The sequence below is a fragment of the Rhopalosiphum maidis genome, chromosome 3 (genome assembly GCF_003676215.2).
Source record: "Rhopalosiphum maidis isolate BTI-1 chromosome 3, ASM367621v3, whole genome shotgun sequence".
NCBI classification, from domain to species: domain Eukaryota; kingdom Metazoa; phylum Arthropoda; class Insecta; order Hemiptera; family Aphididae; genus Rhopalosiphum; species Rhopalosiphum maidis.
The window spans coordinates 56460421-56520240 of NC_040879.1; the positions used below are offsets into that span (position 1 = coordinate 56460421).

The window sequence follows — 59820 nt, forward strand, 5'->3', positions numbered from 1 at the left end:
ATTTTTACTTTGTTATCGTTAGGTATTTTCGATATTTGCCTAGACCCATTGTACCCATTACAAATTATAATAATTAAAATTTACTATTAAGGTATTAAGTACCTACTTTTTATTAATATTATTTTTTAAATATTCTTAACTTATAAGTAAAATACCTACGCCATAAAAAAAATATACTTAAGTTCTTACATAAATTATTACCTATACTTACACAGTTACACTTTAATACATAAATTGGTATCATTTCACATTTTTAACTAAAACATTACCCATATTACATTACATGACTGAACCTTTTATATATTAATAAATTCTGCAGATAAAAAATATTGAAAAGAATCTCGCAAATTATAAATCAAATTTGCATTATTAGATGAATGCATTTTCAATTAACTATCGATAACCTATAGATAATAAAAATTAAAAAAAAACAATTTCTCAAATTAAAAAACGAATTTTAAATATTTTAATTATCTATTTATGTTTAATTCTTACTTAAGTCTATATTATTTAGTATTTATTTTCAATAATAATTTATATTTATATTATTCATTAGGTATATTAAGTATTTGTATACACTCGTCAATGTTAACGCAACAGTGCATTATTTAATAAATAATATTTATCTTATAGGTACCTAAATAAAAAGAGCTAAACAGGAGCTGTTGTACTACTGGAATTGCTTAGAATTTAAAATTAATATATTATGCTATTATTGTATTATTACTATAATAATTATACATTATAATGCCCTTATCTACAGTTAAAATTATGTTTTCAATGTTCGGTTCTTTATTTTTAATTGTATATCATTATAAGGATAATTATTTCGTAATTTTGTAGTCAAATTAAACAGCAAGATGTAAGTAGTAGCCAGTAGGTACCTACCAAAATCGACTTTAATGATTTCTAGGATGTAGTTCAACAGTGACCTTTATATTTGTAGAAGTGTTAGATGCTAATATGCTAGTGTGTATTGTATTGGTATAAATATAACATATATTATGCATGTAATATGTATACAAGGGCATAGGCGGAGCTTGATAAATTTAGTTGGGGGGCTCAAGTCTCGGATTACTTAATGAAAATAATTATTAATAACTTCCTATTTAGTTAGGAATAATCTTGTTTATGTATTGTGAAAACAAAAAAATAAAAATCAGCCAATTTTCAACGTATGACAGTTAATTATATTTCAAATACAAATATGAATAATAAACTAAAATTTTAATGTATTTCATAGTATTGGCAGTATTGCAATATTACTACAAATACAAAAATAAACATTAAAATAATAAACTGATGTAGAAGAAATAACTTTAACTATTTTATTAAATAATGTTTTAAATTGTAGGTTAAAATAAAAATTACCTACTGTTATTATGCCCTTTAAATAGTATATTTGTGAATAAGATACAAAATTGTAGGTACATAACTAGGTATACATTGAGGGGGGCTAATCAGGAATTTGCCAAAACCTCCCCTAACTTCGCTTATGCACAAGGGCATGTATCAAAAGTATTAATGGTGGAAGTTATTTGGTTTATAAGTCAAGTCGAGGATTGTTGCGTATAAAAAACTATGTATTAATTATAGATACCTAGGTGGTATTGAAGAAGTTGTGACAAATTGTAGTTAGTTAGATTTTTAATGCAAGTTAAATTCGAATACACATATTTTGAACATTGTTGTTGAAATAATGATAAAATAAGATACTTTACTATTTTTATCAAGTATGTAGGTACTTTATTGTTTAGACTTGTTTAAGTTTTTCAAGAGAAACAGAGCGCGAAGCGAGACGAGTGGCCAGTATGCCCTCTCTCATTCTATTTATCATATAATATACAACTATCTACTATGTTTGTTCGATTCACTATTTAAATGTTGTTCTTCTATACTTCTATAGTAATTATTATTGTCATTTTTATTTCAGGTTATAATAAATAATAGGCTTATATGTGGTGTAATACCTTTACGTGTATATATATATATATAATATATACATATATGTTATGACTAATATGACTTACGATAGTTACATAGGTACCTGATGTCCGACGCCTAGTTAAATATATTAAGTTTAAACATTGTTTTTGAGTTTTGACTAAATTTTCGAACTTGAGACACTAATAAAATTAGATACTATTATCACTAACCGACGAAGTTAACGTCCAACCACTGTAAGTTGGCTAAAAAGGTGAATAAATAAGTACCTAGGTAGAAGCGAACATTTTATAATGAAATTTCGTAAAATTAAAATAACTTATACATAAGCAAATAATAATGATTATATTTTAAATAGTTATTTACATAACTTGCTTCGAAATTAATAACTAGGCGATTAGGCATAATATTCTTACCTTTAAATTTGATAATAGGCCAATTCAGTGTACCTACCTAAACCTAGCTAATACTCATATAAAAAAAGTGAGTGAACCGGATTTTTCTGAACATTAAATTTGCCATGCTGTTGGTTCGTTAGTATCTAATATGAAGACAATATGTGTGGGTATGTATATCATCTTCTTATATGACTTGCATTTTTTTTTTAATTATCAAAAAACATTTTTCTATCTAATAATTTGTTTAATTAGTGTATGAATGTAATTACAAAACAATAAGATTTGTATGCATTTTTTGAATTGTATACACTTTTAGATTCTTTTTGTTAATTTAAGGTCATTTTTAACCAATTTTCACTAATTGAAAGAAAAATAATGACTTATTTTTATAATAAATTACAAATTTTAGAAGTATTATCCCATATATATATAGTTTTGATATAGATACCTATTTAAATAAATATTTTTTAAATTATCTAATAAGTAATAGGTAATCTGTCACCTATCAAGCATTTACCACAGGACCGCTAAAAATAATATATTTTTAATATTTATTGGTATAGGTACCTATGTCCTATAATAGTACTTATCAAATATTAAATAGGTGAGTATATAACTACCATTAAACAATAAATTAAACAATTATAATTATAAATAAATATAATATGTACATATTTATAAATTATCAATTTTATTTAGCCATTTATACTAACAACAATACAGTATAAAACCAATTAAGTCACTACATTTTTAAACTAAATATAAATCATTACTTAGGTAATCATTTAAATATAATTATATAGTTGTATATTTATGGTCATAGATCATAATGATGTAACAATATGATTATAAGTACATATAATAATAAGTATACATACTCATGTAGTTATATAGCAAATTCTCTCTACATTCATATATTTAAGTCCCAGTCTTTATCTCTCATATTATATTTTTAATTTTTTATCTGGTTATTATAATATTGGTGAATAACGAGAAAATTATTGCTCACAAATATAATTAATTTTACGTTTCCTATATGCACTATATTAGCATATTATTGTTAATAAAAAATAACTAAAAGTTAATACACACTTTCATTTTTACATTATTGTTGTATGTAATATCATTGATTATTAATACAAGTACCTATCTGACTATCTATAATCAACAATAGTATGTAGGTATTCATATTTCATGTAGGTAAATTATTCAATTCATGATTCATTTAAGTATTACTTCTTATATATTACATTCTTATTAGTATTACTTCTTTATTACATAGAAGAAATATTTTATAAAAAAAGTTGTTAACCAAATCGTATTTTACGTATACATAATACATATAAATAAATATACTCGTAGCTTTTGTATGTTTGTCAAATAACTTCATAAAAAACTATCTATTTACACCTTAACTGTAATAAAATTAAATATTGTTAAAACATTATCATATTTCGTTATGTTGATAATCAATATGAAAAACCAATTTAAAATTAAACTTTGAAGTTGCTACACACTATTTAACAAGTGATGAATGTAATCAAACTGCTGTCCTTTCCTGAATCCAAAACTGGATATGTAGAAAAGATGAAGCATTTATACCAAAGTAGGATGACTAATGAGTGTGGCTGACCATGCCAATAGTACAGCTACGTAAGGTTGGTTGAAAGCAAAAATAACATCATATAGGCAGTCTACAAACTCTATTATATCAATATATAAATATACATTACAATGACTAAGTAATAACAATATTCATATAAATAAATAAGGATGTTTATAAAATGTCAGGGCTAGGTGTTGGTTGAGACAAAAATATTCAACATAAAAAAAACATAGTGCATGAGTGATGGTAATGACAATGCTACCATATGGATACAAATAAAATTAATATAACAGGTAATTAACAACTATAACTTATGAACTAAAAAAAAAATAAAAAAAAATATATACAAAATAGTAATAGTAACAATTAACTAAAATGACAATCAACAATAACAATAACTGAGCAATACATGGAAGACTTACATTATAATATGGAAGACATATTTATGATTTATATATTATATTAGTATGATATATTACCTACATTATACTACACTGAATACAATGCAATTGTAACGATTTTAAGGGGATTTGTATAGGCAATTATGATAAAAATAATTAAGATTCCTTGCAATTGAATTGATGCTTATTGGCTGTTAAAAATGCATTTATTACATAACAATCTGTAAATATATTTTTTCACGACATATTGTTATAATATTATCAGTTACAACCCTTGGATCAAAGTTATTTTTTTAAAAATAAAATATTTGTGTTATGTTATAAGATATTTATTTATTTTAAATTGAAAATAAAAAAAATCATCCCTTTTTGAGTAATGTAGTTCATAGTAAAAAATTGTTAGAAAACAAAGTAAATAGTTTGCACATTTTAAGCAAACATAAATAAATAATGTTATGTACCAATTAAAAACCCAAGACTACTATATAACTTACAAGGACAAGTAAACTAACTATGATTATAATAATCAAAATGATTGATTTTATTTAATTATTGGTAACTACTATTGACTATTGTTGGCATCTTTAAACGTACACATAGAGATGATTGAGACATCAAATAGAATTTTAATGAGTATAATTTACTAATAGTGCAGAGGTACCCTAAGGTATACAACTGATAAATAAATAACAAATCAGTGGAAGTACTTTATAGTCGAGTGATACTAGTGATGTAAATGTGAATTAAATCAATTACTATATTTAAGTGGGTATGTGTTGAATATTTTTATGTTGTTAAAATTAAAAACCCACTTCAAACATAATACCAAATCTGTGTCGTCTCCTCCTATGGATGGTATACCTATGTCGACAAACAGCATATTTGAAAATGTAAAATGTCGATCTAACGACACATAGGTATCATATCATAACATTATCGACCAAGTAGGAATACACAAAAATAAAACTCATAGCCCATAACCCGTCAGCAGTGTCTTGGTACGCTCGACAGTCCAAAACATAATGGCCGACGCAGGAACAGTACGCAGCAACGTGGGTGCCAGGCCGCGATACAAGGCCAGCGGACCCTCGTTCTGCACCGACAGTGCCATGGCCCTCAAGAAACCGCCACTCGGACTTTCGGCTGTACTACCTCCGCCGCCTGATGCCTGAATTCGAGACTTGATCGCGTCTACCGGATACACTACCAGCCAGAGACAAGTGCCAGCAGCTGCTCCCGCCGTCATCGTTACCCAAGCAGGATCCTCTCGGTGTTCCACCGACGGCGCCTTGGCGGTCATCAACGAGCCTAACGGACCGTAATGCCAATTGGTCAAGTAAGTGCGGCACGCCTCGTACGCCAGGAAGAATACATAGTAGCCAGGCATCTCGCGTGCCACCGTCGAGCCCAGTCCCCGATACATGCCGCGTAGACCACCCTCAGTGGTCCACACCCGAGCCACGACTTGCAGCGTGCCGGCCGCGGCACTGTGCGGACGTCCGACCGACGTACCGGAAGCGGAGGCGCCGTTGGCCCGGTCCAGGTCGGCGGCCTGTAGACGGACCTTTATCAGCTCGGTGGGGCACAGCGCGAACGCCGAGCACAACGACGCCAAGCTGCCGGCCGTGGCCATGCCGGCGGGGCCCAGTTTTTTCTCCACGTCCACAACAGCACCAGTGCCGGCACCGGACCCGCCGAACAGATCCAACGCGAACGACACCAACCGCTGGCACGGGCCGTACGCCGCGAACAGCACTCCGTTCTCGGCCACGTTGGCCAGCAACGCGGGCACCGTGCCGGCGTACATGAGCCGAGCCATGCGTCCGGCCGCGACCGCCTTGCTGGCCGGCTGACCGGTGGCCGCGGCGGCCGTCAACGGGCACGCCTCGACCACGGCTCCGGCGGCCGCCGCGTTGTTTGTCAGCGGCCGATGATGTGGGACCGGAGTCACCAGGGCCTGGCGCCACATGTCGCGCACGCAACCCCACATGGACACGCCGCCGCCGCCGCCGCCAGACGTCACGGCCCGGGTGGCCGAGGACAGTTGCATGCGTACCTTGACCGTGTCCAGTGGCTGGCCCACGTACACGAGAGCCACGGCGCCGGCGCACCCGCTGACCAAGCCGACCAGCGGCGACGTCGTCACCATCGCGTCCTCCTGCTTGTGCGGCGTCAGGAACTCGTCAACGACAGCTGTGGCTACCGCAGCCGTACCGTCGGCGACGCCGCCCGCTGTCATATTCGATCGCGTTTTTTTCCGGGTGAACAGGTCGCAGACGACGCCGGACAAACGATTTCGGTGGTGATCACGGCGAACGAACGATTGACGTGCGCACAAACGGACCAGGAGCGATGGCCTCCCGCCGTTCGTTCGAATAACAGCGACAATGATTAATTTTAATTATTATCGCCAAACGCGCACGAGATAAATACGCGCAGAACAATATTGTGATAACCGATAACGTAATCGCCGCTCACCCGGTGACCGGGTGAACGAGTCGTGTGGTAGCGTGTTCGCGGTTAAGCGTACGGCAGTCAATTGTTCGAGTGAGCGGTGAACATTTCACAACGGTGAGCATATTGTTTGCACGTGATCGAACTGTGAACGACGGTACGGGCGCCTAAACGCGAGCGTGCCGCCGGTGAATGATATCGATAGTGAAACTATCGCACAAACGACGAATCCGGTCACAGACTCGAGCTTGTCGATTACGCTAGTGGCCTACGACTTTTGTGACAAACACAGTTTTGAACGTTTGAGGCGCGTCACACGTGCCCAAGCCAATACCTCTGCCCGGCGCGCCCATATTGACGGTACTCTGAAATCCAAACGTCGTCGGTACAAATGGTAATCTAACTTATCACGCCGACGGCGGTCTGATAACGTCGGCAGTGGCTGCGGCGGTTACGCTTGAAACCGTGGTCACTTGCGGTCGGACAAGCTTATCAGCTGCAGCCGAATGCGGCGGTGTTGATAGCAGCTGATGATTACGCTTACTGTGATGACAGATCGTAAATATTAAATACTTAATATTTCGCAGGTGATGACATTTTTATTATTGACATTAAACGTAAAGAAATGCAACATGCCGATCTTCAACATTACATGCAATAATCTGTAAGCCAACTCGAGTCTCAACTGATATTGTTGTCAACCGCCTCGCCATTAAACTTTTTTCTCTCTTTTGTACAATGTACGTGCCGGAGTCCATCACTACAGTTCACAACACCAATACGCCATCGTCCACAACGTTTGAGATAACAACATAACTGTCTCACTAATAAAGTATTATTTCCAACGGCAAACTGCTTATTGCGAGTATTCTAACTTAACTAATATAAACGGACAAACCGTTCGCCATTGCCCATTACCCTTGTAATATCGTTACTACAATGGTGGTGACTCGGTCTGTACTGTTAGTATAGTAGACTGCCGGTTTCGTTCGTGATCACATTATTAAGTTATTTTATTATAGCTGAACAGTAACAGCTGAATGCGGTAAAAAAAGATTTTGGGTATCAAAGAATTTGTCATGTTTGTTTTTTTTATTTGTTTTGTAGTTCAAAAGTCTTAAAAACTCCTTTTATTGTCGTCGTTGTAATTATTGCTGCCATAGTGTCATATGTCATCACTAGTGCTGCTGCTGCTTACAAGCATAAGCATACACCTAAAGGTTCTTAGTAGTTCTTTCAAATTATATCAATATTATATTATAGATTAATATAATAATTGTAAAATGCTTTAGGTATTTGTTATAAGGTTTTTATTGTTGCATTTATACTTTTTAATATTATTTATGATAGTTGTAATTTATTTATTTTTGTAATAACTTTTTATACATTTTTTATTACTATATTATGTATCTTTACAAATTAATGTAGGTATTCGTAAGCATGTGTATTGGGTAGTGATCAGTGGTTGAAAACAATATTTCACTCACAAATATTTGTTGAAATAGAACAAGTATAAATTTGAATGCTTATTAATTATTTATGACTATAGTGTCTATGCATGTTTATATACCTAATAATTTCATTTATTTTTATAGTATAATCTGAATTTACCGGTATGGTTTAAAGACAATTTTTTTAAAATTTATCCAAAACGTGTTGTTATACTATGCATAATTGATGAATTTGTAAACTAGTTATACAATGATTATTCAATGTCGATGTATGAATGACAAATGTATCACAAATATTTATATAATGACAATTTCAATTTTATATAAAATATAAATTAATCATAGAATTCTCAAATGTTCATAATATACATCATACATGCATAAATACCTCTCATACATTATTCAGTAAATGTAAAATATTTTGTTTATCTAAATTAATTATTTTTTTGTTTCTATAATTGTTATTTTTAACAGTAGATACTTTTAAAACCTAGCGAAAGTTACATCATTGTAGCTAGTTAATTTATAATAGAGACTAATCCTTACTAAACACTGAATTTTTGTTTTTAGTTATACATTTGTAATTTAATAACATAGTTGACTAATCAAAAGTGATAATTTTATGCACATGAAATTAATAATGACAATTGTATTAGATGCTCCATGTGTTTTTTGTTATTTAATATAACTCTATATAATATAATAGTTTTTAAGTTTAATTAAATTCTCTTTTTTACATAAACCATTTATATTTTGTTATTTACCTATTCAACATTTTCTTTTCACAGTTAAGAAAAATATTTTATATTTTTTAAATGTCAACAATTAACAATATCAATAAATTTGTTTATTACCTTTATTTTTACTTAATTTTTTAACAACATTTTAAATCAATGACAATCTAACATGTTTTCTCTTTTTTCTAAACTAAAAACACATAACTAATTTAGAATATTTTTAATATCCATATGTTTTTAAATAATAATGAATTTAAAAAATGTCTACAGTAGTTTATACAATTTAAGATTGGCTAACAATATCATATTTATATGTTTTGACTGCAATTTCAATATTTCAATCAAAGTACATTGATAGGTATTAGGTACACATTTTACCATTATATTTAGCTCCTAATGTAAGAAATAGCGTAAACATTATTTTAGAATTAGCCAGATGATGGATAACATCCGAAATGAGTAGTTAATATTTTAATTTTTTTTATAGTACTCATAGCTGTAGCACCTAATTAGTGGTAGTTTTACTATTTAAAAATAAACATTATTGTTTAATCATAATTATTTTAATGTAGAGATAATTTAATTTGGTTAAGTGTAATACTACAACTACAGCTTTTAATTCTGATAAAGTAGTAAAAATTACAGATATCAAATTTCTATTACCCACAGTTCACAAATAGTGCATTCATATGTAATTTTTAACAAAGTTTGTGAGGTAATATATACTTGAAATTTTAATCAAACATAAATGTCATATGGTGCTTAACTACTGGAATAGGGCATTTCTTTCAAACATTGGGTTGATATTTAAATAGATACTTATCTATTTAATATATTTTACATCTGCTTAAAAATTTATTATGCTGAACCCATTTAAATACAGTTATACTTTTTTGTATATTTAAAGAAATCTAAAAGTTGTTCAATACTGTTTTTGATTTTAATTTAGTATAACAAAGTTATAATCAAAAATCCTTTTGTCATAAAATTAGTTTGAAAATATACATTTGCATGTTATCAATGGATATGGTTAATTATTAAATGTATTAAACTAGTATTTTTGTAAGATGAACAATGTTATTTCTCTGTTTGTTGTTGAATTAAATTCTAATATATTTTATAAAACACATAAGTAGGTATTTTAAGAAAATTATCAAACTCATTGTTTTTAACTGAACTCTACTCTGAAATATTTTTGTATAGTAATGATCTATGATTTTTTTTTATTTCTTTGAAATTAGTTTATAAATAAAATTTTCCATTTTTATCCAAATAAACCAAGTTAAATTTAATTAAATATATGTGCTTAGGTTCTAATGGTTTTGAATTTAATTATTTATATGTACAAGTTTATTGGGTATCAAATACATAGGCACATTTGTATTTTTAATTTGAGTACTTAATTCAAGAATACCTAAAAATATCTTATAACTAGGTGGCAGGGGATCACTTCTAAATTTTAATATTTTTTTTAACAGAGCCTAATGAATGATTAATTCGACCTTATATACTTATATAACAAGTAACAACTTATTAAGCGAATTGCCCATCTACTGTGGTTCAATATTGATATACATAGTGATGCATATTGATATATAGTGTCCTGTGAGGATTTACGGTATCTTTTGAAATAATAATGGAGATATCATTATTATGTTTGTATTTTAAATACTCACAGAGATAAGAACTACAAGTTTTTCATATTATAATTTAATTTAATGTTTTAGTAAAAAAGTTAAAAAAATATTTAATTTAATTATTTAAAAAAAAAATCGAAGATCAATTTTGTAGTTTAATTTTATGAAAATGTTGTAACATTAGCATCATGATTTTCAATATTTTTTCAGTTTTAAAAATATTTTTGTACGTATATTGTTATAGGGGAATTAGTCCGCAGACAACATGTTTGATAACACTGGCAAGTATAAGTTCTATTGTAATTACAAGTCACGTACGCACACGCTTTAAATATTGCCTATATTAAACTCCTTAAATATACATTATTCCGTCATAATTCACAATTTTTCTCAAAACTAAAAATATTAAAAATCATGAAATTAATGAAAATAAAATATTGAAGTGTCAAAATTATCAGAAAAATAAATTATACAAAATGGGTAACTTCAGTTTTTTTTTAAAATAATTAAATTAAAATATGAAAAACTAGTAGTAGTAGTATTATACTTAGTATTGATAATCAATGATAGTACTTGTCCCTGTGAATCTTTAAAAAAAGAAATAAAATTATGATTTTTTTTTATTATTTCAGGATATGTCGCAATGGGCAAATCCTCACTAGACATCCTGTATTAATAATATCTACTGCTCCAAATATACATATTGGGTAATAATAATCATGAAAATATTTTATTCGATAATTCTTTTATAATACTGGATAAAATATATTCTAATATGTATACTTTTTTATTGGAAAACTATATTTAGATTTTAAGTGATACCATGAATGTACCATGTTTAATGAATGTACCATGTTTATACGATGATGTGTCTTTTAAATATTTATTATTATTATTATTATTTAGTATGGAGTTGGTGTAGTACCCGTAGGCGCAATTTGAGTTTTAAATTTAGGGGACTATTATAATTTGCATGTATGTACTGTGTGTATGCTCCCAGAGATATATAAAGATGGAAGGCGATATACACATACAAACCATTTTGGAGGGGCTACAATTTTGGTTGTACTTATAGAATTCAATTCCTACAATATTCAACTAAATAATTGGGAAATAATAATAACAAAAATAATTTCGTTGTTTTTTTTGTAATTAAAAAAGAAATAATCATAGTGACTTGAAATTTACGTCAATGGCGTAGAGTGTGTGTTACATTTCTAAAATTAAACAATTTTTTTTGTTAATATTACATTACATAGTATTTTACGATATGATATGTTTAATATTATGGATTATTATCATAATTCACGGAGATTGATCAATCCGAAACACTACAACCACGCCACGCGATAATGTATAATAATTATATTACACTAAGAGTAGATAATATGAGTATATGACTATACTTTTGTAGTCTCCACCGTGGAATAGTAATTTATTTCTTGAATAAAATCTAACTACAACAATATTACATAACACAAAATATCTAGTAATTAATATAGTAATTAGTAATATCGTATAACGATATTTTATAGTACCTACCTACCTATACCGTGTTTAATAATGTGTTTATAATGTGTACGGTATTTTCGTTAGCGTTTGCATACATATAGAGACAATAATTTATATCTTTTGTTATAGAATATAGATGATGATATCGATAACAAAACATAAAACGCTCTTAGATCGTCGTGATCGTATACTCTTCACCAGTATGCGTGATCAGTAGGTATTACATTATCAATTTATACGTAATTAGTAATTACGTTGCGTATTTTATATTTTTAATAAGATTTAAAATATGAATGACTATGTTTAAAATTGAATATTTGAAAACTGAATGGGGACAGAGCCTCCCATAAATTCATTGTCTTATAATTTTTAACTCATATATGAAGTTGAAATTTACGGTACTGTATTGTAATACGCGTGTAAACAGATACTTAACTTTTTAAGCTTTTTATATTGTTCACAATATTTTAATAAGTTCTGATGTAACTTAATTTATTTTTCTAGGAAAACTGTAGCGTATAGTTCTCGTCTTAATATCGAGTTACTTTTACTAAAAACTTTAATTTGCTTTTGCTAGAGTCTATAGTTTGATCTTTAATCAACTACAATCCTTTGTAGTGAAGCCGATACTCGTGGAATCAATGTACTTGCCTATTCTATTTTATATTGATGAAAAAAATATCTTATAGAATCGATAAATGCCTACAATTCCATCCATTAAAGCTGTGTAATGAAGAGCAATTAAAGAAGTATAAAATATTATTATGTTATTAAAAAAATAAACTCAAATATTACAATATTTATAAAAAAAATGTAATGTTTGAAACATTTATAAAAAATAATACAAAAACAAAGTAATAATATAATATACATTATATATACAGATATATAGTGATTACAATCAATCATAAAACAAATTTTAAAATTATTGTTAAACCCTTCTTATGTATTAAATATATTTAAAATTTGAAAATAATATAAAAAAGAATGAACTCCACTTGCTTAATTATACTACCCATACACAAATTCTTATTAATTAAATTAAAGTTATAAAATAACGGTATACCTGCATTATACTTATAGGTATACACAATAATAACCCGTAACCGCGTTGTTGACTATTATTGTTCATGTTATATTTTTTTGTAAGCACATTTATTATGATATATATGCATAAGAACCATAAGTCATAACATTAATATAACTTGAACTAATATGTTAATAAAAGGTAACGTTAACGTGTATAATAATAATTATAAGACGTAGCTCGTCTTACAGGTCAATATTACATACAATATATATATTATATAAAACGTCAACGTGTATTTATTATTATCATTTATCAGTATTATAATATCCAATGTTTATAAAATACAATAAACCGTTGTGTATATACATCGTAGTGTCTTATAAAAACTATTTACAATATAATTAAAATATGCAGAGCAATAAAAGTTAACATTTATTAATGAGCGCATGTATACACATGAATCAATATTAAATACAATTTAACAATCATAAAACAAGATTAAAATTATTAAATTTTTAAAACTTAAATTAATTAGATCAATAATTATTACAGACATTTTAAGTTATAATGAGCATTATAAATAAAAATAAAACAATTAAAATGAAATAAATTGTAAAATATTTAATATCATATTATTGTATAGTGCGCTGTATACGATATTTATTGTAACTATAATAAAATATACATTTTTATTTGCAGTATTAGTGCACATAGTTGAAGTCAGTGCTTGAATAATTTGAGACCACATTTCAGACATATAAGGAGAGAATTATTTTTTTTTTTATGTTTTGGCTTATTTTTTCTATTTTTTAAATTACATAATAGTCTAGATCAAACAAGTCAAAAGTTAATGACACATATTATAAGGAACTTATCTTTTAACTTAATCCTTAGTTTCATTCGAGTCCATATAGACACTGTTTTTTTTTCAATTCAAGCATTGAATTCAATATGGTTTTAGTTTTATATTTTTGATTACTTTATTCGTAGTTTAATGTAATAATAATATTATAATGTACCTGCACCGATTGGCGTATCACGTCTGCGGATTAATACAGTCCACACAGAAACCATAATCGCCCCCTTCTTCCCACAAATTTTAAATCTAATTAATTACAATATATATGTTACACCTTATAATAGAATATTGAATTAATATAATAATCATAATGTAAAATAAAAAATATATATATATTTTATAATTACAATTAAAAAAAAACATGTTCACAGAACGTACGTAATAGACAATATATCATTGATATATGGGACCGATAACAACCACCCAAGTCCAACCGGGGCCGCAGAGGACCCCAGCGGTCGGGTAGTTTTAAAATAGTAAAAAAAAAAAAAATCGCGCCAAAAGCGCTACAATGCTCTCCCAACTCTCCTCCTGCTCGTGCTCGACTACAAGTAACTAGGTATATTATACTAATATACCGTCGAAAATCGTTCGTGAAATTTAGTTTATATTGTTATATATACAAACCGAAATCGTCAACGGACTGCATTTTCGAAAACTGCCCTCTATTCCCCCCTCCCCAAAAACGAAAGCCCGTCATCCTAAAAAAAGGTCGTGACGGTGGCGCACGCGAAAATTACCTTCCGCGTCCATCGCTCGCGCCTAAGCGGCTTCGCGTCCGCCGCCCGCCCGTCCGACGGCGACGACTGTATACGAGACGGCGCGGCGTATCGCGCTTATACACGTGTGTATAATAAAATATATTATGAGCGCCTCACCTCTACCGAATTATTATTACAAAATAGCTCGGCCGAAGTGCAAGCACTGCTTTAACTTAACCTAACAAGTTTTTACTTATCATTTATTATTACCACCACCGTGCTTAAGTTTGTAATTCACTACCATGTGCGATAGTGTACGTAATTAATATTTAATATATTACAATCGGGACTGCGTTACAATATTAAGAGTGACCGCATTATATTATTATGGGGGTGAGCTTCAAGTCCAGTTCAACGAAATCATAAAAACACGATTCGATTCTGGGCGATCTCTCCTATGAAAAACTTGCGTATAAACACATTTTCAAAAACGTCACAAATTATATCGCAGACCCGATGATAATAATAATATATATATATATATATATATGTACATGTGAGTCATAGTTCTATGCTATTGTACGTGTCAAGCGTTGTACGGATGACAAAACTGGTAGACGAGCCGTTGCGAGCGTTCCGTCTTGCGCATGATGCCCTTTTTGTAGTACTGTCGCAGGCTCCGGGACAGTTTGTCGTAGTTCATGGCGGGACGGTTCTTGCGGCGGCCCCAGAGACGGGCCACGGCCTGGCTGTCTTCGATCTTGAACACGCCCAGCTTCCGGTCCAACCACCGGATCATCTGCTGCGGCGGCTGCTGCGGCTTGTTCGCGGCGGCGGAGGTGGCGTTCGAGAGCGTCGTGGACGTCGCCGACGGGGACGGTGGCGTCGCACCGTGAACCGCGTCGCCGTCAGCCGCGGCCGTTTGCAGCTCCGCGGCCGCCGATGACGCGGTCAACAGTTCTTTGAGGAACTGCCACAAGTGGATGTGTTGCGACGACGACGTGGTGGACCCGGCGGGAGGGCCGACGGCCGCCGCGGTCTTGTTTTCCGGCTCGGCCACGGCTGCCGTGGTCGAACAGTACGTCGCGGCGGCGTTGACGAGCAGCTGTCTCGGTTGAAAGTTCATTATCGCGTCGGGCACGTCCGACTCGTTGTCGTCGTCGACGTCGTCTTCGTCGCCGGCCGTCGTGGTGGCCGCGTCGCCGCAGCACTCGTCGTCGTCCGCTTCGATCTTGAAGCGCATGTTATTGCTACCGTCACTGCCGCCGTCCACGTCGCCGCCGGCCACGCTGTTGAACGTAGTGCTACAAGTGCTGCTACTGCTACTGTTGCTGCTGATGCTGCTGCTGCTGCTGATGTAGCTGCTGCCGACGTTATCAGCCGCACCGGCGCAGTTGCTATCGCTGGCCGGCGATGGAACCGTGGACGCAGCGGCCGCCGCCTCCATCATGACCGTCATCAGCAGCCTGTCGTAATAGTCGTCGGATGCCGTCGCTTCAGTCGTTTTCCAGGTCGTCAGTTGTTGTACCATATTATCACCGTCGTCGCTCTGAAAGGTTGTGAAAAATAAATGACGTTTAATAAACGGTTCGACGCAACACTAATCATACGACGATGATCGTCATAATATGCTGTTTAGCTTTAATTGCGTGTGTATATACGCGTGATGACGTGTGTGGGTATGCGGTGCTGACACCGTGAAATATGTGACTTACGAAATCGAATGGTGTACACGGAAATAGGTACGAGTACGCGTGGAGGGGTGAGTAGGTGTGTGTATTTTGGATCTGGCGATAAATAAAGCTTACATATATTATACTATGTATACTTAGGCAGATCAAAACAGGTTTGAGACCTATTCGTAAAACCGGTTGGTCCGAAAAAAAATTGAAACTGTTTTAAACTCGGAACTTGGAAAAAACGAAACTGTTTTTTAGATTCGTAACTCAAAAAAAATCGAAACCGTTTTTGGACTTGTAATAAACTAAACCCGTTTTCCATTCTCCGTCATATATTTTTATAGGTCTACTTATGTTTTTTTTTTTTTTTTATAATAGGCACAAAAACGAAAATACTTATTTAACGACTTTTTTTTTAAATCTGTTCAATAACATATTTTTTATGAACAAAGAACATAATATAGAGGCATTCATCTGGAATAGGTATATTTTATGAATCATTTAATGCTAGTTCACTATTACCTATGATGTATAAAATGGCATTGGCAAATTCAAAACAACATATTTTATTGCGAAACAATTAATTATTTGTACAGATATTATACCAAAATAATTTTACGACAAACATCATATGTATTAACATTTTATAAGAAAATCAAGAATCACGCATTTATTTATTTTCCACATAACAAATACTCCAACAGTGTGAAAAAAAATGTCAAATTGCAATATAATTATGAAATCCATTGTATAATTTATTATAATTTATTGATATTATTCATTACCATGGTCAGCATATTATTACAGACTTACTACTGCGTCGTATTTTTTTTTAAATATAGTAAATACGCCTTCACTCAATTACACGATGTTATCGGCGTCGTATTGCTATTATTTATTTGTAGCCGTGGGTACTACAATACATAGACAATAATAATTAAGGCAAATAGAGATATGGTAAAATATTGTATAATAATGTAAGTATCAACAACTTTTATGCGTTTAAAGCGAGACTCTTAAGTTTGCGCTTTGATTGATTATGCGATTCGTAAAAAGTATGATAGTGTTAATTATTTTTATTATTATAAATTGGTAGGAAAGTTTGAATCTTATTCATACCATATTGCTTTAAATATCTTACACGATCAACTTTCGAATAATGTAATCATTACAAATTTATTAGGTAAAACGTATACATTTTTGTTTACTAGCCCATTATAAAATGTGATCTTTCTCTTTTGTTTTAGTTGAACATATATATGGTAAATATTTGAGTATGAAACATGTTGTATTAAAAAAAATAATCGCTACTAAAAACATAGGAATAGCTACTACTAGTACTACTAGGTATAGCTACAGATCTACAGTGTACTATGAATTATAACTGAAAAATTCAATTTTGAACAAATTTTCAATTTTTCGATAATGATTAAAAGTAGGTAATATTACATTGATGAAATATTCCTTTAATTATGTATTGTATTCATATTTTAAAATAAATATTGATATAAATACGATTTGTTTTTAAATATAAGTTCAATAATGTAATCATATCATCTACGTTATAAGTTGTTATAAGTTATAAAAAAAATAGTGTCACTTGATCTGTTAGAATAGAGGCATTATTGTTGCATATTAAAATGATATGCACGGTGTGTCGATGTATCATGGAAATATGTTAATTTTATTTTAAAATGACATGAAAATGTGTCACTTGTGTCAGGTCACTGCGATATATCCACCCCGTTTATCCCGTTTATTTTTTATATCTATATTTATCAATTAATCACTTGCGAAAAATAGACAAATGCCTATGTGAATCTTTTCACACGTCCGCATGCGTACACAATAGAAGGTTCGGGAGTGCTAAAATATCTGCAGATATACTGTATGTGGGTTGGTGCTTATGAATTTATATACGTTTCTGTTTATCAAGACTATATTATAGCGTATGATACCGACTTACACAACCGTGTTGTGATATTTTCTCATTTTCGTACACGTGTACTCTTCCGCGGACCTTATTTTATAGTTATTATTACTCACGCATATTACATATAGGTACATGACCGCGGACGGGTCCCACGTGTGTCGAAACGAAAAACAAAATCAACAAAACGTTGACGCACATAATAATAATCATCATATATACGACGCAGTAGGTACTTATATATATATATATATATATAGAGTGGCTAGTTCGGACACAGTGGAAGAGCGGCGGGGTGTGCGTGTTTTTTTTACTTTCTACCGGACATTGTCGTCGTCACGCGCGCTCCTTTCGAAATGATCAAATTCCAAGTGCGTCGGCGGGCGCGGTCTTCGTGTATACGAGAGTATATATACATAATATTGTATGTAAATATAGAATACAGATATAAATAATACTATAGCTATATGTATACGTTATGTGCGTCCCGGCACAAGGTTATCCGACGCGTATATAGCATAAGACGGCCGCCGCGGTGATTACGCAACGAACGCGCGCGTGGCAAACACCTGCATATGCGTGATGCTGGAATGGACGAGGGGAAAGATCGTCGACCACAATCCCATATATTTTTTTAACATTATTCCCGTATCGGTACACTATATCGCGAGAGTATATTATGGTGTTTGGCCCGCTCGAAAGGACTTAAAATAAAAATATAAAGGTTGTCATTTGTATAAATATGCGGTAATATATACTCGTCGGATAAATCGAAATATTATGTATATTATTATATTATAGACTCACGCTTGCGAAAAAGAGTTGACCGATTTTTAATATTGTCACCTGAAGCGATATTATCGAACAAATCTTCATAATACACTCGTTTAATTATATATTACATACCATTACCATACGAAACGAATGAGTACACTTGATATGCAATTTATTTAACTTATTCAAATAAAATGGATAAAATTTCGATAAGAATGTATTCTTGATCGCGAATCTATTATGTTATAATATATGTATACACACGAGCTATAAATTATAACCATTAACCACTGCAGTTCGTTAAATGTTGATTTTTAAAACATTTAAAGAAAAATGTAAATATTATTGTAATTTATAGTATTAAGAATTTATGCATAGATTTGTAATAGTTTTTGAATAAATTTACAAACGTTAGTACTAGGTATTGCAATTTTTGTGCAATCACAAAGTTACCACTTATTAGTTATTATTGAAATATGCAAACGCACTCTATAAAGTAGAACATATACGATCTCAATTATAATTAGCTGTAGAAACGTATGCGTGCTGTGCAGCAGTATATATTATTAGGGCCCAACTATTGTATCCAAATTTTATTTCTTAAAGTTGATTGACCGAAATTATCAATAAATATTTAATTATTTGTATCAGATTAATTTATTAACAAAAATGATTGTAATTTATAACTATTACCATTACTATTTAAATTGATGATTTAGGTATTATTAGGTTACATAATGTTATATAATATCAGAAATATATGAAATGGGTCAATTTCATCTATGTTACTGCATGAGACACCAAAAACCGTGATGAAATGTTTTCAGTATAGGATAGTATGTTAATTTGAATGTTATTATTTTTTTTCTATCAAAAAGTCTTAAATGTTACCTAACAAATTACAGCAAAAACGAATACAAATATTTGCGTCATCGTTATGGTAAATGGTAACATAGTTCTATTGGCGATCATGTGTCATAGATCGTTCCTAAAAAATACATAATTAAATATAAAATTCTATCTGTGTAGTAACCTACTTTGACTGGGTTATCGCTTCAGTTGAAATGTATAATTCAAACACAATATTATAATAATTCATTTTAGGACTTTCCACTTCTTAATTCTGAATATATTTTCAATTTAAACACCAAAAAGATTTAAACAATGTTTAAAAGTCGACGTAAATATCACATCGTTAAGATTATGTATTCGTCTTTATGTGTTTATGACGAAAATATGTCGTATTTTGTCGTAATTTATAAACAAAATTATTATAATATTGTGTCCATAGTCCATATAAGTAGGTATTTGATTTTATGATTTTTTTTTAAATATATTTATACTTGTAAACATTTTTATATCCCACACTTCTACTTATTCTATTATTTTTATTATAATAATAATAATGTAGTCTGTAACCTTCAATGAAAACCATTTTTATATTCGATTTTTGTAAGCCAAAAATAAATTGACGCCGTGATTCGCTGTATACGAACTTCCGCAACGATAAAAAATATAATAAATTAACACTCTTCGATTCTCAAGAAATCTATTGAATATTGTAATGAGTTTTATTGAAAACGATCAGTTTTCGAGAAAATTTAGGGCAAACAAATAAACAACGATCATTTGTACGGATGTTGTTCGCAACTTCATTGCTTTAACTATATTATAGTAGTCACCTTACTGGTTTTATATTACCATAATATCAATAATATCGTAAATGAATATGATATAACATATATTATACATAATTATATTGTTATTATACATTTATACACAACAAACATCACAATGTCGTCGCGCACCGTCGTATGACCGCCGTTCCAAAGTCTGCTCGTGCAGTACGTATCGTATATAATACGGCGGGATACTACGACGCACTTATACAGGCGAAGTGATTGGAAATAAGGGTTGTGCGGTTTTTTTTTCCGCGTCGATTCCGCTCGTTACCCGACGGAGTGATGCGTATGAACTCGGACCTCCCTCCCCGGGGACGAATCGCGCTGTGAGACGGCCTGGGGCCAACGAAGTTTAGCGCGCAAGTAAATTCGCCGACTAGGCGAATACAATAATATTATAATATATTTACTGTTTTATATTATTATCGCGGTAATAATATAGCACTCGACCGCCGCAACACAAGTCTGATTGTGTACAATACTATAATATTTAAAACATATAATAATGGCAACAACAACCGCAACAGCGTCGCACACAATATATAATATATACGTATAATATAGCAATGGAATAGCCGCCAGCGGTAAGCGTGGAGGGGCGAGGAGAGGGCCATATTATGTTATTCTACATGGATGGCGATGCGTAATAAAATAGAAATCATATTAAAGCCGCTCCGGGCGTACGGAATAGTTTTTGTAATTTTTTTTTTTTATAGCGACGGGCGCGCGCGAAAACCTGTTCTGCGCCGCGGCGATGGAATGTGGGCCGCGCCCGGGCGTTTCCTCGGCTCGCAATCGCCGCACCTAATTGTCTTGTTGCGCTCCGAGACTATATACGATAATATTATAATATTATTATAATTACGTCATATTTCGTAGGTTCGAGCAATTTTTTTTTCGTTTCGTTTTTATACAGTGACTTGTCTGATAAACGAAAACTGCGTGCACGCGTTACGCCCCTTACTTAGCTCAGATCAAGCATATATATAATAAACCGACTTACAATATAATATACGTATACGTATACATGAAAATCAAATAAGAGACCATTACGGAGTGTAACGACCCTCGTTGCTCATTTTTGCGTCAAACGAAAACTGCGCAGCTCCTTAACGCGCGGACACGTAGTGCACGAAGGATATGGGGATGGGGTACTGCGAAAATTTCACATAACTATATTATTATGCTCCATTTAACGAAATGAAAATCAGAAACAAATTAATTTTATTTTATTTAACGAATTCAAATTATTGCCAGTCGAGATTTCGTAATGTATGGAAGTCTCACAGATTTTTTGTACGACTGGAATATTCAAGTCGCTCGAGTGTAGTCAGTTTATAACCCGTTTTTACCAGAACCGATTTGAGTTTGTATATAATATATATATATATATATATATAATCAGAAAGCAAACACGAATTCAACGTGGTGGAAATCACGTCTCGTCATATTCGAATATTTATTTCATATGTATAATATTATGTGTAATTATGTTGTACATATTATATATTTACCGTGGTCGTGATCGTCGTCGGGTCGCCACACGACGACGGCGGCGGCGTGACGGACGGCACTGGAGCCGAAGTCTGTGGGCTGTATGCTACTTCGGCCGAAGTAACGGAGTAGTAGCCCTGGTCGAAGCTGCCCATGCCGTAGTTGTTGCAATAATCGCTGACGCTGCAGCAGTCGTCCACGATGTTGATGATGTCCACTTCGCGGTCGCCGTTTTGCTGCTGCTGCTGTTGTTGTTGTTGTTGTTGTTGTTGTTGTTGTTGTTGTCGCCGACGGTAGAGGTCTTGGTCTTGGTCGATGTCACCGGAAAAGAAATCGGCAGTACCGGGGCCCGTTGTCGCGGCGGCGGCGGCGGCCACCATGCGGTCTAGCCACGACGGCGACGTCGCGGCCGAATAATAAGGGCCGCCGTACAACAGTAGTTCGTCGTCGTCCGCGTCGTATTGGCCGCGGGACGCCTGTCCGCCGTCCAGTTGCAGAGACGGCGGCGCGTCCAACCGGCGACGGCTGCCCAGCGGCGGTCCGCCTTCGTCGTCGGAACCGAACGTCTCGGCGCGCGGTCTACGGCGCGCGGGCCGCACCGTCGGCGCCGTCGGGACCACGTCGTCGTCCACGTTGCCGCCGCGTAACATTTCGATTAGCAGTCGGTGTTTGTTGTTGTTGTTGTTGTTGTTGTTGTTGCTTTTGTTGTGGCTGTCCGGCGAGACGTCCGCGCGTTTCACCGTAGTCGTCGATATGGCCGAAGCCGCTTCCGCGGGCACTTCGGTGGTGGACTCGACTATGGCTGCCGGCGGCGAGTCGACCGGGCGCGTGGGCGACGACGGTATGACGGCCGGCGGCGGTACTGTGGCCGTCAAAAGCGATCTCAACAGGGTGGTTTTGCCGACGCGGTCCTTGGCGGCGGCGGCGGCGGCGGCGGCTGCCGTTGAGTTGGTGTCGGTCGTCGTCGCCACGTCGACGGGCGGCGTGGCGGCGATTTTGGACAGACAGACGTCGGCAGCGGCGGTCGTGGTGGACACTACGGCCGGGGCCACCGCCGGAGGCTGCTGCTGTTGTAAAATCGATTTCGCGTCCTCTTCGGCGGTGTTGCCGCTGAAAAAACATATGTCGTCGTATATGGACAGCAGTTGCTGCAGGTCGAGTTGCTGTTGCAGCGATGACGTGGACGTCGCGGGCGACGGATAATAACAGTCGCCGCCGCCGTCCATGGACGCGTTGGTGTGCACGGTAACCGTCGCGGAAATTGCGGCCGCCGGCACGCGACAGTCGGCCGACGAGGCGTCGCTGAAGTATCCGTCTCCGGCGCCGTTTATGAGCAGCGACAAGTCGAAACCGTCGAACTCGTCCCCGTCAATAGTTGCTTGGTGCTGTTGCTGTTGAGAGGACGAAGACGATATTTGCTGGTGTTGGTGTCCGGCTACAGCCGCGCCGCCGTCGTCGGCGTGTTGTTGGGTCGCCGCCGCCGCCGTCGTGGACCACCACCAGAAATCCGTCGGCACATCTGCAGCGGCGGCGGTTTGCTGTTGATGTTGCTGCTGCTGCTGCTGCTGCTGCTGCTGCTGCTGTTGTTGTTGTTGTTGTTGTTGTTGTTGTTGTTGTATATTGGCCATCATCATGGTCGTCGTCGTCGGGTTGCCGGCGTTCGTCGTGGTCGCCACTGTAGCTGTATAACAATCGGCGCCGCCGCCGCTGTGAATCATAGCGGGGGCGCGATGTTCTGCGTAATTGTCAAACGCGGACAAAAACGACACCGCGAAAACTGTAGAGGAAAAAAAAACCAATTCTGAACGTTAATAAGACGTCATCCGAACATAATAACATGCATATATTATATAATATAATTATATTGCGCACGAGGAGGGCTCGCGAAAAGCCAATTTATAATATATGTATAATATAACGTGATGGGTGATAACATATAATATAATGCGTACGACGCACTCGCATAACGTGTACGAGTCGTCGTGGTCGCAGTCGTAGTCGTTCGTTCGTATATACTCGTACGTTTGTCGATTGATGACGAGGACCGAAGGCGCGCCGCCGTCAAATTTCTTTTTATTAGTTCTCATAATATAATGTCGTCGTGCAGATACATAGCTGCTGCGCGTGCGTGTGTAATGTGGGAAATGCGGCGGCGGCGGCGGTTTAGTGACATAGATTTCGCCGCCGCCACGAGCTGCTCTCTCTTTTCCGCAGAAGCGACCACAGCGCTATACTTATAACTTACAAAACTATTATTATTATTATACGGCGGCGGCGACGATTGTTGAGCAGAGAGAGTGTGCAGACGCCGCCGCAACATATTTTATTTGCGCGTGCGTGCGGAAGCTGTGTGTATACAGCGTGTCTATAATATAGTATAATAAAGCGCACACACGGGCTGGCGACGTGTGTGTATATATTATGTATATATATATATATATACTATACGAAGTGCACATAGCCCTCGCATATAGGTAAATTTACAGGTGGATAACCGCGGCACGTACGTCGGTTAGGTATGTATAATATAGGGTTTATATAAGGAAGTAGTGGCAGCGGCGGTGGTTGTGGTGGAAAAGAGAGAGAGCCACCGAGGAGATGACGTGTCCATCGAAACTGTATTTAATCGGCGGTGGGCATAAAGTAAAACCACGCGATTTTAACGCTGCACAATTTATTATAAATAAATATTATACGTGACCCATTATGACCTATGCTCAACCTCGCGGGAATGACAAGCGCGCGTTCAAGTCTCTCGCGAACGTTTAATATAACATTATTAAATATTATACATTTATACGTCATACATAAACATTATGATGTATACTAAATGATATATATTATATATATGTAGGGTGCTGTTAATGAAAAAGTTTTCGCAAATATTTGCGAAATCCTTGCGTAGAGTTTTCGCGTTTATTATACATAAGCGTATTTATATTAATATAGAACAATAAATTAAGAATCATAAAATATATTGTGTATACGTACGTTAAAGATCGTCGTGCGATCCCAATATCGTTTGTAGCCGTCGTCGTTGGCGGAGCGCCTCCACTGCGAAAATGTCCAAAGTCGCAAAATGGAGTACCGTCACGTTAAACCTCGCGGAGATCCAATATTTCACTGATATTCAATCACACCTGACACTGTAATGGTTCTGACATATAATTTTTGAGACGAAGCAGGAAATGAGGCTGAAGCACATGCGTAGAGTCAGTCGTTTCCGTGCGTACGTGTGAAACTGCTATTGCTCTACTGAGCATTGCGAGTTTGTGCTATGGCGACGGTGCCGATATCATAGGCAGATATACATGTACATAGTGACTAGTAGACGATTGGTTACCAGTGTGAGGTGGTGGTGATGGCTGTGGCGAGGGGGAACATTCTTAACCGAAGGCGGCGGTGCTGGTTGAGAAAACTACTCTTCCCCCGACCCGCGCCGTACCATCCCAAACTATTCTCAGTCGCCGCCAACGACGTCGCTTTCTATTCGCGCGGTTTCGCGACGGAAGGCAGCAAGCAGCAACAAGTGCTATTATTGCAAATTTTCATTGGGTTTTTTTTTACTTCGCAATATATGTACTTTATAATATAATATAATCGCCGTGCGGCCGACCGATCTTTATATTTCACTCGTGCCAAATGTATCGATCATCATCGCTAAGAAAGCTGATTTAACAGATTTTTTTTTTTATTGCAAATACATATACCTATTGGCTATAAAAAAATTAATTTCCTCCATTCTATCACTTATATAGTTATATATATATATATATGTATGTGTGTGTGTGTGTGTGTTATATATATGTTATATATTTGCATTTTACTGACAAATTACTTTGTTGAATCTCATTTATTAACTAAACATATATTTGTTGAAAATAATAAATAAAAAAGTGTGCCTACTCGTATAGGTAAGCATGTTTTTAGCAGCTCAATATAAAATTTAATTTTTTTAGGCTAGTCAGACCAGGTATTAATAAGATATTTTACAATAATCACGATAAAATATATATTTAATATGTATTTTTATATACTTACATACACATTATATATATATATATATGTATATAATAAATAATATTAAATTACATTATATGACTATGTGAGTCATGTATCTGATATCACTTTAATTGATTTTAGTACTCAAGTAAATAGACTAGGTGCTTGGCTGCAGCCCATAAGTGCAAAATATGACCCAAATACCTATAAACCAAAAATAAAAATAAATATTCTATAAGCGCAAAAAAATATACCTTATTAACGAACCATAAGCGCAAATAAATTTTACAAAAATAAAGTGTATTTTATCAATATTATATAGTTATTAATTATGTTTTTACAGTAATATTAAAATGAGTTATAACATTTACAATTGAAATTACATATTAGTAATATGATATTACTAGTAATTAGTATAGGTACCTTAAAATTAATTTTGAAATTTGAAGTCACAGTTTTTAAGTAATTTAATCTAGAATTTTTTTTCAATATACATGCAAGTTCTATGCTTTTATATTAGATTTATCAAGTACCATTTGATATAAGCTTATAATGATGTATATATACTGTATAGTTGTTTTATATGATTATCAATTGATAATAATATAGTGTCACTGTAATGTTTTATAATAAAATATGACACGATAATATTATTAAAGTTCTAAATTTCAACTAAAATCGATCACTGTTGTTTTTGAAATATAATAATACTAAGTATATTTTAAGAAATAAATAAAACGAACATTGAAATTTATAGTATAACGGGTACAATATTGTTATCAGATAATATTGGGAGACCTTAACCGTTAATTATTGGTTCGGTTCCATAATTCGTTTTAACCTATAATACACTCTATTTTAGCGCTTTTATCCCACTAATAAGGTACAAAAGTGTAAAATTAATTTTGCTTTTGGTCTAACGGAAAAATTGACGATTTGCAATTTTGGGTTTCACCAAGCTATTTTCATAGCTAAAGTGTGGCGATCCGCTTATAATACAATATTGCAATATAGTTTTATACATAATAATATTCATATAGCAGTTGTACGAAGTAATAACACAAAAAGTTTTTTCCGATGGTCTCAAGTACCCTATATTCATAAAGTCAACAAGGAGGAATAAAATGTGTATATTAAATAGAAAAAGGTACAATTCAATATTTTAATACTGAAGTATATACTACACACTATACGATTTCCAATACATTTATAATTTTTGCTAAGTAATTTGTTCGTTCTAGTTAAAACGATATTATATGGTATAGGTCAATTTAAGCATAAAAACATCGAGTACACACGAAAAATTGCAATAAATGAATTATAATTATTTAGCATTCGATGTAGAATGTTGCACACATACGACATACCAACCTAAGATGACGCTATAAGCCCGCATGTGTCGTCATTCGTCTTCATCTTACCAGAGTACAGCACTACAGCATAATATCAAATTTGTGTTAACCAGAATCGATTTTGTTTAGTTGAATTCATTGTTTGAGTCAATTTCCCTCATATTATTCAATTTTAAGGTAACAACATTATTTTCGTTAGTATGTTAGATTTTTACGATATATTATTTTTATGAGTTAACAGTATGTAAGTAAAACATTTTTTTTTATAAATTTATTCATTGCTTTCTTGAAAATAAAAAATATCATAAGAAACCTATTATTACCTAATACCTGGTTGAATTTACTCTGTATTATATTAACTTCAACCACACATAATTCGCTGAGTACAATTATGCATATACCTATGTTATACGATTGTAATATGAACTATGAAGAATACACTATTGCAGGGTAGGTATAGTGTTTTCTAAAAGTCTTAGACATGTTTGCCTTATTTCTTACAGGTATTACCACTATTAATAATCAAAGGTTATGAAGAAAGTTAATGAAAATAATTTAAGTTAAGTTAAGTAAACATAAGATCATTAAGTTAGATGTTAATAATTAACAAATAATAATAAATTTAACTCTTCAAGTTTAAAGTTAAACTACATTTTTAATTAGTACGTGGATCACATATAGTGTATTTTTTGTTTATTTACATAATATATAACATTATATTATCAAGAAACAAAACAGAAATTACAGTATTATATATTACTATTATCATAGGTCATTAGATTGTTTTTATTTAAAATCGTAATATTACAAAACCATTATTAATAAGATTATAGGTTTCAAAAACGTTTTTATTTTTGACTATATGGAATAATTTTAAAGCAACTGAAAAAGCTGTTATTTCAACAGTTCACTAAAATAGTTAAGTCCTTACGTTAACTAGAAAATTAATTATCTATTTAAGTAAAAAAACTAAAAATAAATAAGCTTAATTTTTTAATTAGTTAGTACCCACATTTGCCAATGATTATTATTAATACCACTATAATTCCATGACTTAAGTTTATTAGCTGCCATCTTTGGTTCAAAAAAAAGTCTTCGATTTGACATATCGATGGAGGTGGCAGTGGAGGTAACCGGATTTCACCACACTATGACATTGCTACACTATATTCCGAGGTCACGGCTAAACATAAAACATGCGTTAATATTGTCGAACACTCGTGTACTAGCGAATCATAAACTTATTTTTCGTATGTTATTGTCACTTGATAGCAATAATACATTTTGGCGTTTTGCAAAAGATTGTGATAAACAATAAAAAAATAACAAACAAAATGATATATTATGTCAAACTTTAAAATTGGTAAAATGTAATAAACAGATATACAGATTAATACAAAACTGCTGAACGTGACATAAATTCAATTTTAATCTTAGCGAAATTAACATTTTTATTAGTATCTTGGAGATGATAGGCATTGTAATTTTTACGAATAATAACGTTTTTCTTTTAATGCAATTTTAGGTTTTAACATTGCACACTTGAATATTTAATATATAGTCATCACTCGTCAACCTAATTATATATTATGCTAATTAAAAAAAAAAAAAAAGAAATAGAAAATCTCAAAATCGTAAATTGTGTAAGCTAATCAATAATTCCATTTCACTATACTACAACTGTCACAATTTATGAATACATTTTATGATTGCGCAATACCGGCAATCATTAATTATACTAAAATGGGTCAATTGGTGGCTCGCCTGTATATTTTTTTTAAGTATGTAAATATTAACTTTTATTTGTTCTTCGGTGTTCATTGTTCATGATATTTGTCATTATAGAACAACTTGAAAATAATTACTGTATTTCGCCTATTCTAAAAATGCATAATATGATTATAATGGGACACTGCTGTATATAGACTCGCTGTAAACATGATTTAGAAATACAAGTTGTTGTGTACGTGAGCCATAAATATTAAAATAAAATATACATTTAAATAATTATATGACATATAAGTTATAAATTTATAATTATAATATTATACCATTACAAACTACAGTAAACAATCCACGTGATATTCAATGCGATTAAGATTATTATGCTTTACACATTGTGCTTATATTATGCTTTATATACAGCAATGGGACGTTTTGACACTAACGTTCCGGTACGTGGCCACATCGGCGATAAATGTAAGATTTTAAGTAGATAAGTATCATTAAAGAAATAATGTATTAATCAAATACAAAACCATGCAATATTTTCGACTGTTTAATCACGTTGTTAAAAAAAAAATCCAAAATTAATACAAAAATGAATGAGTTAAATAAATAACAAAAATATTAAGTATTTATTAATAAATAACATATAATTTTAAACCAATATTATTTTTGATACCTCTTAAAAATAATATTTTTTTTTAGTCATCAATTCATTTTTTGTGTTTGATAGTGTCTCGAAACGATTTTAATTTCTTTGTGGAGGACTGTTATTTTATAAAATATAGTGATATACTGTTTGTAATAAGTATCATGTCCCAGTTGAAATTCGTTTAACCTAGTGAAAACACAAAATGTAATACTATTATATTTCAATAACAAAATATAGTTCTTCTTTTTTTTTAAATTTTTTAACAATCAAAATACAAATGTTATCAAACCAATACTACTATTCAGAGGCATAGCCAGAATTTTTTTTATGAGGGAGGAGGGGCTAAATACTTTTAACTTGAGTTATTGAAAATCAAAAACAACAACAAAACAAAAATACTGATAATATATTAACGTTGATTTGCCGTTAACGTACTTACTATTTTAAATAATTAAAATTTGTAACACAATTTCCATATTTAAATTTAAATATCTTAAAACAGTATAAAAATACGGCTTATGTAGGCTATAGCCCCTTTAGCCCCCTCTTTGGCTACGCCACTAGTACCTACTATAATTATACCTACTACTACTACGACTACTACTACTACTACTACTTGTATTTTATAGAAAACATTAGAGTATGATTGCATTTAATCAAAAAAATCTCAAATAATATAATATAAATTGTGAAATTTATGTTACGAATGCGTCTATAACAATAATTTATTTGTAAAATTATTTCATAGACCAAAAAAAAAAAAAAAATTAACTAATGAAAACTGAAGTTAAATTAAAAATATCATAGGGCCAAAAAGGTTTGATTTTTAAATTAAAATTTTGTTAATCTATAAATTATAACACATTTCTATGCTACAAGGTTCAAGTTGACTCGAAGAAGAATTCTAGAAACCGATTTGAATTTATCGTAAAGTCTACTCGAAATAAATTGTTTTTACCAGATTTTTGATTTTTTGATTATAATTAATTCAAAAAATGAAATATTTCTTTTTTTTTTAATTATTACTTTTTTAAGATTTAAGAAGATAAAATAAAAAATAAAGGAAAGTCCATCTCAAACAGACTTGATAATAAATTCAAATCTGTTTTTAGAATTATTATCGCTTCATTAGTTCAATGAAATAATCATAACTAAAACATAATATTATAAATAATACATTATATTTTTGTTCATCTCATATAGGTTATGTTTTAATAATTAGTGATATGCCTAATCCAATTTAACAAATTAATTCATTAAAATAAAAAAACATAAAAATCAATTTTCCTATTATTTCAGAAATGCATTTTACTAGTTATTGTTATAATATATATATTCAATATTCATGTTCTATATGCAAAGATCAAGTATTATTAATTACTTATAATTATAAACTATGAAAAATATTTTTTTTCCGAAAGTCATATAAATATTTATGTGTATATATATAATAATAAAACAATAACTTAGAAATAATTGTCGAAAGTTGCTTACAGTCAACAGCATATTATTATAAATTTAACTATGTACATATAATACCTATGAATGTACCTACCTACTAATATTCAATTTTCATTTGAAATTTAGTCATAATACTTTTAATATTATAAATATTTTAATATAACTTTAAGCTACATAGAAAAAAAGTTACATATTATTACTCGAAAAAAAAATAATTACATAATATTTAATATTAAAAGTGAAATTTTGATTATTTATTAAAAATTAATAACAACTTAAGTTATTTTAATAGTTAAATTCACTCCAGACACGTTACCAAAGCCGGCCCTTTAAGAAAAATCAAAGCCTAAATTGACCCTTTCAATTTTATTTTTAAATATTTTAATTATTATGGCATTTAATTGTTTCAATGCATATAAAGTATACTCTGTATAAATTAACAATTGCATAACAAATTTTCCAAAATTCTGTATTAGGTCATCTGTTACTGTAATAGTTTTTATTTAAATATATACTCAGGAGAGTTTAGTTACATAATACATACAATTTTTCAAACGGATAATTCCCTAAATAATAAAACAAAGAGATTTTTATGTGTACATTTGCCACATCTAATAACCTGTTGGCCGTTAACATGTTTATAAATTATCTTTACAGGACGTTCCATAGTTAAAATAGTTTGTTTGGGGACATCTGTTAAATCTTTGTTAGTTGCTTCTATTCTAAACGCTTCAGAATCATGACAATGTCTTTTAATAGACAATTTTAATACATTAAAATTATTTACACAAACATATAATATATATTCAAGCCGAACAAAATAATTCTTTTCGACGACATCGCTAAACCTTTTTTCTTTCCTCACACTAGATTTATCATAAATATATATATATATATATATATGTTTATAAAACTTTAATAATTATGATCACGTTTTTATTGGCTTGTACTTTGACTTTTGTAATACTTGAAAATATAATGATAAGCACAATAGAAACACACATAATATGACGCCGCCGCAGTGATGCATTAGTGAACTGCATATCTGCATCGTCGGTGAAGAACCTTTTCGAACCATTTTATAATCATTAGCCGTATTTTGTTTATGTTCGATAAATACCACTACCATCACTTGAGTATAATAATAATTATTAACATATTTACATTAAATATCATTGTTATATCGCTAATATAGTCTAGCACCGAATCGTCCGATAGCATTGTCATTTCCACGAAATGTCCAAGATCCGCATTATATATAAAGGTACCTATGTCTATGTATAATTAATAATTATTACCAATATGCTTATTATAATTGTTGGTCGCAAGACGCAAGTTTAACATGCACACATAGTATACCTATTTCTTATAATCTAACTTAGAATTTAATTATATAACAAATTATTAACATTCTAAAATTAAATTTAAATCTTGCACAATAATATTGGTGTAAGTATTAATGTTTCAACATGATATAAGAATATATTTGTATAACTTATAGGTTATATAGAAAAATACATATAACGCAAAGCACTCTATATTATGAAAAATATGACAATTCGTTAATACCTACCTACAATAGCTACATCAATACCGGATCTCGCCACAATATTGTCATGGTCACAACTGAGGTTTTAGATTTTTTTTTATACAGAAATACCGAATAATATTTATTATTTAATGTTTATTTATTCAATTTATCATAATTTTATTATGATTAAAGTGCTTTGATAAGTTCTACTACACACACTATATTATTATATTACCTACTATAATAATATTGTATGAACTGATTTGATTCGATTGTGGTTAGAATTTAGAAAAATAAAAACTTAGGTTTTAATTGATTTTTAAAATTTTGATTTCCAAAAACTAAGGTTAATTTAGAATGCTAAAATGTATATGTAGTATTGTATTTAACAAAATGTAACAATACCTATTAACATATTATACTTAACTGTTTTAAAAAAAATATATATATATATTCAAGGATTTTTTCAAGAAGGTACTTTCAACCTTATAGTATGTGCTTATATACATATTCTTTAGATTAATAGCAAATGCATAAATATAACTATCTAAATACCTAAAATATTATCGAATTATTTAATTAATATAAATACTATGATTCAATACACTCTTATAGTTCTTACACTGACCTTGAGAAAATAGATACTTACTAGTATAAAATGCATAAATAAATAACTGTATGATAAGTATGTTGAAAAAACAATTTAATATGTATTTCGAACAAAAAGAAAATATGTATAAGGTATATAAAAAATTATACCAATGGTACAATCATTTGCCATTTTCATTATTTCATAAAAAAAATATGTATATTGATTTCAACTATTTTACAAATAGCAATTGATGAAATGCAAAATATATTTAAAAAAAAATGTCTTATAAAATTAGTAACATATGACAGTGAAAATGTGAAATAGTAGTAAAATATAATAATTTAGAAATAATAATGACATTAATAAATATGTACCTACTATGATATTTAAAATTATGTGATGGTACATTTTGTTTTCAACGCGTTTGTATAGAACAACACGTTGAGTTGATCAAATAAAAGAAGAAAATAACACATTTTCAATAAAAATAAAAATAAATAGGTCTAAGACAGATAGCATCAGTCAATAACAATACCTACCTATAACAATAATATTATGACAATAGACCATTAGGAAAAAATTATGATATTATAATTATGTCCGAAGTATATTAAACACATAAGGAGACTATACGAGTGAAATAATCTATAATTTATAATGCTAACACTCATATAGTCAACATATCTCTTTACAACACCTCTTCACGTGTTGTAAAAATTATGTAAAGTATGGGTTGGTGTCTCGCGGTGTTTATGCATATCGATTAATTTATTTCTTTTGTCAGATACGCTGTTTCCGGCCCCGGACCTATAGTAGTCGTTATTATTGCGATGGTAGAATTCACTTTATCACTGGATCCGTAAGAATGAAATATGTCAACCAAAGATGCATATGCCCCAGAAATCATGGCAAATAAAGCGAGTAAAATGATGGCCACGTCCTTGGCAGCTGTCAATCGGCTCATACCCTTCTTTCTGGTACCCAATTCATCACTGCTCATCCTCCTTTCCTGTTGTTGTTGTGTAATACCACCACATTCTATACTCATGTCGTCAAACATCGCATAGTTATCGACACCGTCAAATCTTAAATCGTTTTCTGAATCTGAGTCCTCGTTATGGTCACCATTATCGTTGAAATGGTTCCAAAATACAACCAAATGAATTGCAGCCGGGCACAAAAGTCCCAGGATGGAGAAAAACACTGCCCCGAATAAAGAGATGATGGGGGCAAGGTTGGGTACGATAGCAGCAATACCAACTGCAATAAATATATCAAATAAATATGAGTATCGGTACACTAGAACGACATTATATCAATATAATATGGTACTGTACAAGTGCCCAGGATCATTAAGGCCCGCATGACATAATACTCCCAGTCCACGAACTTTTCTTGCTCATCCAGTTCTTCTTCAGTCTGTTTTTTCTCGTTGTTTGTTGAATGGTTCATTGTTGAAGTAACCGTGGTCATGGTCACTATAGTACCGGCAATGGCGCTTACAGTGGAAGTTTCTTTATCTGTCGTTGGAGTGCAATATTTGGCATCCAATTTACGTTTATGTAGCCAAGGCCCTAAGCGAGACCAGACGATCTCACTGGGGACACAAAACTGCAAGCCATATGAGAAGAGTATCGACAGTGTGACCATGATCTTAACTGCCTCAGCAAATCTATTATTTGAAACGGCCAAAAGAATTACAATTATTAATATCACTATTACTAACCTGTCTATCTTCAGTTTTATTATTGATTACTAGTTACAATACAAAAAATACGTACAAATCATTGGGAAGATTGAGCGTAATCGAACCTTCTGTGGTATTTCCGAAACGCAAATATCCCAGGAAACCAGCCACCGAGTATAAAAATACGACTAGAGTCATGGCAGCATTCAACACTCCGCACGGGCGGGCCCGGAGAAAATGCTCTGGGTGGCGCATTGAGTTCTCAATCGGTAGAACCTGTCATATAAGAGTATTATTATCGAAGTAATTATACATTAATTGAAATTGTCTGAAATATAATACATACGGTGCCGATACCCTCCATGGCAAAGACAACAGTAGCAAAGAACAGCGGCATGTGTGCAATAGTGCCAACCCATGGGCGTGATGCCATATCTGGCAATGGTACTGCTGCTAGCACAGCTTCTTTGCTGGAAAATGGACTGACACCGACCACCACCCACACCATGGAGCAACCCAAGCCGACTAATATAAATGTTGTCGCCACGGCTGAGAAGGGGACCAACACTCGGAGTGAACGAATGATGCCGAGAGGAAGAATCGGCAAGGCGAGTCCCAAGATCCAGGTGCGAATGGAGAAATGCCACTCTTCAGGCGTGTGGTTGTCTGCGACCTGGAATAAGTCAAAGTAAAAATATGATGAAAGCTGTTTCATGTTAATATAAAGCTGTTATATACCTGTTTGAACGACGCCGAGACGAGTATGACGTACACACAGTTACCGAAATAATATGTGCAAAACAATGCAGCATTAACAAACCCTCTTTATCGTGAAGTTTTTGTAGATTATTAAATGAACAGCAACATAACAATAACAATTATTTGTAGTCACAGGACATAAAAAAAAAAATGTAAGAATATCGTGTTATTATTTATTGTGTATTTTTTGAAAATATAAATTATACGTTCTGACACTAGCAATATGATACAAAAAAAGATTTTAACTCAAACTAGACAAATAATTAAGTTTTTTACTTTAGAAATAGTTGTTAGGTTTTATTTGTTTAATTGTTATAGTTTTTCCATAAAATATTACAATTTTATAGAGCTAGTATTTAAAAGAGATAGATTATTCGCAATAATATCAAATATGTATATTGTATAAGGTAATACAATCGAAATATTATAATTTATGTGAATATATTTAATTTTGTTGCTAATTTAAAAATAATGAATACGAAGACTTGATTATTTTACCGATAAAATATTAAATAAATGTGTAAAAATTGTAATTAATATTTGTAAATTTGTCAATAAGAGCCCAGTCCCTATAATTACAAATGAAAAAATAATAATAACTTTATTCATTTATTGTAACAATAACATTCATAATTGACATTTTCGAAAATAGATTACAATATTACAGCTACTCCTAAAAGCAGACCTTGTGCTGGGGTAGCGATTCTTATCGGTTTACATATATATATAATAATTTACAGTTTATTTAAATTTAGTTTTTAATAAAGATTTTTTGTACCAGAAATGCTCAACATTTTCATTATATTATTGATTTAACGTTGAATTTTGGAAAATGTACTTAGGTTATTGGTTTAAACAAAAAAAAAATGTTGAGATATAAGTTATAGCTATTATAGTTGAACTATAGGTATATATAACTTCTTAGTGAATTAAAATCTATTATCAGGATTTTTTCTAGTAGGTACCAATTTATTATATAATTGCTAATTATATTGGATAAAAATAACTACCATGTTTATGCATGATATTTGGTTATGGATTAAATAGAAATCTTGTACGCTGAATATACATTCTTGAGTATTTGATAAAGGCATATATATATATGTGTGTGTGTGTGTGTGTGTGTTCATCTAAAACCAACCTTCAAAGGATATTTCTTAGAATAACTAGAAGGTCAGATTTATGATGTTATATTCGATATAGTAAAATAGCACGCAGAGCTGTTAGCTTAATTTTATAATAATAATTAATACTCCATCGTCATACTTGGCGAACGAGGCCCAGGCGCGAAATCGGTGCGGACCAGTCTTAAATGCCAAATAAGCGGTGTCGGCGAATCCGAGGGCTGGACGACGTGTACGACGGGCCAGTGTTTGTGAGCACAGCACCTGGGAAAAGAGTAATACGTTTAATAAGTATTGGAAAGTTATTTAACCTATGTTAGAAATTACTGTAACAAAATTAATTTTTATGTTATTTAATTACATTTTGTAGTAAATAATTTATATCACATATAAGTTATTTTTCGTAGTAAATTTTCTAAATTACTTGTTATTATTTTATTTAACGCATTAGAACTTAGAAGTATCATTTGATAAATTATTAGTATATAAGATGTAAATATATCATATATCATATAAATATGATTTTTGGTATTAACCAAGCACTAGTTTTAAATAAGTAATATAAAAAATGTATATTGTTATTTAAAATAAATATTAACGTGTTTAACATTTAACAATATTATTGTCTTCATTGGTTCTTAAATAAATATTTTATATAATTTAATATTGTTAATTATTATTACGTCGTTCATATATTATGATAACTAATAAATAATAATATAAGTTATAAGTTGCTGCAGTATTTAAAAAACAGTGTGTTGTTGTATTACGTGTGTAACAGGCATTAACAGCATTAATAACATTAAAACGTAATCAAATTTACCTATGCTATAAAAACGAAATAACTTTATTAACATTTTTTTGCGAAATAGTAATAGAATAACCGAAAAATTATAAAAGAATATCATAATGACAGCCTGTAGAGCTACGCAAATTATAGACCATGGCAGTATATTAGTAAGCGTGTATTAAAAATAAAACGGCGCGGATACTACATTCATTTGAAACTGCGTTACAAATTACATTATTACATTACTACGTGTACATGAAAAGAAAAGCTTGGCCTTCGGACAGCAGTATGCCGACTGATTTTCAGTGCTGTGCATATTGTTTACTGAACTACTCCGGTATACCACTAATAATTGAGTTGGTTACTTTAATGTTTTCAAATTGAATTGATTCAAATGATTTATCAATTGTTGTATTCGAAAAACAAGAATATTTTAATATTTATATTGCTATCAATAATTTATTCATACATATTAGTAAAATAGTTGGACGAACTAATTTTAGAAAAATTAAACGCATACAGTTTTAAGTAAATAAATAAATTTAATTTAATATATTATTACTAGCTATTATTAATTAATTTAAGCCTTGTATAGTTAAAACTAAATTTGTTCGTGATTTTTATGAATTTAGTAAAAGTTTTTAAAAATTGTGACTATATATTTACGGGGGGTTTTTTTTTTTTTTTTTTTTGAAATAGGCTATAATAAATTTATGTGGAACCTTAAGTTATATTAAATTTTAAAGCTTTTTTAGAAAAAAAATCAATACATAAATTGAAAATAAACTACATTTCAAATATCTATTAAATGCATAAAAAAGGCCAAAATTTAAAATCACCTTTAATTCTAATATGAATATTTAGTGAAAGTTTTAAGTATTTACAGCTATTTAGTTTTGAATTACAACAAATAAACAATAACTTTTTTTTTCCAATAACTGGTAGGTAATTATACTTAATATTAATTTTTTTGTATTATATTAGTAAGCTGTTTCCTATTTAGACTATTTTATTAATGACCTCCCATAAATATAATTTACTACCCAAAACCCTTCAAAGTTTAAGGTTAAAAGGCGGTTATAGATACAAAAAATATTTATATTATACATTTCATTGTAAAAATAATACATTTGTTGCTCTGCTCAGAATCTAAAAATTATTGAATACCATAATCTAAAATATGCGTACATCGAGAGAACAGTAAGATGAAAAAACATCGTCGAAGTTAATTTTCTTTGAATAACAATTATATAATATTAAACAATAATATTTTTTTGTTTGCCGACCGATAAAATGCAGGTGACATACTTATTATGACATGAGTTCAGAGAGTGTCTAAACTGTACACAGTGTGATAGTTTTCTGTCAATTTTAGCATTTCATTTAAAACAATATTTGAAGTACGTACTTGTGTCTAATACGTTATAACAACAAAAGATTTTTTCAAATACATTTATCATTAATTATGTATTTCCGAATGAGCTTTTAATGCTTTTCATTTTTTTTTTTTTTTTTATTGAATGGCTATGTATTTATTTTTATCTATTGTACTCTACATTGATAGACAAACTATCTTTTAGGTACGTACAACAACATAGTATTACCGTACATATAATAATGATATGCTTGGCGAGTGCGAACGGACGTGCGTGCTTATAGGGTGGAATCGATAGGAACGATCGTATGAAACACAGAGCGGTCCGCTGTATTATAATACTCACCAGGAGGTAAATGCAGTGCGCGCACAGTGCCCCGATGGCGGCCGTCCCGAATAGGCCAAAAATGAGCCCGCCATTTTTGAACGCGTTCGGCATGGCGAGGACGCCGGAACCGAGACTGCTCTTTATCAGATGTAATAAGGCGCCGGTCGCACTGAAAAACCGTTTTGTATTTGAAACGTGGGGCCGCGGGATGGATACAAATAATAATAATAATCTGGTTTGTAACTCACGTGGTCGAGTTGGAGTTGTCACGCATCTGGAACGGGTCGTACGGCAGCTGCTTTTCTCCACCCTTGACATGATGCCACCCCTGAGTTCCGACGTTGCCGTCGCAATCGTTGCCGTTGTTGCCGTTTGCGCCGCGGCCCTTCGAATTTACTGTGTGTTTCATACTGCGGGAGATGCCAATAAACGTTCGTTAATTATTATAGGTATCCCTGTATATAGTCATTAGGTAATACCTATATATTATGGGCGGGACGTTGATTTGTCGTCATTATAACGATATGGTATCTTCGGTTATGCATGCGAATCGTCATGTCGGTATCATAGTATTATAATATAATGGTTTTATATAGATGATGGAGAGAGAGAGAGAGAGTACTTCGACAGACAATTGTGCCCAAAACGACAATATGATAAAAATATAAGCAATTCCATTGAACAGAATATTATACCGCAGGTATGATTCATATTTAATATTTTCTAAATCAAACGTACAATGTACATTACCCAAACAGCTAAAGTCAAATTTTTTCATCGGGTATTGTACTTTCAATTTATTTCAAATATTCAAATCGATTTCTATTATTCAATAATCGAGATTATAATATTATTATTTTAATTACATACAATTTTTAATAAAAATGATCCAATCTTAAGTTATATGTACATTTTACTCGCAAGCATGAGATATAACATGTTAATGGCAATAAACATCAATCATATTATGGAAACAATATCTCTTAATAAACTTATATATATATATTATTCAAAATCGCTGTTTAATATACAAATACAATTTTAGTTATTTGATTAAAAAAAAAATCAATTATTTTTTTAATTGGGATGAAATATATAGGCCACCCAGTGGAATTCTAGGTACACTGATCTACATAGTTTTCCAATCTCTCCATAAAGATAAAAATATATAGTAACATGTAAGTCTCGTATAATTGATTGATATCATAAAAAATCTTTGGAATTATAATTAGTAATATACAAAATATATAACTAATTGAACATAAAAAAAATCAATTCAAATCTATATGAAGTCTCAATTAAAAAAAAAGAACAATTTTAAATATTATATATATATATATATATATATGTATATATTGCAGGGCACTGAAATATATTGTCCCCTATAATAAACTGTTGGTTCAAATAAACCCTATATATTATGTGGCTTTGCATCCTGCCATACTCTCTCTATGTGCAATATTATACTGAATGGGTGGCATTCAACGCTTCGATATATTATATATTTTTTATTTGAATGGTATGTGTTATTATTTATTTTTTTTGTTTTGTTTTTATTGAGATGTCTTTTGATGTATTCTTAATGTACAAGTGTAATAATCATAGTATTTTTTATAGTGATTATAAAAAAAAAAATCATTATGTTTTGAATTTTGATAAGACTACTATACATTTTATAAATTGTAATCAAATAAAAGAGTTAAAATACTTTAATTCGTTTAGGTTTTTTTTTTTTGATCAACTGTAAAAGCAAATACATAAAATAGTTAATTTTAAAATTAATAAAATCATATTATGTTATAGTTATGTTTATAATTAACTTTAAAATGATGATTTAGTATTTTGAAAATTATGTTATTAACTACCTCATACACCATCGTCAATAAGTTTAACTCAAAAATAGGTATTCATTCAAGTTTCATCCTACTATCTCACTTAGTTTTAAACTTGGATTTTGCGTTTATTATATTTATATGTGTATAAGAAAAGAATATTTTATGTTATATTTGGATATTTTGCAATGTATTATTGACTATCGTGTTAAAAATTCATAATAAATATATCTGTATAGTTTAAAAATGTACATATATATATAATATTTTCTGCAATCTAAAGAAGCTGTGCAACTTTTTTTTTTTAAATAATTTTATTTATACTAGCGCAAAATGCATAATATAGTATGTTATTAATATCATTGAAATAAATAAAAACCATATACCTGAATATAAAATTTATAAATCTTAAGTATTAATAATACATTATTATACAAAATATTAATATTCACATATTATTATATTTTATGGCTATACTTAACATATTTATTAAAATATATTATTTTAGAATTAACTTTGGTTGCTTTTATTAGGTAATAAAAGCACTTATAATAATATGTAATACTCAAATTTAAAATTAATTTATGACTTTTTATGAACTATAGTTGCTTGTTTCATATAACGAGCCAGCACAGTACTATTCAAATAATAATTAAAAATTTTTCGATTAATAATTGTTTAAAACATTTCATAAAAATGTGTTTCTATTAAACATATAAAAAACTGCTTATAAATCATGAATGTAAGTTAGCGTCCTCATATAACACGATAAAAAAAGTTAGAGCACTCGCCTTCAATGACTATTTAGTTTTCGACTTGTCATATCTTACATAATAAATCGTAATAGGGCAAAGTAATATTTATCAAAATGCTAAAGAAATATTTGTTTAGTTTCGATTAAATAAGTACAAATATATACTCGATTACGATTGGAAGTAAAATATATGTTAAAAAATGTTAACATTGAGTGCTCATCAAACAATATATTTTGTTCTTGTGTCTTTTTAACGGTAAATGTGTGTAAAAGTCTATAGCGATATCATTCAAAGGGGAAGACTTTTACCTGTATAGGTACTATAAATTGTGCCTTCGTCAGCATACGCACGATTATGAACATGTATTTATATATGCTCGTATTTTATGGACGCAAATAATGACGACAAATAATATAAAAAAAAATAAAATAAAATAATAACGCGAAATAATAACTGTTTACACTCGTCGAATCACTTCAACTTCAAGAGCATGTACCTACATGCCAGCATAAAAAAAATATACAATCCACTATTCGCCGTGCTTTCGCGTAGTCGTTATCTTACGCAAGACACAAACACGCGGCACCTGAAGCCTAATCGTCCCACTTATGCATTTCTTATTTCCTTACCGTTGTTACTGAGAGTAAAAGCTTTTAACAAAAAATGTTTACATCCTCTCGAGATTCGAGGGAGCGGTGGCGGCCACTCGATCTAAATGACGGTTGCGTCACGCACCACAACGCTTTGTATATCTTACTCATAATCATACTCATAGGTACAACAAGTTGCGATACTTATATCCCATATTTGCAAGAAAGACATTACACGTGTAGATACACGCGAAAACGACAAAATAAAAAAATCGACTGATGAATTGGAAAAAAAAAAAAGAAAGAAAAAACGACTCATACCTTTAGCAGCTGGGGCTGCGGGTGGTGGTGATGGCGATTTTGGCGTATGCTATTGCTAACGGTGCTGCAGCAGAAACGCTGCGATTTTCTTTTGTTCGACGCAATTGTCACGGTCGCTGTTGCTGCTTTTCTCGTCCAGTCGTTGCGGTTTCCGGTAAATGGTATCCGGCGTGACCGCTGTACAGAAGTAGCGGTCGTCGGTCGGATGTGAGTGATTGTCGACGACTGAACAGATTTTAGACTACTTAAATGCGTATACGAGTAAAATATATGACGACGAAGGCGACAATTATTATCGATATATAATTTAATTAATTTCGATGCTAATTACGCGTAGACTGCTGCTATATTATAGTTATTATCTATATCAGCGACTTCTATAATATGCTCTTTAAGTCAGCGGTGGTGAGACCAACTGTTCGGTCGATAAATGAAGCGAAGTCGAGTTGCTGCTGCTGTCGTTGCTGGCTTGTGACTGTTACGCCTACCACTAGACGAAACTATAATAATATGTCGATGAATGAACGAATTTGACAACAGAATGTAATAATAATATTGTATATAGAAACGATATAATTATAATGAGTGCGTAGATTGCACTAATTTGTCTTAATGATAGAATCAATCGAAGCAGCTATACGTTCCAAAGTGGCGATGACGGCGGCACCTCATCGTAATGACAATGGCGATAACGCGCGCGATAATAATTACTCTGACCATGGGCGTCGAGAGAGCAGTACGCGTAACCGAATGCGATTTGAACGCGCAGAAAATCGAACACCAATATTATATTAAAATACCGTATAGTATGCAAATGCCAATAATACATCGTATAATATATATTATTACACGCTATCACCTATATAAACGACGATGATAATGCTTTTAGCATGTGTAGAGGTACCAGACGCCTATTGTCCTACAGTTAAATAATTGTACGCCGGGATCACCTATTGATTTTTGTATATTAAATCGATTTCGGTTATCGCGTTATTAACATATACTTATTAAAATAAATAATAATATAATAGATATTCACTATCCGTATATCCAATTATTTTAAATACCTACGAGTTCGTAATTGTTATGGCACGATTTATTATTTGCGTGTTAATTATAAACGTTCTTTACGAATTATTTTATCAAAACAATATAGTATAATATTATTATTTTTGTCATTTAAAATGGCAGAATCAATATATTATAATTTATTATAAAAACCTATACTTATACAATATATGGATGACTTTTTCTATCGAGTAGTTTGTCCGTTTAATTTAAGTAGCCCATATTATACTCATTGTACCATACTGCAATAGAGCACAGATTATCTGTCTTTGGAAAAAACTAAGAGTATTCAAGACTCGAGATTCAATATTCAAAGTTTACTCGATGTGAACAAGTTGGTTTTAAGCAACCAGTCATATTTGTTTACATTTGTTTAATAATGTAATTCAAGAATAGCCTTATGAGACAATAATGAAGGCACTGGAGCGAACGTTAATCAGCTTGCTATAATTAACAAGCTATTCCTTTGTTTGTACCATTAATAAAATATAAACTACAATATAATTTATGTTTTTAAATCTACGCTCCATTTCTGTGGTTCTTATAATAAATAACTACTACGACATTAAAAAAATTATAACCGTAAACGATAGTTGATAAATATAAAATAATTATTATTTCAATCGACATTTAGATGAAATATAATGTTGTATATAATGTTTTAATAAATGTTAATAAAATAATAAGTAATAATATTTAATATAATATCATTTTAAAACACGCCTTGTGATTTTGATTTAATTTTGATAACATCAAGTTATAATTTTTTCTTAAACATTATTATTTATGTTTAATCTGAATTATATTATATATTATGAATAACTAATGAAATTACCAAATAATAATATAAAGTAATACATTTAGTAAAGATTATCTATTACTACAATATTAATTTCATACTTAATATTAATATATTATTCGTATCTATAATCTATAACTAGTGTTTGCTTTAAACATTATATTTAGAGTCTCACATCTCTAGAGTGACGTGTTTTATGATCTATTATTTTAGAGTAGTTAAAAAGATTTAATCTTTAATTTCAAGAGTGGTATCTGGTAGAAAATGAGATTTAGTTGATCAAAAAGAAAAATAAAAAAAAAAAATACGTAGTACAGGAATATTATCTATCGCTAATTTTTGATGAAATCAATTTTGTTATATTGTTGTAATTAATGTAAATCAATCACGAAAAACCAAATGTACTTGAATTTTTCACCAATTAATAAATATTTATATTAATGCTCTCAGACATAGCGATACTTGGTATGTGTTGATATAATATCAATCATTGTTGTGAGAATACTATTATAGTATGATTTTATTTTTATTAAATATTAATTAGTATGATTATGTAGTTGTGGTATACAGTGAAATGTTGAAATTACTTAAAGGTTTTTTTTGAATACTTAGATCGTATCAATTATCATGGAAATACTGTAACCATTAAATAAAATAATAAATAACCCGGCATTTGCAATTTAAGTAAACCAGATAAATAATTTAAAAAGTTATAATGTTTATTGAAATAATTAAAATAAATATCCATTCGATGTTCCTAGATAGAATTATAATTTTTAACTTAATTTTATAAGCGTTTAAATTAACTTAAATTATTGAGTACTTTTTATCGTCATAGGTTTTTGAGAAAATTTATTTTTAAGTGCTTTAATTTATCTGTTTTTTTTTGAAAACTTACCTTTTGGTATATATGTTTTTATCTTTTCATTGAGACATTTTAAACATTTTTCTGTTCCTGGTTTTACATTAAAAGAATAAACATTAAGTAATAGTAGCTACAAATTACAATATACACACCAATAAATTAAACATGAGTTTTAAATATTATAGGTAGTTACACAACATATTTACTGTTAAAAATTAATTAGTATTTCGATAATATGCGGTGAAAATAAAACTTTTGTATTTTTAATTTTTTTATGCATACATACCAATATAATGGGCATGATGAGTAAAGTTGAGTACCGAGAAGCGGTTAAACATCATGATATTATGTTTTCGATACTACAATAGTTTTAACTTTTAATGACCTGCATTATTGAAACATAAATACAGTTACCTATTTATAAAAATAATTATTTTATTTTTATGGTAATGCGCCTTCGTTATCTCGAAAATTATAAATGCGCTTTGCTATATCATAATTGTTTTTAACTATTTAAATGTAGACATATGTATATAATACTACATAATACTATAATCTACGTGTATATACGTAGACTAAGTTGTTAATACAGTAAGTATCTTGTTATTATTAATATAATGTAACACTGTGTCATTCAAACAAACCGTGTAAAATGTAAATCTACAAATTACAGGAATTTTTCAAGACTAACTGCAGTTTTTCTGTTTACAAATTGAATCAAAAATTAATGTGGTTAAATTTCCGCAACTACTGTCGAGATAACCTACAAATAACATTAGAAACAAATGTCTGAATAGCTTAGTCAATAAACGCATTTAATATACTTTTGTTTTGTTCAGACAACAACAAATTAAGTCCCAATCGTAGTTAAATCAAAATGTTTTAAAAATAATTTATATATTGTAATTGCATAATTGTCCACGGCGAGTAGGTAGGTAATACGCGTATCTAAGACGTATTGTACACATGAAACGCTGTTGATTTAATAGTTTTTGTTTTTCACAACAAGTTGTTGAATGACGATTTTAGTTAAAATAAAAATTATATTTCACTATTTTAGTACAATATATTAAATTTAATAATTTAGTTTTTGTAATAAATAATAGGTAAATGTATTTTCCAAAATAAAATAACTATATGTTTATAATTTCTAATTTCTAAATCTATGCGATTTTTTAAAATGTTTAGTATATAAATTAGTTGTTTTTAAATATATTTTTGTATTTGTTGAATATAAAATATGCATATAGAACTAGGTATTATATCCATGATAGGTCAAAATTTTAAAATTTGTTTACTTTAAAGTCAATAATTTTTTTGAGACAAATGGGAAAATTGTTTAAGTATCATTTATCATTTATTGATTAATTTTGGTTTATTTTGAATTGATACAATTATAATATTATTCCTAGTCCCTATACACTATAGAAACTTAAAATGTTTACCAATTATATAGTATACAAATATTATATTAATACATTCAATAATTTTGAAAAAAATTATAGAATATTGATAATTTTTTTTGCTAGTTTAGAATTTCGAATAATCTAATTTTTTATTTGGTTTTATTGTTAAATATAATATGTAATATTATAATTAAAACTTATAGAAGACCAGAAAATTTAATAGAACGTTAATTAAATAATAATTTATATAATTTTAACAATAAAAAAATAACGTGGAAGAAGCAGTAGCTTTTATTGGTGAATCGGTACGTAGGCATTAATAATTATTGTAGGTATCATTAAAAATAATTTACATTTTTTTATAGAATTTTTTTGAATTGTAATAATTTATATGCATTATAGTTAATAATATTATCCAACCAAAAATTGCATATTTTTTTCTATTTTCTTGTCATAGTATTTATTATTAATTTTGATTTTGAAACAAAAAAAAAAATATGTGTATACAAACAAAGTTGTTGATACGTATCACTTACTCGTTCAAGAATATTAATGTTGACATCTCGTTGATATACAGTATATAATATTTATATATATGTATAATATATATATATATATATACATACTAGTAAAACAAGGGTAAGTATTTGATCATGTTTTGAAAGACCATTGGGCATTGACGTTTTTATATAAGATATACAACTCATAATAAATATTAAGTTCATTGTAAATCGAAATACTATAGCACCATTAGGTCGTAATCCAAAATTCTATCATTTTTTTTTTGTTAAATATAATTGACAAAAATCGATGTGAATGCAATAGTATGAGACTAAATTTCAATAAAATACTTACTGTTTTTAATGGAAATAAAAATCAAATATTTTTCTTCTTTAAATATTAATAATAAAAGCTAAGATGGTCCCTGTTATATATTATGCAATACATTCACACTAATAGTTCATTTTATTTGAATTTCTTCGATTAGGTCATTTTTTGCTTAATAATAATTAAATAATTGTGTACTTATCCATATTTTTCTATTTATTTATGTTTATTTAGTCTCAAACTTTATTGTAATTTAAATACCATAAGAAGTTTAACACGAATACTTATAAAAAAACTATAGTATATTTTGTTCTTATTTGAAATATTACACAAATAAGTAATAGTGCTGAAGAAATATCTCAAAAGATTTAACTTAAACTGCTGACAATTCATATATTAATAGTTACATTAGCATTGAACTGTATTATTTAACTATATGCGTGTAATATTATGCTTATATATTATATATTTAAATATCAATCAATTATGTTTTAAAAATAACATTAAATTTATGACTCTAATATTGCGTAAATATTTATCATTTAGATACTTAACTGTTAGTAGCAGGAATAAGGATATTATGATAGCTGTATAGGATAATATTGAAGTGATTACAAATAACACAAAACATAGTAATATTATTTTTTATATTAATGAATTAAATCTACAAAAATGAATAAAAATAATAGTGAAATATCGATAAAAAAAACTATTATAAATTAGCGTGCAATTAAGTAAGAAATTAAAATGTCTCTGTTTTTAAACAAAGAATAGCGTTTAAAAACCGAAAATAGAACAACTTTATAGCTTAATAGTTAAGACAATATAGTGGATCTACGTATATTCTATCAAGTGAAAATAATATTATCTCGATGGACAATATCGTTGAAGCTATTTATAACTAACGAGTGCTACAGTAATAATACTAAAATATGTGCAGTCATTAATATTATGACTTGTAATAATTGTTTGTGTAAAAAAAAAATATATTAAGCTGTGATTGTACTTAGGTACTGGTTTTGAGATACTTGAGCTTGCTTAAATAATTTTCGAGAATATAATATTCTCTCTCCATACAAACTGTTCTCAAGCAAAATAAAACTTATTATTATATTCTAAACGTCTAACTATAAAATAATACATAGTCGTAATTTTAAAAGCATTACGCCGAAGTTTGAGAAAATTCTAAGACCACTGCAGGCACGCTGTGGCCCGGAGACTGAGATATAATTTCACGTAAATTATAGAAGGCTCCGCCGGTCAGTGCAAACAAAGCCAGTATAACATATGTAAAATTTTTCACATGTCGCAAAGCTCTGCGGATAGCCAGGTTCCTACTGGCTTTATCAGTTTTTGCAACCTTTGCGGTCAGCGCCGCCGCCGACGCTAATCCACTTCCGTCCTCCACAGCTGTACTATCACAGTAGTTCATCTCTCGGTGGTTGTCTTCAAAGTCATCTTCGCTTTCTGGATTCCAGTACCAAACGGTCTCTAGTGCAGCAGGTACTATGAGACCAAGTACTGAAAAACCGACCGAACCAACAAGGGAAATCATAGGCCCGACGTCGGGTACCACAGTCGCTATAATCACTGCAATCACACATAAAACGATAAAATCGTATTAATAACTTTTAAAAATTGAACGCAAACTTGGATCAATATTTTGTCGATAATTTGTTAGCTGGTAAAGGTTGTAATTAAAATGTATGATAATACGATTTTCCTAGTCGACAAGTATAAAGTCACACATTTAGTACATTACAGTATTTTATAGGTAAATGCCTACACTAGATACTTTTCGAAACACTTACCCGTTCCAACGATCAAGACAAATCGCATAATATAGTAATCAAGACTCGTTTTTGTCTTTTCTATTACCACAACTTTCGATCCGTGTTTCCGTACAGCTTTTTTCACTTTCTTCTTTTTAATCCACGACCACACTAGATCCGCGGTAACGGTTAGCTGGAGTCCGTAGGTCATGAGAATTCCTAAAGTAACTACGATTTTTACAGCTTCAGATAATCTGTAAAAACACGAAATCGACATTAAAAATATAATAAATAATAATATAGCATTAATGTTACCGGCAGCGTCACGAAACGCGCCGTAATGATAATGTATAGGTAATATATATGCACAATATGCCAACCTGTTATTCGGAGGCAAATTGAGTGGCAAGCTTCCCAGGCACCGTTCGCCGTATCGTATGTACCCAAAGAAGCCCAAAGCGCCGTTGAGTAACACGATGATAAACATAGACCAGTGCAACGTGTAAGTTGGCGGTCCAGCAAGCTCAAGTGGATTCTTCATTGAGTTTTCGATGTGCATAAGCTATATACGTAATATGAACCGATTTAAGAATGACGCAGGATACATGGGCGGTTAACATATTCAACAAAATAACAAAAATACTTAAATAATTAAAAATATTTAAATTATAGCATTATATTATCCTTGAACAATTGTAATCATCTAATTTGAAATTATATAATGATCTAATTGGATTTTCCTATACATATATATTATATAATATTAAAATACATAAAATGCACTGGCTATTTTGACCATTTAACAGAAGCAATTATTTTAAATTTTTTTTTTTTTGAACAATCCAAATTTGATTTCCTTTTTATTTTGGACCAAAAACTAACAATATAGGCGTGTTTACTGGAGCGGCCATGTAAAAACCATGCGCGAATAAAAGTTGTGCGGTGTGTACCCTGCAGTACCATGTACCTACCTATAAATTTTGATTATTTGTTTTATATTTTGAAATTTTTTTAACATATAACAAAACATAAATGTTTCACATTTGTTTAACGATTTAAAAATTTGTTGTGCCCTCTCGGTCACCAAATTCTGAACATGCCTATGACTAACGACTCGTAAAGATTCAGTTTTGTGAATCAAAAACAAAGAAAAAGTATTGTACTGTTATACACTAACTATTCACTAAAATACTAATTTATAATAATAAGTTAATAATTTATTAATTAATAAAAAAAATACATATATCTTAATGTGCGTAATTGACGATTATTTAAAAAATGAATAACTAGATGTTCATTAACTTATAGAATCAAGAATATTCTTGATCGTAAGAACTGCTCCAAAATGAACTTTATAATTAGATAAAAATCAAGATAATCGGATAATTAGTTTCAGAGAACATATGTGAAAGATTTCCATTTTCAAATTTATATATATATATATATGGTTATAAAATTCATTTTTGTTGCTAAAATCAAAATAGCTAAAATATAGTTAATTACTTAAATTATTAATTATATGAATATACTACAATAATCATTTTCACTACGTATTAAAACCGGGCCACGTTTAATTCATCTTATATTTATTGCTTAGAAAATAACTTGTTAAGTATTCTATAGTTATTATTTAATTTCTTAGTCAGACCACTAGTTAAATGTTATCAAAGATGTGTAAGAATTTATGAACATGTTTATTTAAATTTTTAATTATAATTGTCCTTTGTATATTTAAAAACTTTCGAACACAAAATACTGTAAATTATAGTATATACCTTCATAATATTTTATTATATTATACAAATGTGAAATGAATATTACCTATACAATTCTAAAAAAACTAAATAATTGATTTAGATAAACTATTAAAATAATAATTATTTAATAATAATTGTTTCAACTATACTATATTTAGTTTAAAAAAATTAGATTTAATTAATTAATAATATTGTACAAATATATATAGATATTTGTATGTATAATGTTGTGCATACAAATTTGGATTGATTTTTTTTGTATAACATCGATTTCAGTTATATACCAATATAATATATTTGTACATATAAATAATATAATTATGTTTTAAAATGTAGATTTGTGTATTTTTTTTTTAGTATTATATCTGTGAACTGTACAATTCTGATTTTTTTTCAGGTCAAAATAATGTAGCATCGGAATTTACACGTTATGAATCTGACCCAAAAATCGACTACCTGTAATTCAATGGAATGTACCTTTTTCATGCACCCAAAAAACAACATAAATACCAGTTATATATAAAATCTCCCTTTTAAGCGTGAACACAATGATGCTGTGTGGGACAATAATAGCTGCAGACGAATCATTTAAGTTAAGGATAGAGCCTCAAGTGCGTATATGTGTACACCATATTTTTTTTCGAATGATTCGTTTCAAATAATATAGTCCTTAATATAACAACGTTGTAGGAACCAAAAAAAAAAACATCTGTCTTTAGTATTATGTCTTGGCTGCTTCGAAAATATTTCGTTATCTTATTTCCTAAACACAATATGGTATTTATAAAATTTATAATATTATAAACAATATACTTCCATCTTAAAATAAATCTTAAACATCTAAATGGAATAGTATTATAACCCATATTATTTAATTTATATTTTGTCATTTGGACTCGCATGATATATAAAAAAAAAAAAAATTTAAAAATATAGTGCTCACCATTCCGACCCCCTCCATAGAACATAATGCACTGCCCGCAAACAGCGACCAGCGCGTCATTGGCCATACTACTAATTTTGATAGTTCATCCTCACGGAGTGGGTTGCGTCCCTCGTCGTCAGTGAAAATAAAATAGAACATCGCCACAGTGCCCGCCGAAATCAGCCCGTTAGCAATTACTGAGAACGGTACTAGGTATTTTATAATTTGAACCATACCCATTGGGATGATTAACAGAGCTACAGCCAAGGGGTACCAGTGGATGGATATACCGTTCAACATGTAGCTCCATGTGCCCGCAGCTCCACCGGTGGTGTAAAGATCAATGAGCTATAACGGAAAATTCGTTGAGTGTATAATTTACGATTATTAATATAGTTTTATAGAGTTGTTTACAGCTAAATACATTATTATAAAATGTTTACACGGCGGTGCGTTCAACGAGTCTTGTTATTACGCAAACAATTGATTTGTTTCTAGAGCTTTAGTTTATTTAAATTTAATTAAAAATTTTTTTTGAGTTTTGCAGCATCTAGTACATCATCATATTCAAAACATTACTGCTTTTCGCCTATTAATGTTATAATGAAATATTAAAGTTGATCTTAATTTTGAACAGTATATTATAATGTTTTATAACAATAATGTAATCGTTAAAAAACTAAATATATGTCCTTTGCATTGTGCAGTATAAATGTATTGAGGTATCGCGTATGTACTAAAAATATAAACGTGTTACGAATACTAATATTATGTTATTAATAACTATCTGGTAAATTATCCGGACTTGTCTGCACTGTACCTGCTTGCTTGTACTCGCCACGACGCACACGTAGATGATGTTGACACCGTAATATGTTAAAATCAAAGAGATCGTGGTGAATTTTCTGTTCGCAGCATTTGGAGTTACGGCAGTAAGTAAGCAAATAAACAAACGAACAAAATATTTTACAGTTAGTAATACATCGGTAAAAGTGTGATTCAGCTAAGAAAACTATAATTATTGCGATAAAGAGAGTGTGTAGGAGTGGCAACTTCTGTGTAGTCGGCTCTGAAACCTAAAAGTCAAAGGGATCTCTGTATATTTTATTCTCTGGTGGATCTGAACTCGTATATACGTATGATATGTGACCTTTATATGATCAAACGTATCTATACTACGAAACTGATATCGTTCGAATATATATTTGATATTATTATTATTATAATTAATATTATATTTAAATCTGAAATATTAAATTATATACACTATGTAAGTATACAATTCGAAATTCCCTCATTATAGTATAATATATAATAAATAAATAATAATATACCACTCATAAAAATCGACTATAGTTCTCTGTAGGTCTGTAGGTTTATAATAATATGTAAATATGTTAACAAATTATTTTGTGAATAGGCGTGATGGGTATCGACGGGTATATATACAACGTGTATATTTTATATACATACTTGGCGAATGGGCCCCATGATGCGAAGTGGCCGCCTGAGCCGTACTTAAACACTGCTTCCACGGTGTCCGGATAGTCCATGGGAGGCAACAATAGCTCCTTTCCATTATTTTGTTTGTTCGGCTGTTCATTGTGTTCTTCTTCGACACCTTCGTTATTTCCATTTTTTTCTGCCAAAATGGCAGCCGCGTATTTGCCGGATCTTAATATCTGTGAGCAACGAACCTACAAACACGCACAATTGAGTACTCGTGTTAAAGTAAAACCATTATTATACAATATAGATGGAGAAGTACTTAAATTCACTGCGCCTGAAGCCAAAACTGGACATTTTACTAATATACTCATAATACTATAATAACACTATATGTCTTAACTTCATTGAAATGCCTAATTCTTCTAACCACAGTTTATCAATAATTTGAATATAATGTATACAAATTATAATGATGTACTTAAGTAAATTAAAAAACTCGTAGTTTAAGTTTAATAATGCTTATACTGAAAAATACAATTTTTTTTGTACTAAAATATTATTATTATAATATATAATATTATCATATCTTTTTTTGCAATTTCATGTAGCGATTGTGCAGCATGAAAGTCATTGACTGGTAGATTATCACATCTTTAAATTATATTATGCTATATTGATAACATAGGATTTGAAAATGTTTTTTGGTGCATTTTATTTATATGTTATTGGCGAAAGATTGAAAAAGTGAAATTATTAATGGGGATTGAAAATTTACCATTGGAATATAAAAGTAATTAAGTCGCGCACACACTAAATAGTATTCATATTCCTTATGTATTCTGGTTATACAATCGTTAATTATTTTACATATTTTTTTTTTGTAAATTTTTAATAGGAAATAAGAATATAAATAAAATATATCTGTACATCGTTGTTACCGAACAATTTGTTATTAGATAATAACATTGGTTGAAATGACCAATGTCTAAACGATAATAATAATATATACATCCGTATATATAGTTATAACATTATACGTTAAGAGTTATTAAAGAAATATAATTTTGTTAGTAACCATATCATGTAAATTACCTATAGTATAAATATTAGTATTGGAATAGTTTCGACCGGTGTATTACCAATAAAAAATGTAAAATGTACCTATACTGTGCTGTATCCTATACAACGTCAGTTGATTTGTAAGCTATGTGGCGGGGGACGGGGTTTTTAGATAATATTATATTAAGCCTCATTCAAATGTTTACAATGAATGATAATGACTATCCGTGTTTTTCTAAGGAAAAATAAAAAGATCGTCTTATTATAATATTTTGAACGCGGATATCGCAAACGTATGTAATAAAAACAAAGGTCGTGTCGTCGTGATATCATATAATATTGTTTTCTACGTCAAATGGGTAGTGTAAATACTTAATAATATTATAATATTAGCTAATCCGCAACCTAACTACGGTAATCTGCGTTAGTTTATTACTGCTCGCGCCTTGTTCGGTTTAAACACACAAATGTCGAATAATAAATTAAGTAGAATTTATGATTATATGTTTATATACTCACAATAAAAGACATCATGTTCAATACCGCAATTCCGAGGATTACGATGCCTATGGAGCCTACCAACAACCCTGCATTGTGAAATGCTTCGGGCATGGCTAAGAATCCACCGCCAATGGTCGACTTAATCATATGCATCATCGCTTCCAAATTTCTATAGTCAATGAATGAACATGTGTAGACGTGGCAATAAATCGGAAACAAAATAATAGTAAATAATATTAACGATAGAAAGATGCAATTGATTGTTTTCATTAAATATATTATACAAATACATGCATATGGGTATATGTATAGGTAAAATATATATATATATATTATAGTTTCTTACGATATGTTATGTTTTTCTGCATCTGGAATGTCGGCGGCTACTTCCACTTGAATGGCGGCACCACCATCCGTATTGGTGCCCGTAGATTTAGTTTTCACTTTCCTCATAATTTCATTTCACGTACGCACGGGTCACAAAATTTACAAGTCAACTGGTAGTGTTGGTTAAACCGAAAGCGATTATTATGTTATCTTCTGAAAAATATTTATTGATTGTAGTTTTTTATAGTATAATATGATATTATAAGTAAAGTATTAATTTTATCAAAGAAGAAAAATAAGTTTTATATCTTTTCTTATTTTTTTATTTTATACATTATTTACCAAAGAAGGAAATTACTTAAATTAAATTACAATTATACAATCATTATGAAGTACTTTCATTTTAATATAGCCTATAATATAATAGCGAAGATGGCCAAAATAAAACACATTTAATAAAACCAGACACATAACTGGTTAATGAATAGTCTTGTCATATTATTTACCTAAGCAACAATTAAATAAACCGAAAATGTAAATTAAGAAATAAAAAAATGTAGTAAATAGTAACTAAAAATAATGAATATCTTCCTTCGACAATAGAAATATGTGCGCACTCTTTAAACTAATAATTATAAATAATTTATACGAAAATAATTTCGCCAATAACAGATACCTACAACTATCAAATCAAAAAAGAATTTATCTAGTAAGAATGCAATTTGTTTACTCGACGTTGATAGTAAAATACCATTCATATCGTACAATTTATTTAATGGATTTACAAAATAATTGTATATTTACATTCCTATAATTCTACGGTTACAAGAAAAAAATGTTCTTACCTGGAATTTGGTAAGAATTATAAGTAGATATCGATAGTAAAATAAATTAATATATTTGAACATCTAATAAAAACCAATAAATTTAATGAGAATATTATTCAATTATAAAAATATGTATAAAAGTACCTACAATTAAATTTTAGGCTGAACGTAAAGTAGTAAGTAAATTAAATTGTCCGAACAAAAACGAATCATATATAAATAAATAATTTGTAATTTCTGAAATTACATTGGGTCAGGTATTTAGGAATATATCATTAAGTCAACAATGTTTTTCTTTTTTACTAGGTAAATTAAACAATTCACTAAATTATATTGTCCAATGTCCATAGTCGAATAAACCCAATTATATTATTAAGAAACAGTAAAATTTACTGCGACGTAAAAGTGTGATGGACCTTAAACCTATAACAAAGTAGACTGATTAATGATATCAAAGAGAAAATTCCAGCCATTATTATTTGAAAAAGATAGCATTTACTAGGTCCTATCGTATTATACATAAATAATTGACAATCTCTTTCTAACAGTGTTTGCACTAATACGTTAAAATAATTATATGAAATGGTAAAGGTACATAAAAATAGCGGAAGTGTAAAAATCATAGAATAATATAAATTATAATATGATAGAGAGGGGCAATTCAAAATTATTAGAGAGCCATTTTTTTATGTAGTAACTACTAGATTCTTAATTTTGATTTTTGAAGGTTAAACTACGTTACATGCCGATGTTACAGGCTTAAAAATTCTAATTATTATTACAAGTCTAATTAAATATAATTGTTAGTGTTTTTTTTTTTTTTTTTGAGGGATAATAAATAATATTATAATTAATAACCCATATCAAAGTAATATTATGAATAACAAACAACAATACCATCAACATAACTAATCATAATAAATTAATATATTAATTAAGTTTATTATTTTCAGACATACGATTTTTATTTTTTATTCACGCAATAATAAATAAAAGATAAATATTATACGTTTACCTTTTGATTATAATACAATTTAAATAAATTAAATGTTAGTCAAAAGAAAATTGTTACTGTTAAGCCCAGTGACATACAAGATATTATATATTAAAGTTTGTTAGAGTAGACAAAATAAATAATAACTGTATAGACATATTGTTTATCAACTACCTACTATAAGTGTAGACAAAAACATAAATTACAAAATCAATAATAATATTAAAAAAATATATATTTATATATATTATAATATAATATTGTAAATAGCGTAAAACACATATGTCATACATTTATATTATTTTATTAACATACATTATATAGATAATAATAGGACACATCCGGATTGCTTCCGGAAAAAAACGTATTGTTACATCCGAGATGTAAATATATGTGTGTACTCGTAGATTACCTGTAACTGTATAGGTTAAACTAAATAATAAATATCAGTATTCATTTATTATAGTTATTACATAAAAAAAACATTAGAAAATGGATATAAAAAAATTATTTTGAATAGTAATATAGTGCATAGTAAAAATATATAAAACCTACATTGATAAGTTGAAAATATTTCATAAAAAATAAATTTATTATTATTATTTTAATTTTAAACGTCCGTAATAAAAATATAGAAAGATATTTATTATACACATAATTTCAGATTGAAAATATGAACGTCCATATAATATTGATTGAAAAAATTCTATAAAATCTCTAAAATATCTTATAATAAAATGTCATATATATTTATATATCATACGTTTAGATGAATCCTGGCAAACTAATACAAATATTGTGTAGGAAAGGATATCAATTATTCATAAGCATCGATAGTTTAGATACGTGGACGATGCACCAACATTTTATCGGTTATCCTCTGTCAGTCCGTTCCACTACACTTACCTTACTCAAAACGCTTGAAAGTAATTCGTTATTGGTTAGATATTCGATATAAATGCAACGAAATATTTGGAGAAATATTGTGCCCTAAGATATTACAGAAATTGTCTTGCCATAAAAAAGACGCTCAAAGTAAAAAAATAAAAATCACAATTTATTATAAAAACCAAAAATAATGATATTAAAAATGTCGATAATATTATTTACGAGAAAAAAAAAACCGAAATCCGGTGGACTCGCGGCAAACCGTCCGAAAACGATAATTATACAGACAATGGACAATTAAATAATAATTTAATGGTTTCGACGGAGACGGCCATCGGTAAGTGTATACTTTTACAACCGGAAAAATGAATAAGTATAAATGCCTAGTCATGACCGTGATCGTGATTTAACCGCGCGAAACCAGTGAATGGCGAAGTCGAAACGCAAATTCTATTCAACTACAATCATACACGTGAATAACGTGAACTACTGCAACACGATACTATATTATTATTATAATAATATTATGCTCACCGTTCGGGTCGCAACAGGCGCAGGTACAAGACGATGGACGGCGCGTGGCCGCGGGAACAGGTTGTCGGTGTCGGTAGAGCACCGTCGGACGCGCTCCGCCAAGTGGTAGTAATGCAACTGCAACGCCGGGCCGACTGGTGGACGGCAACTGGTGTGTGTGTGTGTGTGTGTGCGTGTGCTCCAGGATCCGTTACAAACAGCAACAGCAATAATAATAATAATAAACAAGTAACGACGCGTCGGCACTGCTCCGTCAGACCTCACCGCTATAGGCTCTCAGTGCACACTGCAAGGGACGGACCAGCGGACACGGTTATATAAGCGCGTCTCGGACGCCGAGGAGCCGCCGTGGATCTCCGTCGAGTTTGGCTAATCTCTTGAATGTGCGTAGTGTGTGTGGCGTGCGTGCGTGCGCGTGTACCCGCCGGGGTGGTGCGGCGGGGTGTGCGCACACGGTGGGCCGGTGCCGCCGAGCGGTGTGGGGTTGCGGTCGCGGAGCGACGCCGCCGAGGGGGGGGGGACAGCCGAAACGTTTCGAACATCTAACAAAATAATATAACACTACGCCGCTATAGGCACCATAATAATATACAACAACATAATTATGTACATATATATATATATATATATAATAATATCTATATATACGTATATAA

At 30.7% G+C, this 59820-nt stretch overlaps 4 protein-coding genes across 5 annotated transcripts; all 4 read right to left on the reverse strand.

Annotated features, from left to right (window-relative positions):
- Positions 1-3770: 3770 nt before the first annotated feature.
- On the reverse strand, positions 3771-7224 carry LOC113557522 (mitochondrial ornithine transporter 1-like). The gene has a single exon (XM_026963091.2). The coding sequence runs from the start codon at positions 6586-6588 to the stop codon at positions 5317-5319; it is 1272 nt and encodes a 423-aa protein (XP_026818892.1). The 5' UTR covers positions 6589-7224; the 3' UTR covers positions 3771-5316.
- A 6521-nt stretch (positions 7225-13745) lies between these two features.
- LOC113557094 (probable serine/threonine-protein kinase yakA) lies at positions 13746-25569 on the reverse strand. The gene is made up of 3 exons (XM_026962403.1): positions 25281-25569; positions 22310-24066; positions 13746-16279 (listed from the first exon to the last, which is right to left on the reverse strand). The coding sequence occupies exons 2-3, from the start codon at positions 24005-24007 to the stop codon at positions 15317-15319; spliced, it is 2661 nt and encodes an 886-aa protein (XP_026818204.1). The 5' UTR covers positions 24008-24066; positions 25281-25569; the 3' UTR covers positions 13746-15316.
- Positions 25570-33879: 8310 nt separating this feature from the next.
- On the reverse strand, positions 33880-43747 carry LOC113556711 (proton-coupled amino acid transporter-like protein pathetic). Its single transcript, XM_026961823.2, has 9 exons — positions 43166-43747; positions 39916-40077; positions 39686-39836; positions 37317-37438; positions 36030-36114; positions 35638-35964; positions 35386-35567; positions 34942-35276; positions 33880-34864 (listed from the first exon to the last, which is right to left on the reverse strand). Exons 2-9 carry the CDS (start codon positions 40074-40076, stop codon positions 34368-34370), a joined length of 1860 nt encoding a protein of 619 aa, XP_026817624.1. The 5' UTR covers position 40077; positions 43166-43747; the 3' UTR covers positions 33880-34367.
- A 5113-nt stretch (positions 43748-48860) lies between these two features.
- LOC113556713 (proton-coupled amino acid transporter-like protein pathetic) lies at positions 48861-59432 on the reverse strand. Of its 2 annotated transcripts, none has more exons than XM_026961826.1 (9): positions 59165-59432; positions 55941-56131; positions 55613-55763; positions 54059-54282; positions 53406-53490; positions 52604-52933; positions 50284-50465; positions 49943-50157; positions 48861-49721 (listed from the first exon to the last, which is right to left on the reverse strand). In XM_026961826.1, the coding sequence occupies exons 2-9, from the start codon at positions 56045-56047 to the stop codon at positions 49294-49296; spliced, it is 1722 nt and encodes a 573-aa protein (XP_026817627.1). In that variant the 5' UTR covers positions 56048-56131; positions 59165-59432; the 3' UTR covers positions 48861-49293. The 2 variants fall into 2 exon arrangements, with proteins under 2 accessions (XP_026817627.1, XP_026817626.1); XM_026961825.1 differs by having other exon boundaries at positions 55941-56134.
- Positions 59433-59820: the final 388 nt, after the last annotated feature.

Excerpts from the sequence above, each read along its gene's own strand:
- LOC113556711 (XM_026961823.2), bottom strand. The coding sequence starts at position 40,076 with ATGAAACACACAGTAAATTCGAAGGGCCGCGGCGCAAACGGCAACAAC. Across the intron at positions 37,439-39,685 it reads CGCACTGCATTTACCTCCTG|GTGCTGTGCTCACAAACACT; the intron begins GTGAGTATTATA and ends CTCTTTTCCCAG. Across the intron at positions 36,115-37,316 it reads GCCTGGGCCTCGTTCGCCAA|AGGGTTTGTTAATGCTGCAT; the intron begins GTATGACGATGG and ends TTCACGATAAAG.
- LOC113557522 (XM_026963091.2), bottom strand. The coding sequence starts at position 6,588 with ATGACAGCGGGCGGCGTCGCCGACGGTACGGCTGCGGTAGCCACAGCT.
- LOC113557094 (XM_026962403.1), bottom strand. The coding sequence starts at position 24,007 with ATGATTCACAGCGGCGGCGGCGCCGATTGTTATACAGCTACAGTGGCG. Across the intron at positions 16,280-22,309 it reads CGACGACGATCACGACCACG|AGCGACGACGGTGATAATAT; the intron begins GTAAATATATAA and ends ACAACCTTTCAG.
- LOC113556713 (XM_026961826.1), bottom strand. The coding sequence starts at position 56,047 with ATGAGGAAAGTGAAAACTAAATCTACGGGCACCAATACGGATGGTGGT. Across the intron at positions 50,158-50,283 it reads AATTTGCCTCCGAATAACAG|ATTATCTGAAGCTGTAAAAA; the intron begins GTTGGCATATTG and ends GTGTTTTTACAG. Across the intron at positions 49,722-49,942 it reads TGTCTTGATCGTTGGAACGG|TGATTATAGCGACTGTGGTA; the intron begins GTAAGTGTTTCG and ends GTGTGATTGCAG.